Source organism: Thamnophis sirtalis, unplaced genomic scaffold (genome assembly GCF_051295495.1).
Source record: "Thamnophis sirtalis isolate CommonGarterSnake01/CBP01778 unplaced genomic scaffold, rThaSir2_p1.2 scaffold_3, whole genome shotgun sequence".
Taxonomy (NCBI): Eukaryota; Metazoa; Chordata; class Lepidosauria; order Squamata; family Natricidae; genus Thamnophis; species Thamnophis sirtalis.
Window position 1 is genome coordinate 134,839,025 of NW_028261383.1, and position 72,089 is coordinate 134,911,113.

Genomic DNA, 72,089 nt, shown 5'->3' on the forward strand with positions numbered 1-72,089 from the left:
AGACTGTTAAAAGTTTTAAGAACTTCATAACAAGGATCAATAATCATCAGAATACAGTTAAGAGAAAGATTATTTTGTGCAAAAAATTGCAAAGTTAGTTTATTTGAACAGAGTTGAAGTGGGACATGTTGCTATTTTGAGCATATCTTTTTGGATTTGCTGATATCTGGATTGCAAAAAAAAATGTGTATTGGATCTGCTTACATTTATTATGGTATTTTTCCCCTGCAGTTATTTTATGTATCCTAATTTGACAACATTTACACTGGTGCTGCATCTAATTGTCATTTTACATAAAGTAAGTTTTGTGAACTTGTCCTTTATAAAGGGCAAATTATTTCTCTTTGTTATGTAAAATTTCAAACTTCTTTTGTGTATATTAGAATATTGAGATTGCTTCATATTTTCTAAATGTGGGTTTGTTTATAAAGAGGTGAGATACGGAAAATGTAATTGAATGGCTATCTTGCTATTTAGGATGTTTTGCAGAGGTGGGGGAGGATAGAATTTTTAGCATTTGGAATGGAAAGGTACTATGTATTAGTTTGCTTCATAATAGTAATAACACATTACTAATGTGTAAATTTTTTCCCTACAGATATTCTAGAAGTGAGGGATATTTGTAAATTTGGTTGTTGTTTTTTCTTTTTTTAAAGAGAAATGGTCCCTCTTTGTCATGTGAAACTGGTTTTTTATTTACATAGGATATCTAAGAGTTGAGATCTGGAGTACCAAGTTTTATATACCTTAATTAATATTATTTTAGAGCTCTGTTTGGACTTTTTGCTGACAACTGGATTGAGGAAGACGTTACTTATTAGATTTGCCTATAATTAATAAATGAATTATGAGATGAAGAATTTTGTGTTTGCTAATTAAAAGGTGGTGAAGAGATTAAGAAATTGTTTATCCTTGTTGTGGTGAGGGTGGGAAGGGAGCCAGTATTTGTCTGAGGACACTTCCATTGTTATGTAGTTGTCACCTTCCCACCAAAGTGGCATCTATTTATCTACTTGAATTTTGCATACTTTCAAACTGCTAGGTTGGCAGGAGCTAGGGAAAGAACAGAAATTCACCCATGTGATCACACAATGATTATCTATCTAATCTCTCTGTCTCTCTGTCTTTGTCCCTGTCCCTATCTCTATCTGCCTGCCTACCTGCCTGTCTGTCTCTGTGTCTCCCTCTGTCTCTTTTCTATCAATCATCCAATCATCCATCCATCCATCTCTCTCTTTGTCTCTGTCTTTGTCTCTCTGTATCATCTATATATCTGTGTCTCTGTCTCTATCTCTGTCTCTCTCTTTCTCTCTTTTATAATCATCTATCTATATCTATCTGTCTATCTATCTATCTATCTATCTATCTATCTATCTATCTATCTATCTATCTATCTATCATCTATCTATCTATCTATCTATTATCTATCTATCTATCTATCTATCTATCATCTATCTATCATTTATCTCTCTCTTTGTCTCTGTCTGTCTCTGTCTCTCCATATCATCTATATATCTGTCTCTCTTTGTCTCTTTCTCTCTTCTATAATTATCTCTCCCTCCCTCCCTCCCTCCCTCCCTCCCTCAATAATCTACTTATTCTCTCTCTCTCTCTCTCTCTCTCTCTCTCTGCCTGCCTGCCTGCCTGCCTGCGTCTGCCTCTCTTCTATAATCATCTCAACCATCCATCCATCCATCCATCCATCCAATAGTAGTGCAACAGAAATTGGGGGATCAATCCTGGTCGTAAGTCGAGGATTACCGGTAGCCAATTGCAAAAGGCAACTTTACTTGGAACAGGTGAGATTGTGCCCGGATCCCTTTCATGCCAACATCCCATCCTGTCCATGGGGAGAAATCTACAGGCGGACAAAAGCCCCCAATCCCCTCTCAACCTCCAGCTGACTCTGCCATCCGCCATAACTACACATGACATTTAGATGCCCCTCAAAGGCAAAACTCAAGGGGCTGAATTCTACAGGGGGCGGAGTAAAGGGGGGGGATTTGAGGAGCAGCCTAAAGCACCGGCTGTCTAAATTTGCATCAGGCAGGCAGTAACATTTTCATAGACCATGATCAGAGGAACAGCTGATCCTATGGAGAGACTCCTCCTGCACTCAATCCCAGGCCTACAAGTAGAAGTACCCCTTCCTTCCTTCCTCCTGTCACCTTCCTTCCTTCCTTCCTTCCTTCCTTCCTTCCTTCCTTCCTTCCTTCCTTCCTTCCTTCCTTCCTTCCCTCCCTCCCTCCCTCCCTCCCTCCCTCCCTCTTTCTTCCTTCTAGCCTTTCTCCCTTTCCATTCTTTCTCCTTCCTTCCTTCCTCTTGCCTATCTACCTTCTGTCTTTCTGCTCTTTAGATCTCTCTTCCCCTTCCCTTCCTCCCTCCTTCCATCCTTTCACCTTCCCTCCTTCCTCCCTTTCTTCTTTAATTTTCTGTTCTTCCCCTTCTCTTCCTTTCTTCTTCCATTATTTTTGTCTTTCCTCCCACCCTCCTTTCTTTTTCCTTCCTCCTTCCATCCTTCTATCTTCCTTCCTTCATTTCTCTTGCTTATATACCTTCACCTTATCTGTCTTTCTGCTCTTTCCCTCTCTTCCTTCCTTTCTCCTTCCATCCTCTCTTCTTTCCTCACTCACTCCCTTCCTCCTTCCATTCTTTCAGCTTCCTTCCTTTTGCCTATCTACCTTCTCTGTTTGTCTGCTCTTTCCATATCTCTCTTCCCTTCCATTTCTATTCCTTCCTCCTTCCATCTTTTCACCTTCCCTCCTTCCTATTTCTTCCTTCCTTCTGCCTATTTACCTTCACCTTCTCTGTCTTTCTGCTCTTTCCCTGTCTTCCCCTTTCCTCCCTCCCTCCCTTCTTTCCTTTCTAGTTCCATCTTTTCTTCTTTCCTCCCTCCCTCCCTTTTTCTTTCTTCCTTCCTTCCTCCTTCCTCTTGCCTATCAACTTCATCCTCTTTGTCTTTCTGCTCTTTCCCCTTCTCTTCCTACCTCCTTCCTTCTTTCCTCCCCCCTTCCTTTTTCTTCCTTCCTTTCTTCTTCCATCTTCCTCCTACTCCTTCTTCCTTCTTCCTTCTATTCTTTCTCCTTCCTTCCATTTTTCTCCTTTCATCTTCTTCCCCCCTCCCTTCTTCTTTTCCTTCCCCCCTCCTTCCTTCCTCTCCTTCCCACTCTCTTCTTGGGAGGGGACAAAACCCAAGGGCTAACGGGGTCGGGGGTGGGGGGCAGCAGAGACCAAATAAAGTCAGAAGATCTTATTAAAACTTTCCTATTTGTTGGATCGCATTGCTGCAAACTTATAAACCAAATCAGGGGAACATTTTGCAACCAATGGTGCTGCAAGGAAAGGGGGGAGCGAGGCGGCCCTGCCGTTTCCCCAGTTTTGCAAGGAATGAGAAATGGTGCTTTAATCCAAAGCAAAGGATGACTGCAATCGGAACCGCAGACAGGGAAAGATCCTTTTAGCACAAAACCCACCTTTGCATGGTTGTGAGAACACAGGTAAAACAAAACCGTGTTAACATAACATCCCTCCGCCCTCTGAATGGGACTCGGCATGACTCCGATTTGAATACGAGCACACGGAGCCGGGCAGGGAGATAAGCATCTTCATTTGCATTCTATGCGACCGTGATGCTTTGCGAGGAACAATCCCGGGGCTCCTCGTGACTTTTTGCAGATTTTTCTTTTCGTGCGAAAGTAAGGTGACCAGATTTTAACATTGGTAAAGCAGGACACCATTGACCCGGGGGGGGGGGGGGAGTCTTGATTTTTTTAAAAAAAACGGGACTTTTTTAAAACGCCGCGGGACGTGGGACAAATTGTTAAAAAGCGGGACTGTCCCGCCAAAAGCGGGACGTCTGGTCACCTCAACCTATTCTCTCTCTCTCCCCCTCTGTCTCTGTCTGTCTGTCTGTCTCTCTCCCTCCCTTATCTATCTATCTATCTATCTATCTATCTATCTATCTATCTATCTATATATCATATATTTATCTATCTATCCAGACACATGGGCATTCTAGGAAACTTGAGGCAAGTAATTCTATTTTGCTGTGAATATGCAAGACGTTTTAATGATTAAAGTACATTGAAGACATTAAATGAAATCCTTATCCTCGCCCCACATTCATCCCACCATAGATCTTTTTGCCACAAAATGCCCAAATTCACTTCCATCAGCAGAATCTGTGAGAAATATATCATACCTATTCTTTATTGGATAGAATTACAGATTAATGGCCCATGACACCACTTCCTCTCAGGTTCAAAGGGTTAGTAGCAGCAGGGTCAACTTCAGAAAACTTAATTTGAAATTGCAAAGAAGTGGAGAAGATTATAATTATGAGTACAAGGGGTTTGATATATGAATTTTAAAAAACCAGCTTTGTGGGTGAAAGCTGGGGAACTTTGGCTAGCAGAACATAGTTCTGAGGAATTATCTCCTGGCAGCACAGAGCTGCAATTACTGATCTGCCCTCAAAAGCAGGCAAGAATATTTATTTATTTTATCAAAGATTTTTGACTGTTCATCTCACACAAGGTGACTCTGGGTGATGTACAACAAAAAAATTAAAGTCAAATGTAAAATAAAAAAACAATGGAAACAATTAAATAATTATCATAAGTAAAACCAAAATGTTGAGAGGGCTGATTAAGATCTGCAGGGTTCAACTTGGATCAGTCACTCAGACCAGAGGTTTTGTCTTCCAAGCTTTTGGATTCATGCTGGAGCCCTTCCTCACTGAGCAGTCCCCTGGGGATGGGCTCCAGCATGAGTCTCAAAGCTCAGAAGACTAAACCTCTGGTCCCAGTGACCAACCCAGATTAGACCCTGCAACATTATCCTGGGACACATGTATTTACCTTCATGGTGCAACAATACGTGAGCTCTCTACTGTCAAGGGATGAAAAAAAAAGTCCATGTTTTGAGGGCTTATCTCGAGGGGATGGTGTTCCAGAGGCACTGCAATAGAAAAAAAGCTAATCTCCTGGGTCCCAGCAGATGAGACATCTTAGTGGACAGGACTCAACAGGCCCCTCCTGAGGACTTAATGGGATCGATAGTTGGGGTGAAACAGACGCTAAGATAACATGGTCCATGTTATGTAGGGTTTTAAAGGTGAAAGCACCTTGAATCAATGGTGAGTTCCTAATTGGTTCACTGAGAGGGCGTTTTGCATGCGCTGCTCGCTTCACTCACTTGCTTGCGTGCATGCCTACCGCATGTTGCTGCACATGCGCAGTTGATTGAAAACTTTCTACGCGTACTCAGAAACATGCCAGCAATGGCAGAAGACACCGGGAAACCGGTTCGGGAGCGTGGCAGCCCTGGGTCACTGCCGGTTCCGGTGACCCAGCGCACCATACCACTTTAGACAGGGGTCTAAAGCAGTAGTCATAAAGTCCCTCAGGCCCAACAGGTTCAAAACAATTCCCAGAGAATAGAACAAGAATGTGCTCCAAGCATTTCTTCAGGAACTGAACCAAGATTGGACTCTTATTGGAAATGAAACTGAGTGATTTTGTCCAATAGATAATTTGAAAATCACCATGTACAGCCTTGTAGGTGAATCTCTGTTCACCCCAGCCCAAGAGCGGTCAGGCCTCCAGGAATAAGGTCAATCTGCAAATGCAATAAGATCAGAGAAGAAATACGAAACTTGCAAGACCTAATCATCACTTCCTTAACTGCTTCATAAACTCATAATCTAAGAATTGCAGCTGAAAGGATTTTAGTTCACTGCTGCTCTAAAGGTAAGCAACTTGTTATTCGGATCATGTAGAAACCAAACCTACAAGCAAGCAAATTACACAATGGCCGAATTTCCCAGAAACTAGAGATAGTAGCAGCTGCCTGCTTTGTTTGCTCAAAGTCACTATGTCTGGACTAAGTGAAGAGACAGTTGCAACCCACAGCATTGCCGCAAATGAAAGCACTTGTTTTTCCTCTCTCTCTATGTTCTTCTGGGGGCAAAACAATCCTATTAAATATATTCCACCCCTGTTGTACACAAATGGAGAAGAAAAACCTGCAAGTGGACAGAGGGGGCGGTTTGTGTTATAACCTTTGTATTCTCAGGTCAGATCCACCATCCTGATCATGTGGCGTAACATAAAATCACATTTAGAATAGAATAGAATAGAATAGAATAAAATAGAATAGAATACTTTATTGGCCAAGTGTGATTGGATATACAAGGAATTTGTCTTTGGTGCATATGCTCTCAGTGTACGTTAAAAAAAATACATTCATCATGAATCATAAGGTACAACACTTAATGATAGTCATACGGTACAAATACGCAATCAAATCATATTAGGAAACAATCAATATAAACCATAAGGATACAAGCACAAAGTTACAGTCATGCAGTCATAAGTGGGAGGGGATGAGTGATGGGAATGATGAGAAGATTAATAGTAGTGCAGACTTAGTGAATAGTTCGACAGTGGTGAGGAAATTATTTGTTTAGCAGAGTGATGGCATTCGGGAAAAAAACTGTCCTTGTGTCTAGTTGTCTTGGTGTGCAGTGCTCTATAGCATCATTTTGAGGGTAGGAGTTGAAACAGTTTATGACCAGGATGTGAAGGGTCTGTAAATAGTTTCACAGCCCTCTTTCTGACTCGTGCAGTATACAGATCCTCAATGGAAGAAATTTATTACTAACACAAAGTATATCAATCATAGGTCACCATGTGATAGTTGTACAACATGTTAAAAGAGGTGTATCCACTCTGATGACGTCTCATGAGTCATGCAACTTAGGGTCTGCCCCCATTTCTCCCCCCTTCCCTTTTCTGTCTTGTTCTGGATGCCTGAAATTACTGTTTAGCACAGATGCATCTTGACATTTTCCATACATCCTTTAAATCCTTCTTTCGGTTCCATTTATCTGTGAAGATTGTGGCATACATTGCTAGTTCCCCCATGTCACATTGCAACGCAGCCCATAAATGAGCCTCTGCAGATACAATGGAAACAATTAGAGATTATCCCCAAATTTGCTCTTTCCATTCCCCCTCACTTTTTAAAAACATTTTGAAATGTATATGTAAATGTCTTGGGCCAAGGCGCCATAGTCAATCTCAGCATTTCCCAACCTTATCAGGGGATTGATTTGATTTGATAAGACTGCCTGATACAAACAGTTCTAGGGAATTGTTACATGTGTCAGTTTCAACGCTCAAAACTTCCCAGGCGAGCAAAGCCATGGCTGAGAATTCAGGAAGTTGATCTCCACATATTTGGAAGCTACTAAGACAGGGGTGTCAAACTCACATCATCACGATGGCATCATGTAACATATCACAACTGTTTTCCTCCTTTGCTAAATCATGCGTGGGCATGGCCAGAGCATGACGCATCTAGACTGTGAGTTTGACAGCCCTGTACTAAGACCAGGAAACACAAGTATTGAATGTAAAAACATGGCTAAACGAAAGGTAAAGTTTCCCCTCGCACATATGTGCTAGTCGTTCCCGACTCTAGGGGGTGGTGCACATCCCCGTTTCAAAGCTGAAGAGCCAACGCTGTCTGAAGATGTCTCCGTGGTCAGCATGACTAAACACCAAAGGCGCACGGAATACTATTACCTTCCCACCAAAGGTGATCCCTATTTTTCTACTTGCATTTTTACATGCTTTTGAATGTCTAAGTTGGCAGAAGCTGGGACAAGTAACAGAAGCTCATTCCGTTATGCGGCGCTAGGGATTCAAACTGCCGAACTGCTGACCTTTCTGATCGACAAGCTCAGCGTCTTAGCCACTGAGCCACCGCGTCCCAATGGCTAAACTGGCAATCTTCAAAATACCTTAGATGCATTTCTCAGAATTCCAAAGCTTCTGTATTCCATTTTCCCTAATAAAGCTATCAAATTCCAAATAAAAGCTGTCAGGAAAGAGAAATTTTCTTGATCTGGTCTAACCTTTTGCCAGATCTGAAAACAAAAAACAGGAATGCCACTGGGATATTTAGCTAGATGTTCTGACCAGAAGTCTAGATGTCCTTTTCCCCCAAAAGGGACAAATGTTCTTCAGTTTAAGACAGCTTCCTCTTAAGAATTAGCATTCCTGCTGGGTCAAAGGTTCAGGCTCTTCATGTAAGGGAAGTGGACATCTTATCTGCTGTCCTTCATTGCTTTTAAAATTCAAGCATCAGGATGTGCTTAAAGAAACCCGACTTAGTCCCACAAACAGTTTGATATATCATTAATGATATGATTTACACAAGAAGTGCTTTGAAGCTGGCACAAGCACGAGCAATGACTACTTGCAATTATCAAAGCAGCCCAGTCTTTTCCACACTGTTGTGAGAAGATGAAAACCAGGTGCTGCAGCTTTAAGAACCAAAGTGACTTAATGAATGGGTTCCTTAAAGCAGCAGCATCTTTTTTTTGTTCAGGCTTTCATGGAAGCCAGGCTGCTTTAATGAATAGCAGAGATCTCCTGGCTTCATGCAAGGTTTGAGGCACTTCTGAAAATCTCAAAGAGCTCACAGTCCTACTCTGTACTTCTTCATTTTTTAAAAAATAACAGCACACCAGCAAGATAGTAGCTAGAAAAGAGCATTCCTCTCTTAAGTAACACTTTCTGGATAGGGTAAAAGGTTGTGATTTATATCAAGATTGCAGAGAAGAAAACTTGCTCAAATCAGCATTATTTAACAGTGTGAGAAATGGCATTAGCTGAAAAATTAAAGCAACAACTAAAAAAAACCCTTGAAGATTCTTTTAGGTAAGGATTGTTTTTTTCACATTTGATTTTCATTTTGTTTTGTTTTGTTAATGAATTAATTCTAGTTAAACAAATGCCTTATTGGAACCAAATACTAAATCTGGTTGATATTTCATCTCTCTCTTTAATACAGTAAACGTATGTGTGCTACTAACTTTTTTTTAAACTTTTTTTTTGCTGCCATGCCACTCTTGTTGTTCTTCATTATGATTTATTTTCTTTTCAATGTTTTGTTGGTATACCTACATAGAAAATAACAATACATGTAAAGGCGATAGCCCTTGTCTTTTCTTAGATTAGAAAATGGCAATATTTAGACATCCCAATGAGTTTAGCAGGCATGGAAAAGACTAAGATGACAATTGTTTATTCATTTGTTTTATTTGAAGTCTGCATGGAGGCAAAACACAGCGGATGCCACCCAGTAACAATATTTTGCATATAAAGAAAGGAAAAACACTGGATATGATGATTAAGGGGCAGCCTTTAGAAGGTTCTATCACCCTGGCTAGTGGTAGAGGTGTCAAGTCACCTCCTAAAGATATTCACAGGGAGATCACAAAAACCCAGCCAAAATGTAGACATTTGACCCTTCAGCAACCAAGAACGTGGCACCATCTCAAAAATGTCCCGTCCAGCCTTTCTGTGGATAAATGATTTAGACAGTTGTATTAAAATGCAAATTTCTGTCTTGCTTCCTAGTTTATCATTGGACTCGTTACACATAGAGGAAAAAATTATCATAATGGGTCCCTTGGGAACAATTATAGAAAGGATTTCAAACGTTACTTAGCATCCCATTCTGCTGTAGTTACCTACCACTTTTGTTCTTTATAGTTGAAAGTGAGGGTGGGGGAAATAAACAATGGCATCCATATAGCTATGTATAAGTGGAGCAATAGCCAGGCTGAATTCCTGTTTAGTCTTTCTCTCTTCTCCCCTCCCTCCCACTGCTCCAGAGAAGCCTATTCCATCATTGTCCTGTCTCCTTTGTTTTCCACTCAGCAGTCCTTTAAAGCTGGAGTTCTAATTGCCAGGAAACTTTACCAAAGTCTGCTCCTTTTTGAAGAACCCATCAGGAAGAAAAAAAAAGGGGGGGGGAAATCCCACCCCACATAACTTTAGTGCTTTCACTTCAAAGGAGAATGGGAAGAAATGAGAGCATAGCAGTGAAGTAAGAATTTTTTGTAGCATTATTGGAAAGGAACGAATAAAAGTATTTCCTTCTAGCTCCACGGGAATAATTCAACTTGGACATCATGAATTCCAGCAAACAATTGTCCTGTTGCTCCAAGGCCTTCTTTTCCCCCCCAGTGTGGTATTTCTAGAAATGTGTCACTAGAAAACAAGAATAAAATAATGTGTTTACAAAGTACAATGGAAGTTACAGCCATAATTATCAGATGGTGAGACCTCTTAACTTTTCCTTAAACTATTTTTAATTTAGAAAACCTATTTAGAAAAAAATTGTGATTGGCACCCCTTGGAAAGAAAACCAAAAGTTGCAGGACAATCTTGATTTATTTCTAAGCAATTCCATATAAAATTGCTGTTTCGTAAAAATGACATAAAACCAGATGCTGTTGGACATTTACAGCTGAGGACACATGCATAGGTGTGTTCTTCAAAGTCGCTGTGTGTGGAAGGCAAAAATCAATCTTGTGATTGAAGAAACATCGAGTCCAAAACCCCACTGAGCTTATACCAGTCAGGGCAGAAGTCTGTATGTTTGTGAATATGGGGGGTAGACAATCCTCAGTAGCTTTTATTTTTTCTACCACTGATTTGCTTTTGAAGAGAGGAAGATTACACCAGTTTTCCTCTTCTCTCTTATACCCTAGGGAGTTGCAGGAAGCCAATCTGAGTCTCATTCTAATATCCTCCTACCCCTCTGGACTTCATGCTTTTGTGCCTGCTGTTGTCTTATCGGCTTCTGGATGGCTTTTCCAAAGTAATCTCCATGACTCCCTATCATATATACACAAATTAGATGCCTTTAAATAGCCGTTCCCCTTGTACCCAAGGACTCCTGGCCTCTGTTGCAAAATCAGCCTGTGGCTTCACAAAGAGCTGGGAGAAAAGGCACCTGAAATCACATTAGCCACCCAGCCTCTTCCAGACATGAGAGAGATCAGAGCCCAGAATAAGCAGGAAGGTCAAGGTGGCCTACCACCCCTTAGAAGCAGAATAAATGTCTCAGAAGGGCAAATCTGGAGCTAGCATGGAGGCCTTTGGCAGCTCTTTATAATCCCTTTGGGATGATACAGTCCTGGATAGTTGAGAATCACCTAAACATTTGTTATGTTTAAATCTAGATATGATACCATGTTTCCCCGAAAATAAGATAGGGTCTTTTTTCTTTTGACCCCTAAAATAAGCACTTGGCCCTATTTTTGGGGAGGTCTTATTATTTTTTGAGGTGCAGGAGGCAGCGAGAGTGATCACCTTATGGCTGCTGCTGTGTTGCAAATTTTTTTTGTGGGGGGGTTATTTTTTGGGGGAGGGGTTATTTTACCGCATATGCTCAAAAGCCTGATTGGGCTTATTATGAGTGGAAGTCTTATTTTCAGGGAAACAGGGTATTAAGAAATAATTATTTTTAAAAACCTTCTGATTCCAACCTTACCTCCTACCTACATCCATTGAGATAATTTTGTTATTTTTCTGATTTTATAAAAACTAATTGGCAATCCATCAAGGGACAGTTCTTTGCAGCCTATAACCAATATGTTTAATCAAGTGTCTTTGAAGCGGAACATTGTCCAAAGCTTTTTGAAAGTATATAAAGCCAACAAGACCATCTGTCAGCACTGCTAAAAACATTGAAATGATGGTAAGGCAGGATTTCTGTTTATAGAATCCATGGGGAAACCTGTATTTATTTTAATTTATTTTATTCTTTAATAACTTATCTGGAATAGGCATTAAGTTGACCACCTTTTTTGCCAAGTGTCAGGGCAGTGATCGAGTGCTCATGCGACTGGTTCTTTTGAATCTGAAGGCAATAAGCACACAAGTAAATGAAGGGATTTTAATTTTTGATGATTAGCTAAAATCATAACATAAAAAGACTACATACCAAGTGAGATCATACCCAAATCTCCTATAAGCTGCCAGGAGCTCTTTAATAACAGAAGCCGAATTACCCCAAAGGTGGCCAATTTCCACAGTACCAAGTAGGCACTGTAGGTTCCATGCAGAAGCTGTCAACAACAGCCCCAAAGGTATTTTTTTAATATCAAAACTTTATCAGAATTCACAGTCCTATTATAGTCAGGATGCTGCAAGACCTGACCTTGACTGGCTGGCCTACATCTTCAGGATGGGAATCGAAAGTCTGACATTTTCCTAGCTCTGAAGATATTTGAAGATTCTATGTCCCTTGCTTCTCAAATATTCCATAAATAAGAGTAGAAAATCCAAGCAGGATCAATGAGAATCAGCATTAAAATAACACGAAGGAGAAATCAAAATAACAATGGTCTTCCACATTGCCACTACACCAGCACATAATCTACCATCTCTCCCTTGGATCAGAGGTGAAATCCAACAGGTTCTGACAAGTTCTGGAGAACTGGTAGCAGAAACTTTGAGTAGTTTGGAGAACCGGTAGCGGAAATTTTGAGTAGTTCAAAGAACCAACAAATGCCACCTCTGGCTGGCCCCAGAGTTGGGTGGGAATGGAGATTTTGCAGTATCCTTACCCTGCCATGCCCACCAAGCCACACCCACCAAGCCACACCATGGCCACCAAGCCATGCCCCCAGAACTGGTAGTAAAAAAAATTGAATTTCACCACTACCTTGGATCTCCTTTTAAAGGTTGGTACTATATTGATTACTTTTGTCACTGGACCAATCTGAATTTTAAAAGTCAAACAATTTTGGAAGGAGTTCAAAATGTCCACATTTGACCATTTTGAGAATTCACAGGTGGTTTCCTGTAGAGCCTCTCAACAGGTCCTAGAACATCTTTTGTTACCTTTTGTTGTTCCAGTTCTGTCCTTGAGAAAATCAATAAAAGCTTGGGTATCTGTCCCATCTTACGGATGGGATAAATACAGATTTATCCCATCTGTAATAAAGACAGATGCAAATACCGGTAGTTCTAAGAACTTGCTGCTTCCTTGCTGAGTTCATTTAAAGAAGCTCCTAAAATTCGGGGGGGGGGATTGTACTTGTTATGACCTTTTTATACTTTTTCTCTAAGAGTTTGTGCTCTTTTTGGTTCTCCTTAGAAAGACAGAATGGACTCTACTAGAAAGTCATGTTGTTCTTTTCTTAGACTTTGGTTGATCCTTTTTAACATTGCAGCATACATTCTAGCTGAGTTCAATAATTCTGGCTTTAAATAACTTCTTCATTTTGTGAAGAATTTTGGCAATTGTTTTGTTTCAGTCTCTTTTTCAGTAGAAGACATTATATGTAGCTCAAAGATGAACTGTGAGGTCCTTGGTGCTCTTTGAGTTTGTTTGTCTATTTGCAGACATTTTATTACCCAACTAGGTGTCATCATCAGTGATAGTCAATTAGGGGTTTGCTCCCCGTTTATATACAGTAATTTGTTCTGCCAGTGTTGTTGGCAGTAGGGATTTTTCCCTTGGTAGTTCCTTGATTGTTTGTTTGATGTTGATCCCTGCTTATCTGGGTTTGGCTGCAGAAGAGGATGTGTTTTTGGTCTTTTTGTTCCCTTCTTAGCTTTTTAAATTGTCTACTTTGAATGGTGTATAAATGTGGTTTATCTCTATGTGTCTATTGGCAGCTGATTTGTCTGAATGTCAAGCTTCCAGGAATTATTTAGCATTTTTATATTTGGTTTGATCTAGGATGCTCACAGTTTCCCAGTTGAACTGTTAAACTGTGTATGTGCTGTAAGATTAAGTCCCAATTTTCACCAGTCCTCTGAATTATTTTTTTTTAGAAATTCCCCTATTTGCAATCTAGTGTGACTGTGTTACTGGACCCTGCTGACATTCTCCAATTTGCATGTAAACTAAATATAATGGCATTATATTCATTGTTTCCTACTGATAACAATACACCTATACCTTGCACCAAATCATTATCGTCTAGGGCTGCCTCCCCACTTCCTCAGGTCAAAGATTAACTGTTCCAAAGCATAGTCATGTAGCATACTTAGAAATGTGGTTTCTTTCAGTGGCCTGAACATGAATATGCCCTATCTATGAAGCTACATAGGTGAAGTTCCTATTATTACAATTTTTCCTTTTCTTATTTCCCTGATTTGGGTCATCATTTCAAGATAATTCTACATTTTGATCATATGCCTACATCAAATTGACACCTGAGGTCAGATATTGAGCCATGGTGGCACAGTGGTTAGAGTGCAGTACTGCAGGCTACTTCTGCTGACTGCCAGCTGCCTGCAATTTGGCAGATCAAATCTCACCAGGCTCAAGGTTGACTTAGTCTTCCGTCCTTCTGAGGTGGGTAAAATGAGGCCCCAGATTTTTGGAGGCAATAGGCTGAGTATATAAACTGCTTAGAGAGGGCTGTTAAGCACTGTGGAGCAGTATATAAATTGAAATGCTATTGCTATCAAGATTTTGTGGAGAAATCAATAAATTATGTTGTGTTTGCCACTGTTTTCTAATAGGTTAGAAGTTACATCAGCCAGCTGGATATGAAGGGCAATTGCTTGGTATGCCCTTCTTTGTACTGTCTATACAGTTTGTGTGCAGGAATCACCATATCCGAGTGATAACTCTGTCCTACCAAGTTCCTGGTTTAGCTGCAACATCTATGTTCTTAGTCAAAACCATCTCCAAATTTGGCTCAGTGATTTTCCCACTTGCATTGCAGAACCTATATACCATTCTTTTTTTTTCTCAAATACTGTTGGTATGAAACTTTTTTCACAACCTCTCCTAACTGTTGTATCAGCCCATTAAACCTAGCCAGGGTGAAATTCAGCAGGTTCTGGAGAACTGATAGCGGAAATTTTGAGTTGTTCAGAGAACCGGCAAATACCACCTCTGGCTGGCCCCAAAGTGGGGTGGGAATGGGGATTTTTCAGTAGCCTTCCCCTGTCACGCCCACCAAGCCATGCCCACCAAGTCACACCATGCCCACCAAGTCACGCCCACAGAACAGGTAGTAAAAAAAATGTGAATTTCACCACTGAACCTAGCTCTTATAGCTTTTACTTCAACATCACCCCTGTCCCAACCAAATGCAGCCTGCTTGTCCATTTGTGACAGGGCTCCATGGAAAACTTGTTTCACATTTTTTTCCTTTGATGTTACCCACCAGCAATCTGATTCTACTTGGTTCAGGTACAGGTTTGGTGTCCCGCCACTCCAAATTCCTTTGTTCCTACCAAATCTCTTCCACTCATTAAAACCTCTGAGCTCTGCCTGTCTAGCTGTCTTCCTTGGTGGTCCTGAGTGTTATTCTCATCTGACTGTCTACATTTGGCTTCCAGGATTGGCCAATTTCATTGTCCAATAGCATTGGTACTTAGCTTCTTCCCTGGCATTACCCAACAGTTTATCTAAATGGCACATGATGCCTGCAACATTTGCACCCAGTAGGGAAGCTACCATGAAAGCTACCCATCCATCACAAACCCATCTGCATGTAGTTCTAATGCTTGAATTACATTATAAAAAACCTGCCCGCCCTCAGGACTCTCCTTGTTATCAGAAGACAAAGGTCTATCCTCCAAGGATTCGGTTCCTCCTGGAGAAAAGTCCTTTTAGAGCCTTACTTTCTCTAGTAGAAAAGGTGCTGTCATCTAGGAAGGAGGATGAAGCTATCTGATCTCTGAAGATTCATCTACAGATAATCCTTGACTTATGACTGGTTGCTTAAGGACCTTCAGAGTTACAACGAACCCCCAAAATAGGTATTTACAAGCTGGATTCTTAGTTCGAACAACCAGCTATCCTCCTCCCTCCACATTAACATAATGGCATTTTGGGCACTGGGCAACTAACCTGCATTTACAGTCATTTGTAGCATCCTGTAGTCACATGATTGTGATTTACAATGTTTTTGCAGGAAACTAGGGCTTACTTCCAGCACAAAACATACACATAATGAAAGATGAGTTTGTTTAATGACTGTGGCATGACTTATAGCCACTGTGTCAGCTTTACATGCCATGTTCACTTAATGACCACTGCAAAAAAGGTTGCAAACTCAGGAATGCTCATGTGAACCGCTTAATGATTAGCATGACTTATGACCATAATTGCAGGTTCAATGGTCGTAAGTTGAGAATTACCTGTTCCTAACATTCTGCGTCTTGAGCCTAGCCACCGTAGCTTCAAGAGAACAGACTTGTTCTCTGATAGTCAGCAGATCATTGCATCAAGCAGAAACTAATAACTTAAGTCCAATAGGCAAGTAGTCATATATTTGACATTGTATACAATAAAAGAAGAGCAGCTGAGTCAGGATAGGAATTTACAGTTTGTTCAATAGGCAGCCTATCAGTCCTGCACATTTTTAGGCAAAGAAAGCACAGGCTGAACTTGAAAACTTTTATATACAGGTAATCTTCAATTTATGACCACAACTGGGACCGAAATTTTCATTGCTAAGCAAGGCAGTTGCTAAGTCAATTGTACCCAATTTAAGTGGATCTGTCTTCCCTCTGCTTGTCAGCCATGAAGGTTATAAATGGTGATCACATGACCCTGGAATGCTGCAATTGTCATGCCGGATGCCAAGCGCCTGACTGTTGAACATGTGACCTTGGGGATGCTAAGTGCAATAACCTAAGTGCAATAGCCCATAGTCACTTTTTTCAGTGCTGTTGTAACTTTGAATGATCACTAAATGAATGGTTGTGAGTCAAGGACTGCCTGGATATTGTAATACATTTGGGAGTTGGACTTTTCCCCTTTAGGTTTTAGGAATGGGATTGAAAAGAGCCGTGGTGACGTAGGGTTTAGACTGCAATATTGCAAGCTAACTCTGCCCACTGCCAGGAGTTTGATCCTGACCGGCTCAAGGTTGACTCAGTCTTCCATCCTTCTGAAGTCAGTAAAATAAGGACCCAGATTGTTGGGGGCAATATGCTGACTCTGTAAATTGCTTAGAGAGCACTATGAAGTGGTATATAAGTGTGTTATTGCTACTGAATAACAGAACAAGGTCTTCCAGTCCATCCCCTGTACATTCAGCAACAATCTTTTATCAAGCAGTCGACATATGAATATTACAAAGAAATACGTACAGCATAGCAATTAAAGTATTGAAGCGGGCAAGAGATGATGGTTAGATAATGTTTTTGTTGTTGTTCTGATTTGCTTTTCTCTCTCTTCCTCTAAATAGCAATTAAAGTACTGAAGTGGGCAAAAATGATTTGTTGTTCTGATTTGTTTTTCCTCCCCCCCCCTCTCTCTTTTCTTTTCGTAGGTGGGTGACATGATTAGAAATTAGACATAATAGAAAGAAAAAGCTTTTTACTAAAGGGTGACAGGATTAAAGCTAGAATAAGTGACAGAAATAAAAGAAGGGGGAATATCTGTGTATACATTTTATATAATAAAATAAAAGTAATAACAAGATAAAACATGAAATAATTAACTAACGATACACTGTAATCTAATATAAATGTATATTATTATTAGAAAAATATAAGTTGATTGAATGTAATAATTATGATTAACTTTATCAGCTTTACTTGTATTAGAATGTATGACACCCAGGTACCACACTGTTCACACATTGATTTGATATATTTGTAAAAAATAAAACTAAAAATAAAACGTCTAAAAAACTAAAAGAAATAGGAACCCTGGGGAATGTGAAATGGAACTCTGGATATGTTTGGGTCAGTGGTGGGTTTCAATTTATTTTACTACCAGTTCACGCATGCGCAGCACTTCTGTGCATGCGCAGAAGCATCTGGGCAGGTGGGCAGAGCCTCCCACTGCTGCCACTACCACTTTGCCTGATCTTGTGGTGAACCGACAGAATCCCACCTCTGGTTTGGGTAATGAAAAACCCAGATACCCATCCAAACACAGATTCAGGAATGAGAAGATAGAAATGGGCTGTTCATAGAAAGGTGTTAATTCTCCATGACACTGGATTACAACAAATTACTCTTACAGAAACAATACCCAGTTTAATGGGCTTCAAGTAGGAGTTCACTGACATCATGTTAGGGTTCCAAATAGCATCCAAAAGTAAATCAAAGTCCAAGGCAAAGCATTGCTCAAAGTTCCAAATTATTAAAAGACCCATGTTGGCACACTTGGGAAAACCCAAATCTGAAAGCTTCCTGGTTTTCGTTACCCAGTTGAAAGTTCAAGATCTTGCCCCCACACCCACAAGTCCATCACATGGTCCAATTTTCCACTGCCATGCTGGCAGCTTCCACCCATACAATTCTGGTCAGGTGCAGAGCTGCAGAGACAAAGGATGACCTTGGCTTTCTAGAAAGAATTTTGTTATGGCTACATCGCATCTCACTCCTACAATCCCCACTCCCATTTTCCCACAATAAAAAATGCATAGCAGAATAATAGAAATTGTAGAAGGCCAAAGATCCAAAAGAAAAAATGGCTGCAGGCCTGACACATCGTTCTACGGGCTCTCCTATAAAAAGGACTACATCAGGACTGCTTCAGTGCTACCTGCCGACCTTTAAAAAGTGATAAATCTCCAATGCCTTGTTCTTCCTTTCTCAGCCTGGACAGTGCGTTGATACTCGAAAGGCCCTTTCTGCCTAACCACCAGCCACCCCCTTGCGTTACACTGTGAGTGTTGCAGACTCCGTGCCAAGGATTTATAACCTAAAGCCAAGGCAATAAATCTGCTTTCAATTGCCTGTTACTCTGGGTCATTTCTTCCCAGCTGCACAGAATGTGATACAATATCCCCGGAAGCGAGCTGTGACTGTGCAGAATAGTTGCTAATCATGTTATCTATGCAGCAGGCACCGTGTACTTATTGTAATCATAACACTGGCACAAATTAATCCTTTGAGATTCCCCCCGCCCCCAAGAAAGTAGATAAATCCTAGTAACCCCATTTCACAGATGGGGAAACTATATTGAGTTGCCTAAGGGTGAACAGCCTGTCACAATGCTCCTCCGCTCTCTTTCTTCATTTACAGTTGCTACTCCTCCCCAGATAGTCCCATACTGAATAGGAAATTGTGGATGAACGTTTCTGCCAGCTAATAACAATCTCTCTCATTTTGGTATTTCAAGTCTAATTTTACTGCAGACTATATGGAAGGATGAGCCATTAAACCAGGCCAGCCTCTGTCCCCAATGAATCCCACATACAGGCAGAGATGTTTAAGCCTAGCTTTGTTTAATCTGCGGAAGGATATGGGCATTTCAGTTGCACAGGTATTGAATTGAATTGGGTGGATTCCCCCCCCCCCACCTCTCAGTTCATATCAGTTTGTTCTGTTTTCAAGGAGTTTTCCCCCTGTGACTGGGAGTGTGCAGGATTCCTTCTTTTAGAAAGATGAGATAGAAATAGGAATAGGAATAATAATAGAATAGAATAATAGAGTTGGAAGGGACCTTGGAGGTCTTCTAGTCCTCCAACTCCCTGCTCAGGCAGGAAACCCTACACCACTTCAGACAAATGGTTGTCCAATCTCTTCTTAAAAACTTCCAGGGATAGAACATTCACAGCTTCTGGAGGCAAGTTGTTCCACTGATTAATTGTTCTAACTGTCAGGAAATGTCTCCTTAGTTCTAAGTTGCTTCTCTCCTTGATTAGTTTCCACCCATTGCTTCTTGTCCTGCCCTCAGGTGCTTTGGAGAATAGATTGACTCCCTCTTCTTTGTGGAACACTGCTATCATATCACCCTCTAATCCTTCTTTTCATTAAACTAGACAAACCCAATGTTCACATAAAATTTCCAGCTGCAGATGAAAATGCAGGAAGAAAATCTTTTCATTTATTTAAAGAATTTAAAGAAGGCAACCAATTTGGTTTAGTGGTTAAAGCACCAGGCTAGAAACCAAGAGACGGTGAATACAGCAGTCTTCCAATACCCAAAGAGCTGTCACAGGCAAAAGGACATTGATTTATTCTCCATAGCTCCTAAGGGCAAGACAAGCAGCAATGGGTGGAAGCTCATCAGAGGGAGATTCAACCTGGAACTAAGGAGGAATTTCCTGACAGTGAAAATGATTACTCAATGGAACACTTGCCTCCTGGAGTTGTGAGTGCTGCATTGCTGGATGGTTTCAAGAGAGGATTGGACAACCTTTGTCTGGAATGGTCTAAGGACTCCTCCCTTGGGAAGGGGATTGGACTAGAAGACCTCCAAGGTCCCTTCCAGCTTTATGATTCTATGAGTTCTAATTTTGCCTTAGGTACAAAGCCTGCTGGGTGATCTTGGGCAAATCGCTCTCTATCTGTTAGGAAGAAGGCAATGACAAACTACTTCTGAAAATCTTGCCCAGAAAACTGCAGAGTGTAATCAACAAAGTCTCCAGGAGTCAAAAACTGATTTGAAGGCAGAAAGAAGAAGAAAGGAGGAAGAAGGAAAAGAAAGAAAGGAAAGAAAGGAAAGAAAGGAAAGAAAGGAAGGAAGGAAGAAAGGAAAGAAAGAAAGATTGATTTATATGTGTACCCAACTCAACATTGTGATTCCAGGCAGCATAAAAGAAATAAATAAATAAAACTTGAGGAAAAAGCCATGTTTTTATTACTATTCTGAATCCGAACGAGTTGATATCTCAGATAGGGGCAGATCATTCCAAAGGACTGAATAAGGTTTTGCTTCACTCTTCTGTCTTTTTCTCCTTCATGGTTCCTTTGTGAGAAGAAAAAGGATACAAGTGGTGAGAAAACCAAGGCAGTTCAAAATAGAATAGGTTTCTGGACAACCCTTTCCCCTCAAGCCTATTCCAGAAGAATCCCAACATCAAGTGCATCTCATGTGATTATTTCCACTTGAAAGAAAGATGAAATGTTCAACAGTGACCCAAGTTTGGGTCTTGTTGCTTTTCCCTAACTTTTATAAAAGATTTGTAAAAAAGAGAATGTTGCAGCTCTAAAGCAGAGATGGGCAAAACTTTCAGCCCTGTGGTCTGCATTGGTTGCCTGAACACAACCCAGAGGTTGAAGATCTAAGCATGCCTACATATTTATAGTCACATCCCCTCCCCTCTAGACACTCACACACAGACTATTTATTTCCTGAACAATGGTGCTGGGTGGAAACTCTATTGTTATGCTGTTTCTCCTCGAACCCCTTCCCTTTTTTTTGGATAAACCCCTCTGTTATTCATGGCAGTTGACAACAGATAACCTGAGATCTTGAGCCAGATCACTTCCTCCTTTGTCCCAGTGACTCACTTCAAATCACTGAGCTTTGCTACTGTTCAAAGAAGGAAATCAGTAATCTTCTCTTTGCCTTTCTTGACAAGCAAGCAGTTGTCTTATTATGGAGCGTCTCTACATCATAGCATTTCCCCGATAGCCAACCAATCAACTGGTCATCTGATTTCCAGGGAGAATGCATGTTGACCCTTAAAGGAAACTTCTGACGGCAATAGTTGGCCAGCCTTGCCCTAAGAAAAGGAATCCAGATTGAGATCTGTCTACATCAATATAAAGTTCCTCCAGAACATACTGAGGACTAATTTGTGCTCAGCTGCACAAAGCATGCACATCTTTGGCTAATACAGTCTTTTTCTATCCAAAATATAATCACTTTTCATTCCCCCTTTTCCACTTTTGTTCCCCTGTACTTTCCTTCTTTCCTGTTTGTTGTTTTTTTTAATTATCTAGCCAGAATGAGAGGGGGAAGCAAAGGCAAAAAGCTGTGAAAAGTAAAGCATACAAAAATGTACACTAGCAGCAGCAACATGAAATCAAGGGTCTAAATGTGAAGATGCAGTGACCTCCAATTCCCTAATGTGGCTACATCAATACCGCTAGGCCACTCTCATTAAGATATTTTAATTAAGGATCCTTTATTATGTATTTTTAATGTAAGATTTGCATTCAGGTTCATGAGTCAAGTGGCTTAGATGATAGAGAAAGAAAAGAGAGGGAAATGAGGATTTGACAATGCTGTGCCTGTTGTGGGAGGGAAGATTTCCCCTGCCTACCTCTTCCTTTGGACTGATTCATACTCAAGGAAAGGATTTGCAGGGAACATCTCAGGTTGACCTGATACAACCTCCCAGCCTTGTAGAAATTAGCCTTGCACTCCACAAATAAAATAATTCTTCAAATAGACAGATGATTGGAGGGGTCCTTGCTACACAATTGCTCTGTGTTTCCTTGGTTGTTTTCTGGCAGAAAACAACCAAGTTTCAGTGCTAGTGATGATGTTATCTATTTTGGGTAATGAAACGATTACCCAAGTGCCTATATTTCTACAAATATTCTCCTCTATCAGACAGATGATATATAGTATCTAGAAGATACAATGCAATGGTGAAATTCAATTTTTTACTACCGGTTCTGTGGGCGTGGCTTGGTGGGCATGGTGTGGCTTGGTGGACAGTGGCAGGGGGAGGATACTGCAAAATCTCCATTCCCACCCCACTCTGCGGCCAGTCAGAGGTGGCATTTGCTGGTTCTCCTAACTACTCAAAATTTTCGCTACCGGTTCTCCAGAACCTGTCAGAACCTGCTAGATTTCACCCCTGCTACAATGGCAAAACACTTCTGTATTGCTGCTCAGAAAAATCACCTATCCATGCCCCTTTCCATGTCATCTTCAGGAGCCACAGGGAGCTTAAACATTATTTGTGAAAGGTACAGCTAAATGGAGAATCACGTATGATAAATCCATTACACAACAGGCTTTGGCTCTTCTGTAGCAATATGGCCATCCTCATCATGCCTCCTTTCTGCTTTCAGGAGCCAAGCTTCTCATGTATCTTTCTATACAACAGAGGGATGATTCTATGATAAAAAAGAAGACTTATCCCCATTCGGTCATTATGAAGAGTATTGTGAGTGCTGGTAAATGAGCTTTCAGCACAGGGGCAATATGCTAGGATCCTCCATTCACTCATTTGGCAGCAACTCCACAGGCCTTAATGGGGTTCACTCCAGATTAATTGCATCTAGGTTGATGATGGCACAAATGTGAGTTGACTGGTGAATATGTATAAATAAAACCTGGGATAGAGGCAGCATTGAAAAGAGGTTTTGCAGACTGCCTATTCAATATGGATAACTGCCTGGTGCTGCCAAAAAAATACAAATTGATTACAGGCATTTCATATATTACACTATTAATATGCATCCTTAAGCATAGAGCATGTGCATTAACTGTAGAGTGTAATGTATGCCCTCGCTGATTTACAGATTCAGCTCTGCACATTTTCCAATATTATTTGAGGAAGTTAAGCAGGCAAGGTCTGAAATTCATGCTGTTTTTTGAACGTGGTTCACTCTTTCGTGGACTATGTCCAAAAGCTACTCTTCATGCACAGATTCGCCATTCATAACCCAGCAATACATTGTATGATTTACATTCAGAAGGTCCCAATTCAATTCCTTGACATCTCCAAATAGGGTTGGGAACGATGCCTCTTGGAAATTGATAGCATAAACAATATGAGCTAAAATGTGCTCGGTGCTCAGATCTGGTATCTTCTTATGTTCCTATTCAGCTCTTTGGTTCTTATATTCTGCAGCCAGAAATATTTAACTTCCTTTTAAAATTCTCTTTTCTGTTACATTGGCATATATCATTCCCAACCAAGATGATGAAAAGTCACAGAATGTGGGTCAGATAATGTTGGATTTTGGTCCAACCATCTGGTGACACAAGTTTGGTGGATTGATGCATTTTGAACATCTTTTTGTAAATACTTCTATTTGTGTTCTTATCTAGTTGCACATAAATGGAAGCAGGCATCCATTTTTTTGATACAGTTGGGTCTACAGAGGTTTTGACTTGTGCCACATCATCTGACAGGGACATGGTGGCTCAGTGGCTAAGACGTTGAGCTTGTTGATCAGAAAGGCCGACAGTTCAGCGGTTCAAATCCCTAGGGCCGTGTAATGGAGTGAGCTCCTGTTACTTATCCCAGCTTCTACCAACCTAACAGTTTGAAAGCATGTAAAAAATTCAAGTAGAAAAATAGGGAACAGCGTTCTCTGCACCTTTGGTGTTTAGTCATGCTGGCCACATGACCATGGAGATGAATTCAGACAGCGCTGATTCTTCAGCTTTAAAACGGAGATGAGCACCACCCCCTAGAGTCAGGAATGACTGGCACATATGTGCAAGGGAAACCTTTACCTTTACATCATCTAACACTATATTCAGGAAAAGGGGGACAATTTAGCTGCACAATACCATCAAGAGAAAAAAAAAACATTGCACTGCCAGTCTTCTCTAGATTTATTTGCATATACTTCTGCTCTACAGGTTACTTCATTTTCCAAATGGTATCTAGGCTGTACTTCCCAAGCAAAAGCATCAGTGAGAGCTGACTCGTAAGGCCTTGATTACATTGGCTCTTATCCAACATAAGCTTCATAAGTGGTAGTTTCTTTTGCCTTTAAGCACTGTCCGCTATGGTTAGTCGATAGTGTCTTTCTGTTATTTCTTTTAACATTTTATGGTGCAGAGAAAGAAGAAGTTACAGCAAAGCAGGCAGGAGACCGGGGGCTATACTGATGAGTTAATATCAGTAATATAAAGAGAAAGGTATTTTCAACAATAGACTTCTTAATTCAAGTAACACTTGAGTAACTAACTCTATAGCTCCTTTCAGGCACTTATCATCTACAGTGCTCAGCGTATGAGAATTCTGGATAATAACCACATGCACACACACACACACATATCTCTCTGATGTCACTGCTGCAGGTATTCCGGACATTCAGCAAGAATTTCTGCAGCCGTGAAGCTAAGATAGGCTCCTCATGGGCTCAGATCTACCTAATGCTAAAGTCTTGGCTTGCATGGAAGCTGTATGTACAATGCTTCCCTGTGTAGATGTTCACCGTCCTCACATGAGTGCTTGCAACAGATGACATCATTAAGCAACATCAACTGGGGGAATGTATCTTGAGTTTCATGATTAGAGCGTTCTGGATAATGGATGTCTGAATGGGGCTTTGGTTTTTGTTGAAGTAGTAAACAGTAAATATTGAGTTCATTGTCCACACTGCATATTTGGCAATAATCAGATCCCCCGCATATATATAGGTCTCTAGTTGTTCGGGTTTTCTCCCGCGTAGAATTGGAGATGTCTTGGCGACGTTTCGACGAAGTCACATTCGTCATCTTCAGGCTGCTGCTGACTACTTCAGGTTTGGTGTTTCCAGGAGTAGTGTGGGATCTTGGCTGGCTGTTTGTTCCTTATAACTGCTGGTAGGGGATTAAATTTTAACTGCCAGTAGGGGATTAAGTTTTAACTGCCAGTAGGGGATGAAAACTGATTGAATGGGGGCTTGGGTGTGTCTTGATTAGGTGGAAGTGTGTCCTTATTTGGTGGAGGGGTGTTCTGTTCTGATTGTTTGGGGGGTTGTGTTTCCTGTGAGGGTGGGAGGGGTTTTGAAGAGGCTGATTGTGCTTTAGCAGTCTGGCTTTTGGTTCTGGGTCGTGCCTCCTCATCAGTTTGTGTTTTTGGTTGTTTTCTTTGTGGATGTTTTTTGGTAGTATTCTGTGTGGCTATTGTGAGTGTGGGCCTGGTCTCATTCTTCATGTTTGGGATTCGTTTGTTAATGAGGGCGGGTTTCCAAAGGGCTGGCAGGCGGGAGGTGTCGTCTCGCCTGTTCATGCTATGTGGGTGTTTTTCTATTTCGATTGCTTCCCTGATTATACGGTTGTTTAAGTGTTCGGCCTTGGCGATGGTTCTGGTCTTATTGAAGTCAATTTTATGTCCTGTGGCTTTGAGGTGTTGGACCAGGGAAGAAGTTGGTTCTTCTTTTTTGATTGCATTTTTGTGTTCTTCAATGCGTGCACTTATTCTTCTGTTGGTCTGTCCGATGTATGTGGCGGGGCAAGAGGTGCATGGGATTTCATATACTCCTTGATTTTCTAATTCAATTTTGTCTTTGGGGTTTCTTAGGATGGTGGATATTTTCCGGTCTGTGCAGAATGCTGTCTTGATGTTGTGTTTGCGGAGGATTTTGCTGATTTTGTCTGTGGTGCCTTTTATGTATGGGAGGAGGGCTTTTCCATTTTCTTGTTCTCTGTCCTGGACTTTAGTGGGGGTTTCTTTTTGGATTAGGTTGGTGATCTTATTTCTTTGGAATCCATTGGATGTCAGTACGTTGGTGAGAGTGTGTAGTTCGGTTTTTAGGTGTTGTTCATCAGCTAGGCGTTTTGTTCTGGAGATGAGTGTCTTGGCTAGGGAATTGATCTGGGCTGGGTGGTGGTGTGAGAGTGCGTGCAGATAGCGGTTGGTGTGTGTTTTCTTCTGGTAGATGGTGTGTCCTAGGGAGCCGTTAGATTTCCTGTAGACTAAGACGTCCAGGAAGGGGAGTTGGTTGTTTAGTCTACAGGACTAAAGCTTAGTCTACAGCTTAGTCTACAGGAAATCAGAACCCAAGCCCCCATTCAATCAGTTTTCATCCCCTACTGGCAGTTAAAACTTAATCCCCTACTGGCAGTTAAAATTTAATCCCCTACCAGGGGATTATATATCTTTAAATCTTTAAAATAAATAGAAATAATGAAAGCTTTTGACATACACAGAAGGCATTCTATTGCATTCTATATATTAATAAGTACTGTTTGAATAGGTGTGTGCATTCAAATCTGTATTCAAACATATACAATACTAGCTGAATATCCATACTCCGCTATAAAACTATGTGATCAGGCTTAATAAATCGACACTTACAGCTTGAAAATTAATGAGTAGTTACCATCAGCCTCTCCACCCCCCTTCTCTCCCTCAGCCTTACCCCACAGAAACCTCCTCTTTCCTATCCCCTTCTCTCCCTCAGGCTTGCCCCACAGAAGCCTCTCCTCTCCCTTTCTCTCCCTCAGGCTGGCCCCATTGATCCTCTCCTATCTCCTTCTCTCCCTCATCCTTGACCCATAGAAACTTCTCCCATCCTATCCCCTTCTCTCCCTCAGCCTTGCCCCACAGAATCCTCCCCTATCCCATCACCTTCTCTCCCTCAGGCTTGCCCCACAGAAACCTCTCCTTTCTTATTACCTTCTCTCCCTCTGGCTCCTCTCCAAACTCCCAACCAGCAGGCCAGATGAGTCACTGGCTGGCCATGCCCACGTCCAAGTTTTCAGGCTGGGAAGGGGAATAGAACGTCTAACCCCCTAGCATCAGAGCATGTTAATAATAATATAAGAAATACTAATGATCTGATGGTCATTTAGAAAAATCCTTTCTAAGCGAGCATCTAGAAGCCAAGAGGAACATACATGCCACATTTTAAGTTTGTAGGCATTACAGTTCTGGAGATTTCATGATTCGGCATGAGTGGTTTACACACACACACACACACACACACACACACACACACACACACACACACACACCTTGTTGTATTATTTATCTTTTATTTATTATTTAAAAGATATTACAATATCTTTTAAATATTACATCATTTAAATATGTTATTTTATTTTAAAAATAAAGAACAGCCTTGCTTTACTTCAAGATATCTGGGAAAATGAGAAAATCCTGAATTTGCCGATGTGATTTATGAAGTCCATCCCATTTGGGGTATGTTTTGTACCCAGCAAGTAAAACAGGAAAACTTCTCCTATATCATGAGAACAATGGCTCAAATTGTGTGATAACCTTGCACTGCGAAGAGCAGGTGGATTTACTTTCATGAAGAGTCATGTACACAATCAGCAAGATCTAAATATATGCATTTCCCCCTCAAGAGAAGCATCAGGCAGAGCAGCATTTTCTCCAAATAATGGCTGCCTTTCTACCAAGATCTGGGCTATAGTTGCCCTTATGCAGACAGAAAGAGACAGATGCTCCACAATAGCCATTTCCAACTAAGTAGCAGACATCTTCTCCATCACAACTAGCACTGTTATATTTTCTTGTTTTATGGAAACATGTCCTTGTACTTTCAGAATTCCATAGAATTTTACTACACAAATATTCCAGCAATAAAATGCTTCATGGAAAGCTGCCAGGGTTAGGGTTACCCTAGAAAAACACGTATTTTGGCGGTACAGGGTTAGGGTTACCCTAGAAAAACACGTATTTTGGCGGTACAGACAAGAGATTCTAGTAATTATGTCAATCAGTTGAATAAACTCACAAAGGTGACAGACTGAGAGGTGAGGGAGCTCATTATGCCTTAAATAACTTTGGACTTCAATTGTTTGAAACATTGAAATATGGGGAACCTTGTCTCAGATGTTGACCTTGTCCAAGGCATTTGTACAGCTCTGCCGATGAACTCCACTGCCTACCATCATGGCGATCCCTGGCCTTACTGGGGCACATTGGGGCAGCTGCAGTGCTCTCCAACAATTGTGAGGGTATAAACAAGCATGGCCATCATGGAGGGTAATGAGGGATCCAAGCTTAGAAGGCAGTAGAGAAGAGAAAGAGACCCATTCTTTGCTACCCTGACTGCAGCAGGAGAAATTGTGATCTCTAGCCTTGAGTGGAACAGCACCTCAAGGAGAAAAGCAGATTATCAGGGATGTAGGAAGAGTTGATAAAATCTAATCCTCAGTTTGGGAAGATAATTTCTCAGGACATTTCCCAAACAGGATATCTCTCAAATATTTCACCACTGTGGGGTGATAGATTCTGAAGGGCCACTTCCTTCCCTTCCTGATCAGCTAAGTGACCATTTGAAGTTACAATGGCACTGAAAAAAGTGACTTAGGCCTGTTTTTCACACTTACAACCATTGTGGAATCTCCATGGTCGTGTGATCAACATTCAGATACTTGGCAACCAATTCATATTTGTGACAGATGCAGTGTCCGGGAGACGTGTGATTCCCCTTGTGCAACCTTCCGACAAGCAAATTCAACGAGGAAGCCAGATTCACTTCACAGCCATGTTACTAATTTAAGAACTGCAGTGATTCACTGAACAAATGTGGCAAGAAAAGTCATGAAATGGGAGAAAGCTCATTTAACAAAATTTCTCACTTAGCAATGTAAATTTTGGGCTCAATTGTGGTCAATTGAGGACTACCTGTACTCCTTCCTTGGATGTTAGATATTTTCTGAGCCAACTCTGCTTCTTTCCAAACAAGTTTCACATGTCCATTCACTACCTAACCTTTGGAGGCCAATCAACTTATAAATCTGGATGCCCAAACTTCTAATCACTGTCTCCGTGATCATGTGGGCAGCATGACTAAACGCCAAAGGCACACGGAACACTGTTACCTTCCCACCAGAGGTGGTTCCTATTTTTTCTACTTGCACTTTTTACATGCTTCCGAACTGCTAGGTTGACAGAAGCTGGGACAAGTAACAGGATCTCACTGCGTTACGTGGCGCTAGGGATTCGACCTTTCGGTTCGACAAGCTCAGCATCTTAGCCACTGAGCCACCACCTTCCTTACCTGGATCTACTTGCACAACCCATTTTCCTAATCCATAGTGAATCTGGGTGCAGCCCATTATTCTTAAATTTGGCTAAGCCCAGCCTGCAAACAGGGTTTAAGTTCCAGCTTCCAAAGCACATCTGCAGACTTTGCTAAACCAGGATTTGACAGAGAGCCTCGCTCCCTTTCTCAGCCCCATCATAAGCCTTAAAGACTTAGTAAGTGGCAGCAGTAGCTCTGCCTCCGTATAATTTACTGCAAGGCTATAGTCCATCAGGGGCAGAAAATCATCTTTATCTGTTTAGCAACACGTTCATTAAATAAACACCTTCCTGGCAGCAAGCAATTTCCTCAAGTGTTTCTATGAAAAATGCCTTCAACCAGATTATGATGGGACATTTTTCACTGGCGGCATCCAGGGGGAGAGGCAGAGCTGGAACAGGAACTCGTTCATCTAGCTTAGCTGAAATGCAATTTTAAATGCTTGGTATATCACAGACGCTCGTTGGAGAGACAGCCTGGGTCAGCAGGCCCCAAATCTGATTTACCTTGTTTATTATTTTGTCTGCTCCCATAGTATGAACTGGATGGGTGATTTGCTGTCTCTGCCATTCTTCCCCTGCCCTGTTCCAAAGGCTCAGAAATCACCTGACACAGCCAGTTCAGTTTTCAAACCTGGTTAGACTATCCCAAGCTTTGGTTAAGTTTCTTTTGTTTATCAGCTGCTGCTGGAAACCTAAGAAAACTGCCTGATACCATCTTGGTCTGTACAATTGAATACTAGCCAGAACAGACCCATCTCCAGCTTTTCTGACAGAGGTTTGTCCTTGATATAGTAGTTGAAAATGCCAGGAATTGTATTTGGAATCTTTCATGTGAAATGTTCATCTGTCTGTCTGTCTATTTGCTATAATCCCGTGATAGCAAACCTATGGCACGCATGCCACAGGTGGCATGTGGAGCCATTTATTATGGCACGCAAGGCGCTGGCCAGCTGACTTTGGCCTTCTTTTGAGGCCGTTTTTCAGCCTCCTGAGGTTTCCTTGAAACCGGAATCCACCATTCCTGAACATCCGGGTTCTCCGTAGGTCCGTTTTTTGGCCTCCTGAGTCTTCAGGGAAGCTCCTGGGGCCTCCAGAGGGCATCCGGGTGGGGGGGGGCTGTTTTTGCCCTCCCCAGGCTCCTAGAAAACCTCTGGAACCTGGAGAGGGCAAAAAAAATGTGCCAAAAGTGGTGTGTGTGTGTGTGTGTGTGTGTGTGTGTGTGTGTGTGATCACTCATTCATGCGTGCATAGCATTATGGGTATGGTACACTTGCTACACCTGCACATGACTCCCATGCGCTCTCCCCGCTTTTGGCATGGGACCCAAAAAAGGTTCGCCATCACTGCTATAATCTATCCCAGTGATGGTTAACCTTTCTGTCGTCATGTACTAAAAGTGCACACGGGGGCACGGGGGTGTCACCACTGCCATAATGAAATGTACGTGCGACCCCCCCCATGTGCGCCCCCTCCCAAGCATGCGCATGTGATTCTGTTTTCCTCCTTCCAACCTATGCATGCGTGTGTGACTCCCTCGCACACCATTTTGGGCCTAGTAGGCCTCCCTGTAGCCTCCTGGGAGCAAAAACAGGTCCCAGGACCCCCGCCTCACCCACCCCACTCCCCTGCCTCCACGCAGGCAATGCAATTCCTGCATGTGCCCCACCCCCCATGCATGTGCAGCAGATACCTGAAAATCAGGTGGCCGGCAGGAGGCATGCACACATGCCCGGTGGAGATGAGCTGGGGTGATGGCTAGCATGCCCACAGAGAGGGGTCTGTCCCCCCACCTATGACAAATGTGTCATAGTTTTGCCATCATGGATCTATGCAATCCATCTGTCAGAAAAGAAATAGCAAGTCAAATAAAGTAAAGGCATTACTTAAGAAAAAGAAATATATCTAAATTAATTTTCCACGCCTCCATTCATTGTACCTCTGTACTTGCAAACCATCCTTGCTTCTACTATAACTACTCATCACTTCAGAAATTCGCATTACTTCCTTAAATTTGTCACAACTTTCCTTTTAAGGAACCCAGCAACTCAACCCATCATGATTTTAAGTTTCCTCCTTCCAAATGTCTATGGAGATTCCCAGTCATCCAGGCCATGGTTGTCCCAAAGGTGCTTTTTCAAGAAGCAGATGGACTTTCTTGTTTTTCTTTGAAGACATTTCGCTTTTCATCCAAGAAGCTTCTTCAATTCTGACTGGATGGTGGAGAATGGAAGGATTTATATTCCTTGCAGCCATCTGGTTGTTAGCATTCTTTCTGAAAGTTGCAAAGAATATACATCCTTCTATTCCCTGCTATCCAGTCAGATCTGAAGAAACTTCTTGGATGAGAAGCAAAACATCTCCAAAGAAAAACAAGGAAGTCCAGTTGCCTCCTAAAAAAGCACCTTTGGGATTTCCTCCTTCCATTTTCATGTCTTCAGAAAACACTCATACCCTTATAGCATACTCAGTGGTGAGTTCCGGATCCCATTCCAACCAGTACAGTTGGAACGGGCCCGGGCAGCATCCACATGGATGTGCACAGAGAGCATGCATGTATGTGCAGTGCATGCATGCATCTTAGCACCTCCATGGAGCATTGCACAGGCGCTGTACACGCCATGCACGTGCACAGAAGCCTTAAAAGACAGGTAAGGAGCTCAGGCGGATGGGTGGGCCGTCCAGAGCACCATACCGGAATGGTATCAGGTGCTCCAGGCAGGCTCCACCACACCCGTACCGGGGTGTACTGCCTGCAACCCACCACTGAGCATACTACTCAACTATCTTTTCACCAGTATCTGCTCATCTTACATTTCTCCTGTTTTCATTTCTTTGTTGTCTGTTGTCATCATACACAAATTGATTTACCCATTTTGGTTTATCATCATTTTGTAACCCTTGCAATTATTCATCCTACTTTTCTTGTCAAACACCATGTGTCTATTCTGTGTTAATGTTAATGTTCTGATCCATATCTATGTTGCATTACATAATATGTTTAACAGTCACTACAAATTGTTCTCAGCCAACAATACAGCATCATTGGCATTCAGAATTTCATATCTCCAACCAATGCATCTATAATATCACCACAATCATTAATTTTGTATGCATCCATAAATAAACAACCAAGGGAAAAAAGCATATCCTTGTCTTACTCCCAGCTCAATACGGAACCATTTATTAAGCATCCCATTGATTTTCATGCATCCTTTACTTCCTTCATATATCTCTGTCATCACATTCCATCACTTTCATATTTGTACAATAATTCCAGCCTGCATGTTTTATCATGTCTTCTCTAAATTAACAAGTTACAATAAACCTCACAGTTATACACTTCTCAGTCACCTGCTTTGATGATTGGCATAAAGCCACACTGCATTTCACAGATATTGCTCATGGTCCTCTCTTGTACTTTTTCAATTAAAATTCTGCAAAGCATCTTTCCAGGCACACTTAACAAAGCAATTCCCCTGTAGTTTTTGCATTCACTTACCCTCCCTATTTTCTCTCTGCAAAGGGGAACTGTAACAGCATTCTTTCAATTATCATGCACAGGTTTAGTCTTCACATACATATTGGACAAGTTTCACAGTCATTTTATAAATAAGCCACATCCACAAGGAAGCCAAGATTTCTTTGGTTACGCCATCTAAACCTGCAAACCTATAATTTTCCAACATTCTCACATCATATTTATGGTTTCCTTTTCATCATTGTTTTTCTTAGACTACTATACTTTTTGACACTTTGACATATTCTTATGGACCTTTAAAAAAACTCTTTTCAGCTTTCTCTCACTTGAGAAATATGTTATATATGTTTGTTATATCAAGGTATATTGTTTTGACCTCTCACAAATGGGCAGCCTGCATAGAGTTACAGCCAAACCAAGCAGAACATGATAACAAAATAGCAGAGTTGGAAGGGACCTTGGAAGTCTTCAAGTGCAGCCAGGAAACCCTATCCCATTTCAGACAAAAATTGTTGTCCAACCTCTTCTTAACAATGTCCAGTGTTGGAGCATTCACAACTCCTGGAGGCAAGTTGTTCCACTGATTAATTGTTCTAACTGTCAGGAAATTTCTCCTTAGTTCTAATTTGGTTCTCTCTGTAATTAATTTCCATCCATTGCTTCAGGTGCTTTGGAGAATAAGTTGACCCCCTCTTCTTTATGGCAACCCTTTAGAGAAGAATAAAAAAGTAATGGTGAATGAAGATAAGCCCAACTCCAATCCTAAAGAAAAAAAACCCTGTGTACTGATAGGCTCATTCAACTTCCAAACCCCATGCTGAAAGGAGCAACCATGTTTTTAAGGACTTAAGGGCTAGTTGAATTGGGGACTCTATGATCTTTATGACTCATCTAACCCTAACCCTAACCATTTCATCACTTTAATCTTTAATTCCAACTACTTTGCCAGAGGCTCCATGTTTAGCCCCCTTCACTCACTTCCAAAAGCGGTTTTATTGGACTTCCTGGGAGGAGCCTACTGGTGGGGGCAGCAAAAAATCAGCTGCCTCCGAATTCCTGGCTACGTACCTGTTTAGAGGATCTTCCATCTGACGTCTTATCAGGTTTTCTTATCCTTCAGGCAAGAAGGAAAGAAGAAACTGTTTTGCTGGCAAATGCTCTTCGATTTTTGCAGCTTTTGTGCTTGCAAGGAAAGGGGGGCTAGCCCAAGGCAGAACGGCTGTCCGTGCTGGGAACTTCAAACTGCCTTGTGCAGGACAAAGTAGGTCTCTCCCACTCTGATCAAAGTTTTGTTTGATTTATTCTTATCACGAGCTGGATCCGTTCACTGTGGACATTAATTGCTTATCAACATTTTAGCTTCTTTTCTTTTTCTCCTCCGAAAAATTATTTACTCAGAGGCTTCTAAAATGGCGCCGAGCAGGCTGGGCAATTACAGGCTAGGTGGAAAATAGATCAAAAAATTGGTTTTATTCAAGTTGAGGATAATCTGTTTAAACAAATAAGAGATCAAAGCTTAATGCATATAAAGAGGATATATAATGTATTAATACAGATGGATTCGGAAACAGAATTAGTTAAAGATTGTATGATAAAATGGGCTCAAAATATTGAGGAACCAATAATGTTGGATACATGGGAAAGAATTTGGGTAAGAAATGTGAAATTTACACAAGCTCAAAATCTGAGAGAAAATTTTTACAAGATGTTCTATAGATGGCATTTAGATCCTAAAAAGTTGGCTTCTATGTATCCGAATGTACAGCCTAAATGTTGGAGGTGTGGTTCTCTCGATGCTACATATTATCATATATGCTGGACCTGCCAAAAGGTTAAGGCATTTTGGATAAAAATATGGTGGGTCATGCAAAATGTTTTTAAAAGAAGGATAAAGTTTAGTCCTCAGTTATTTTTACTAGGTATATGTACTGACTTTACAGTGGTAGAGACCAATTTGATTCTGCACCTGATAACTGCAGCAAGACTGTTGGTGGCGCAATATTGGAAGAAGGAAGACTTGCCTACAATTCAAGAATGGACATTGAAAGTAACAAACTTAGCTGAAATGGCTAAAATATCGGCATATCTCAAAGATCATTCAAATGAGAGATATAAACGAGACTGGAAAAAATGGATTGACTATATACAAAATAAATACGGGACTAAGAAATTCCAGTTAGCCTATGCTTAAGATCAGAAATGATTTAAACTGTTAAAAGTCAGTTCAGTAAGAAGAAGCTAAGGTCAATCTAGAATGTCATTAATTTCTTTATTTCTTTTTTCTCAATAGATTTTAGACTGTGTTAGTTAAAATTCTATACCGTGTACGGGTTCTGGGAAGTCGGGGGGGGGGGAAGGAGGAGGGGGGGTGGGGGGTGGAGGGAGGGAGGGGTACACACACACAAAAAATTGTACTTCAATGTTTTAATGATTGACAAATGATGACATATTTGTGTTTTGTTTTTTTTAAAGAAAAATAAAAAAGTTCTGATTAACAAAAGCGGTTTTATTTCCTCCAAAAAAATGTTTTTATTTCTGCATTTTCTCTCCCTGTTGAATCTTAAGTACGTGGTCCTTATTTTCTTGTTAGATTTTTGCAACTATCTTTTTCTCTCTAGATATTATACAATATCACTTTTGCAGGAATTCTTTTTCTTATGTGTATTTTATCTTTATTCATGCCTTTTTTACTTTTGATACTTCATATCCTTTTTAGCATAACTACATTAGCATAGCTTTTCATTATTATAATTCCACACATTTCTGTATTCACTTGATCCCAAATAGCTTCAAAGTCCTTTTTCATATCTATATTCTACTAATTGCATTGGAAGATTAGTTCTTCGATATCATATTTTTAAAAATACATTATCTTGCTACTACAGGTAGTCTTCAACTTACAGCAGTTCATTTAGTGACTGTTCAAAGTTACAAGGCACTGAAAAAAGTGACTTATGACAATATTTCACACTTATGACTGTTACAGCCTCCCCATGATCGTGTGATCAAAATTCAGATACTTGGCAACTGACTCATATTTATGACGATTGCACTGTTCCAGGGTCATGTGATCACCTTTTGCGATCTTCTGACAAGCAAAGTCAATGGGGAAGCCAGTTTCACTTAACAACCAAGTTACTAACTTAACAATTTAGTGAGTCACTTAACAAGTATGGCAAGAAAGGTCTTAAAATGAGAGAAAATTCACTTAACAGATGTCTCACAACAGACATTTTGGGGTAAATTGTGAGAATAAATTGAGGACTACCTGTATTGTTCTATTGTTTTACTGTAGGATCTTTCACTTCTTCCTTTTCTTTTATGTCCAGATTTTCCTGAGATCCATACTTCATGCCAGGTTCACAGGTAAGTCAAAAGTCTTGTGGAGCTGGCGCAAGAAATGGATATATGTACAGTATGTGCTTATTCAGCTATATTAACCAGACATGTTTTAAGTTAGCATTATAGACTTTTATTAAACCTGCATCTTGGTAGGTATGTTGTAATTTATGCTCATTAACCATTCTAGTTGCTCTGAATTATCTTGTGGCAATTAGCAAAAAGATAAAACTTCACTAAAAGTGAAATCAATATGCTACAATAAACAACCCTATTACCAGTATGCATGATGATTGGCTAGTTCTCTAGTTATATGAGAGTTCTACTGTGCCTCATCAATTTTTTCCAAGGCTCTAAGTATATATTGTAATAACAATAATTTATCCATCACAAATATACAAATACGGAAAACAAAGACATAATGGTCCATTATTACAAATCAAGTCCAAGAAACAAAAGAATGCACCTGTTCAGGAAAGAACAACACCCAGAATCAGAAAGCAGAACAGAAGCTACCAGTTCAACATCAATTTGTAATAGAAAATAAAGTATACAGAGAAGCAAAATTGGAAGAACTGCAAAGATCTACTCAGGGCAAAGAAATCAAAGATTGCCAAAAGGTGCCAGAATGTAGAAGGAAACAGCAGTAGAGGAAGCCAGCATAGCTATTGAATTTTTTTTTCATACTCAAACTAGGCACCCTCTCTTCTACTTTCTCTCAGAAAGAACAAAACCCTCTAACTAAAAAGAAGATGAATTGAAACAAAGAATAACTGAGGATCTGGAATCTCAGAAAACAACAAAATAAGGTTGCCTACATTGATGCTTTGATTATTTTTATCCAATTTAAATCTTTCTATCAATTGTATATAGGCATACTATTAGCAAATAAGTTATTTTTCCAACTCTTGTTTTTAATCTAAGTTCTCTTAGTAAAGGTCAATAAATCAGCATAGGTCAATCAAGTTTGTATAACTGTCATTTCTTTTCTTAAAAAAGGCTTCCTGGGATGACAGCCATAAAGGGATTTTAACAGACAATCTTGCTTTATGTCTGTTCCAAACTCTCAATATGGCACATCTAACAAAATTATTTTTAAAATCTATATTAACTATAACTTTGTCATTCCATAGAGAGCTGCCAAAACATTCCTTAATTCATACATAGTTCTCTCAAAAGTTCCTGGTTCCATGTATGATTTTTTAAAATATTGATTAATATTTATTTATGCAAAGCATGTAATTTCTTGAAGCACTTTATAAATAATAAATGTTATTATGTTTATCCATTTTTTCCAGATCAGTCTCCATATTAAAAAAGTCATGCACAAATTAAAATGCAACTGAAAGAGTTGCATAAGAAATCAGGAGGATTAAACAAACAAATAGCACAGCCAAAGAATAACTAGCAACCATACTTTTAAAAAAATCTATACTTGTTTTTTTTAAAAAAAATCATTTTAGCAAAAGATTCTTGCACTTTTTCTTTTCAATTGGAAATTGTTTTTTGTTTAAATGATTAGCCCAAACTTTTGATATCATTGGTCAAGATTCCTTTCCAACTTTCAGGATCTCAGATATTTATCTAGCAGCTCTTAAAGATTCTACTCTATTTAGAATTGGGTCCAAGTTCTTTCCAACAGTTCAGAACATGCCATAAATCTGTACAAAGTTGCTCAGTTTTCCAGAATAGATTTATCTTTCTACCTGTATAAAATATTTTAAAAGTTCAAGAGACATTGAGAGCCTTAGAGCATCTGTAAGGTCAGTAAAGCTATTTATATACTTGATAATATTCACATGTCACCCCAATCAGAGAATTCCAGGCAACTTACAGTTAAAGGTAAAGGTTCCTCAATACATGCGTGATAGTCATTCCCGACTCTAGAGGGTGGTGCTCATCTCCATTTCAAAGCTGAAAAGCCAGCACTGTCCGAAGACATCTCTGTCGTCATGTGCTGGCATGAATAAATGCCGAAGGCGCACAAAACACCTTCCCACCAAAGGTGGTCCCTATTTTTCTACTTGCATTTTTTAATGAGTTTTCGAATTGCTAGGTTGACAGAAGTGGGACAAGTAACATGAGCACACCGCATTACGCAGTGCTAGGGATTCAAACCCACTGAACTGCTGACCTTTCTGATCAACAAACTCAGCATCTTAGTCATTGAGCCACCACATTCCTAACTTACAGTTATTCACATTCCACAACCAATGAAAACAAATTTCAACAAAAAATATATAACCTCCAAATGCCTCCAAAAGATAAAAAAACCCCACAAAACTACCACCAATTAACCTAGACATGAGGCTGAAGCTCTATATATCACCTCTTTTTAGTTGACAGTGCCTCAACTAGTTCCCAAAAAATTAATTGAGAGGGACCTGCCTAACCTTGGGTGGCAATCTGATCCCTAGGGCTAGCCATTAAGAAGACACCTGTTCTATTCCAAGTTTACATGGGGAGGACAATCTTCAGCATATCTTCTTGACTTAACATAAGGAATGGCTAGACTTTACACAAAGAAGATGATTCTGCAGGTGACACAGATATCAGCTGTAAAAATCTTTATAGATGACGCACCTTGAATGGCCAGTGCAGATTCCAGAATAGGGCATTAGCCTTGTGGAACAGTTTTTACCTGTCATCCATCTGCATTTGTGGGCAACTGCATTTTGAAGAGCTATAGTGTCTGAGTCATGTTAAAGACATCTTAAAGCCTCATGTAGAACAAGTTCTCCCCCCCCCAACTCCCGTCCCTTTTCTTTCCCTCCAGGGATGGGCTTGAAAAATTTAAGTAAGGCGTTCTCTGCTGGGTTGCTGGGTGGGTGTGGTCTAGTCAGCCTCCTGAACCACCACAGTGTGTGTCTCTGTGTGTGTTTGCCCTTCCCAGGTTCTGGAGGCTTTCACTGAGCTTCCAGGAGGGCGAAAATGGCTTCCCCAGGGTCCTGAGGCCCTCTGGAGGCCAAAAATGGGCCCATTTCTGGCCTTTCCGAACTTCTAGTAGGCCCGTTTTTCACCCTTCCTGAGCCTCTGTGCATGCCCTGCATGTACCTGCATCCAAAAAGGGCTGCGTGGGGACTTCTGGGAAGGGTAGAGTGGGTGGGGCCAGGGAGGAATGGGATTTGGGGGTTCTCTGAACTGCACAGAATCTTAGCTAGATTCGAACCCCTGCAAACCTCCAGCAGCCCACCCCTGCTTTTGTCCCATCCTTGGTACAGAAACAAAGTATACATGATTATCTTTCAGATTTGAAGAAGACATGCTGTTGTGCAATTCATTTGTGGACACAGAGGTTGCTCTGCAGTCCCAGTCTGGATATGCAGAGTCTACCACAATGGGGCACTGAAAGTCCATCATTGTCGTAACTGTGGGTGTTATTCTGTGATGCTGCTTATGGTTTTGTATCATTTTTTGGGGTGTGGTGGTGGTGGTAGATCAAGCCAGTGGAAGCTTCACAACACAGGGATTGCCAGCAGCTACAGCTTTGAATTCCCTTGGCTGGATGTCATAGTAGAGTTTCTTTCACAGCATTTTTGTAGTGGTTGCATGGCCAACCTTGAGTCTTTTCCCAGACTCCAATAAATTATAGAGCAACTGGTGAAGCATATTATGGTCATACTTTCTGATGACATGTCCCACCTACCTCATCTAAGCTCTGATACAGAGACTCAATGCTGGTTGGTGCTATAAGATCTAAGACCTCTACCCTGGTGACTCGGTCCTATCAATGAATGACAAGGATGGAGCAAAGAGTGCATGTGTGAAGTTTCTCCAGTTGCTTGATGTGTCTTTAGTACAAAGTTCAGTACAGGAGATTCCCACTGTTACCAGCTTTTAACTATTATTTACTGCTGTCTGTTATTTGATTTACTGACCCATAAAGTATATATTTCATCCTCGTTACACTTAAGACTTTTTTTCTCCTACGTTACTATATAGAAATGTTTTCATTCACTAAGCAATATAAAGCTTTAGCATAAATCTTTTTACCATATTACAAAGGACTGAACACTTTGACCTGGATTTCACTGCCAAAATCATGTGCCAATCTCAGATTCATATAGATGTACATTTCAAGATATTATTTGATGCAAGAAGTGGTATCTCGAATTTACTCTCACATGTAATTTTTACAAGTATCACAAGGTGCCTCTCTTGCTTTCATATAGAGCAGAGGTGTCAATCTGGTGGCCTGTGGGCCAGATGTGTTACGTGCAGGGCACGCCTACCCATCTATGCGAATGGGGAAAAATGTCGCAAAACATTACATGGTGGCAACATGACGTGGCAAGTTTGATACCCATGACATAAGAGCAGGGGTGTTAAACTCAAGGCTCGGGGCTGGAACCGGTCCACGGGGTGCTTAAATCTGTGGGGCCTGTGGGGCCACCCTGGAAACAGTGGAGGACTGGTCTGCAGTGCCTCTGCCAGTGAAAATGGAGTTCAGGAGGGCATCCTGAGCTCTGTTTTCACTGGCAGAGGGTTGCAGAAAGCCATTGCAGCCAAAAATGGAGCTCAGGAGCCTGTTATTGCTGACAGAGCGTTGAACTGGTCAAACCCACCCTGGCCCCCCATGGTCAAACAAAACCCCGATGCGGCCCTCAATGAAATTGAGTTTGACACCCCTGATCTAGAGCATAAGAATGGGGCGATATAAAAAAGGGCAATATTTATCCTGAAATAATGTTCCGTGCAAAAGTCTAATGGTTATATTAATTTTACATTGTAGACCGTGGAACCAATACAAGATCCATAAGCCCCAGATAAACAGGGACCCAGATATAGACAACCCAGCCTCAACTGAGAGCTTGTCAATAAGAAAGGTCGGCAGTTCGGCGGTTCGAATCCCCAGTACAGGTCTCCTGCATGAGCAGGGGGTTGGACTAGATGACCTCCAAGGTCCCTTCCAATTCTGTTACTGTTTACTGAGAGCTTCCCAAGAGAATAACTAGTTTGGAAGCCCTATCAGGTCAAAGCCACTTCTATGATACCTATTCTTCTGGACCAATCATACTACCGGAGCTAAACATGACAACATTCCCCTTCATCAGAGTTCCAAAGCAGATCTGTAATGCTAATCCAAAGAACCTTGGTATTCTGTAGGAGTCTGAGCCTAGAAGCAGGCATTTTTTTAAAAAAAAACAAACAAAAAACACCCTTGCTTTCATCTGCTTTCATTCTGCTTTGAGGTTAATAGAAGGCTAATTTGAAAGCATTCGGTTAATGAGAAAGCTAAAAATACACCTCCCTGTTCAGACCTTCCCTCTTGGTGCCTGTCATGGCAGCAACAGCTGCAAAGCATTTGTAAGTGGATGCATCATAATGCTTTTGGAAGAATAAGTGTTATAAATCACATGGGGATAGTGGGGGGCAAAGCATCTGTTCCCCCATCAGTCCTAATAGTTCTCACATGCTGGAAATGCAAAGGGCCCATTAGTGATTTAACTGTTGCTGTAAAGTTGCTAGAAGGCATGCAGAGAACAGAGGGCTATGTACACAAACATGGCAAAGAGCACAATAAGCTTCCTCCTCCAGCTTCAAGATCAAATCCAGATACGCAGAACATAAAGTGAACCTCTCCTCCTGCATCAGCACCAGAGGCTCTTCACTGTTTCAGATCTGGAAGTTTAGAAAGGGCTTCAGAACATGCAGGGCTCTCACCTGGCACAACGGTAACTTAACAGATTAACAGAGTTGGAAGGAAATTTATAGGTCATCTAGTCCAACCCCCCCACTCAAGCCCCCTCCCCCACTCAAGCAGGAGACCCTACACCATTTCTGACAAACGGCAGTCCAATCTCTTCCTGAAAGCCTCCAGTGATGAAGCTCCCACAACGTCTGAGAGCAACTTCTGTTCCATTGGTTGTTTGTTCTCACTGTCAGAAAGTTCCTCCTTATTTCTAGGTTGAATCCCTCCTTGATCAGCTTCCATCCATTATTCCTTGTCTGGCCTTCAGGTGCTTTGGAGAATAGCTTGACTCCCTCCTCTCTGTGGCAGTCCCTCAAATATTGGAACCCTGCTATCATGTCTCCCCTGGTCCTTCTCTTTACTAGACTAGACATGTCCAGTTCCTGTAATTATTCTTCATATGTTTTAGCCTCCAGTCCCCTAATCATCCTGGTTGCTCTTCTCTGCACTTTCTCCAGAGTCTCAACATCCTTTTTATAGTGTAGTGACCAAAACTGAATGCAGTATTCTAGGTGTAGTCCAGTGGTGGGTTCCTCTGGGTACAGTCTGGTACAGCCATACCAGTAGTAGCCGGCAGCAGCTGACAGCGTACTGGTACAGTGGCTCATTTGGCCCACCCGCCCACGTTCCACACCTGTTTTTAAAGCAACCTGGCCAATTCCACAAGCGTGTATAGTGTGCAGCTCCTGCACGAGCCCAACAAGCAGCTGGGTGTTGCAGGGGTGGTGGATTGCGCATGTGTGTGCAGTGCACATGCACAAACAGGATGTGCGGCCCTGTGAGCAGAGTACTGGTAGCGACAGTAACAGCAACCCACCACTGGTGTGGTCTTACTAGGACTTTGTTACTAGGACCTCTGTTAATGCAATTTAGGATTGCATTGGCTTTTTTTGGCTGCTGTTGAGCATTGCTGGCTCATATTTAGCTGGTTGTCCACTAAGACTCCAAGATTCCTCTCACAATCACTGCTATTAAGCCTGGATTCACCCAATCTATATGTGTACGTTTTGATTTTCTTGCCTAAGTGTAGGACTTTACTTTTCTCTATATTGAATTTCATTTTGTTAGATAGGGCCCAGTGTTCAAGTCTGTCAAGATCCATCTGGATCTTGAGCCTACATTCTATGTATTCCTGCCAGCTTAGTGTCATCTGCAAATTTGGTAAGTTCCCCATCTATTCCCTCAACTAAGTCATTTATGAAGATATTGAAGAGTACTGGTATATTTTACCAAGATCATGCTGCAGCTGCAGAGAGCAGGTGGACAATTTTGAGAACAGAGTCAACTGTTTTAAAAAGTTGCGACCCTGGGCGTTTCACCTGCTCTAAAGCACCCCTCTTTTTTGGTACCTTCAAATCTGAAGCCTTACACATTTTACTGGTTTCAATCTCAGATTAACAGTTTGGTCCATTGGATGGAACTGTAAAGCACTGTGTGGTGCCTTGGCTCTGCAATGCATTCCAGCTCCTTGACTTTTACTGAGATTTATTGGAACAGCAGAGACATTCTATTATGTTTAGTCCCTCATTCTGCAAGCTCAGCCTCTTTCTCTGGTCCCTTGTCTCTCTAAATTGGACTTCAATGCGAGCTGTTGCTAAAGTCAAGTTTATGCTCAGTAATCAACATTAACCAGCAATTTTACTTTAAGATCTAACTTAAGAAATTGTGGCCTCTTATGCAGGCTTTTAAAAAATTGCATTTTTCCAAGCTAAAGTTATTAAGCTTAAGATAATAGATTTTGGGTCACATGGGACAAGTCTCAGACTACAAGTCTGAGTGAATCTTCAGATAGGTGATTTGATTAAAGGAGACCCAATCAATTTACCTCTTTCAATACACTTTTTAGCAGAAGGATGTGATGAAAACAGTGTCTTGAATCCCTTTGGAGACAGCAACATCTCAGACATTGTTATAGATTTTATTCATTTGTTTGTGCAATCTGGGTGGTTTACAGCTAAGATTAAACAGTAATACTTAAAATCATCATCATCATCATCATCATCATCATCATCATCATCATCATCATCATCATCAAAAACATTAAAAACTTATAAAAACAAGAAGTAACAGGTGTTGATAATAGTGGAGCCACATCACTACTTCGTCAGCCTATGTGGACAATGTTGGAGAATATGATTAGGTTTCTAATATTGGTAGGAATACCTCATTATTGAGTTTTATCACCTCTGCAATCCCTGCCTATTAAAGTACCTGGAGCAGTAGTGCTGTATTGTTTACATCTCATATCTTTAGGCAGATTCACTGGGAGGGAGAGAAAGACATATTCAGTTTTTCTGATTACGTGAGTGCATCTGAACTAAATGCCTGATGTTAGTGTAATATATTAACTTTATATTAAACAGTGTATTCCCTTATACCGTAATAAATTATATAGGTCCGTGATGGTGAACGTATGGCACAACATGTGTCATCGTCAGCTGCGCTTCTGGTTTCCAGCACCCACATGTGTGCTGGTCAGCTGGTCTCCTTGGGTGCCAGAGCACCAGAAAACTGCCTCAAAATGCCCCCCCAACCCCCCCCCAAAACAGGCTGTTTTCCGGGCTGTTTCCAGGCTGTTTCCTGGGCTGTTTGTGGTCTGAAAACAGCTGAAAAATGGCCTTAAAATAGCCCCAAAAACAGGCATGCTCACACCACCAGCTGGTCTTTGGGTTTGTGACACTCCTGCAAGTGCATGCACATGCATTCTGGTTTGGACACTCAGTGCTGAAAAGGTTTGCCATCACTGATAAAGGCCATTTTCTGGATAGTTGAAGATTGTAATGCTTTCCATTTCTCATTGCTATGATTTCTCTTTTAAAAGAGTAAAGGGGAAAGATTTCAAAAACTTTGCTGTGAAACCCTTGAAATATCTGGTCCGTACATTGTTAGGTTCATATCCTTTATATCTCATTCTTGCAGGGAAAAAAACTACAGCTGAATTTTGTTTTGGATCATGAATCAGTTTGAATCTAATCTTATGGCCCTGAATCTTGAAAAATGTATTTGAGTCATGCCATTTTCAGTCTCAGATACAAATCAGGCTTTGGCTAATTCACACAATCGAATAACCTACCATTCCTAACAAAAGTGTGAACATCAGTTCTTGATCTCTTCCCAGCATGGTCTACCATGAACAAACAAAGATTCTGCCATAGAGCATCCTTAGTTCACCAAAGGACATCTTCATCTCAGCTACTCACTTCTCAGGGCGATAAAAGTCTTGAATGAGAAGCAGTAGCTGTAGTATAAACAATACCTGTTTCTGGATCAAATTAGCCCCTTAACTTGAATGGTCTCCACTGAAGGCTTTATATTTTTCATGCTACCTAACACGATGGTTTCTCAAGGTGTGCCCATCTCTTATTCTTCCAAATGTGCAAAAGTCCTGTAACCACTGTCGCCCATTAAATAAAATATTACCCTGATAGACTGGGACAGTGACAATAGTTTCAATTACTGCCCACTTTGGAGGAAGCCCCTATTGGATGCCAAAACCATATGTAAAATATGATTTTATTGCCAGCCTACCTTCCTACACTTCCCAGCCTGATAGAAGAAGAGATTCATAACTCATGATAGATGGTTGAACTCTATCAAAAGAATAATCTGTGACTGTCATTATCACTCAGTTTCCATCCATTCTTGAGTCCTTGAAAGAAAGAAAAAAAGAGCAATTGATTTACCATTTGCTGTTCATATCAGGTGTTCCCTCCATACTACATGTTCACAGGAACACGTCATAAATATGCCTGTCCTAATTCTCTATCTTCTCATCTCCAGCCTCTGTCTTTGGCATATGCATATCATTTCTAATTTACTTCCATCAAGGGAATATACTGTTTTATGACATGAAACTTTATAATGTGGAGCTAATGGTCTGTGGACAGTAATACTGTTCCACTGGAAACACAGTGGGGTACTTTAACTATTCTGAGATGCTGTGTGGCATACTTTGGTATGGATACCTACTGCCATTTGGGTTCAGGTAAAACTGGTTGCAAAATAGCCATATTTTAATTCATCAACCAAATTGGCTTCTTAATATCTATTTTGTATTTCAGATGAAAAGATTGGTGGAAGTTTACCTTAATATAATCCTAGAATCTTTGTAGGGGGCATGAGGGAAAACCAGAGGTATATTCTGCTGGTTCGCCCCAGTTCAGGCGAACTGGTAGCGGGGGCAGCGGGAGGCTCCGCCCCCCCCCCAGATGTCATCACGGATGCTCTGCGCATGCACATAAGCTCCTGGTTCCAAACTGGTAGTGAAGTTAAGAGGATTTCATGCCTGGGGACAACAATCTTGTCTTTTTCCAGAATGTATAACCAACTTCTGGAATATTGTTTATATGCAAGAGCTTTATTCTTTTCCAGCATTGTAAGCCTAAGAGTCACTTGACTAAAACTGTGGGTTGCGGGGTGAGGAAGTCTTGTTGGAAATGGGACTCTCTTGTTTTCCTTTCTATATATGATAAGCAAGTGGACGATTGATATAGTATTCACAAAGCTATGTGTCACACAAAAGACAGCTCAAGAATGATTAAATGGAGCCAAACCTTCTCCAGCCCACACAGGTGTGGGCCAGGGCAGCTTTACTTCTATCTTTAAGAATTCTGATCGGCTCATACAAATACTGAGACAAATGTTTGATTGGTTTGGCACCATAATTTTGCATAATGTGTGAATCCAGTCATAAGCTGCCTTGAGCAAGGGGGAAAGAGATGCTTTAAATGAAATAAATGTAATGTGATCACCTTCCTTTTCAAGAATTGGAATTGGAATTGGAATTGGAATTGATTTTATTTGTAGGCCGCCCTTTTCCCTGAGGGGACTCAGGGCGGCTCACAGAAACCAGGGAGAGGGGAATACAATACAATACAGTACTAAGACGACAACACATAATAAAATAATACGCAACATGCATACAACATTCGGGCGGGGTAATGGTCCTTATCCCCAGGCCTGACGGGCGAGCCAGTTCTTCAAGGCTGTGCGGAAGGCCTGGACGGTGGTGAGGGTACGGATCTCTACGGGGAGTTCGTTCCAAAGGGTCGGGGCCGCTACTGAGAAGGCCCTCCTCCTTGTGGTTGCCAGCCGACATTGGCTGGCCGATGGGATGCGGAGGAGGCCCAACCTATGAGATCTTATAGGCCGTAGGGAGGTAATTGGCAGAAGGCGGTCTCTCAAGTATCCAGATCCACTGCCATGTAGGGCTTTATGGGTGGTCAATAGCACCTTGAAGCGCATCCGGAGATCGACAGGTAGCCAGCGCAGCTCGCGGAGGATAGGTGTAATGCGGGTGAATCGGGGTGCACCCGCGATCACTCGCGCGGCTGCGTTCTGTACTAGCTGAAGTCGCCGGATGTTCCTCAAGGGCAGCCCCATGTAGAGCACATTGCAGTATTCCAGCCTAGAGATCACGAGGGCCCGAGTGACTGTTGTGAGAGCCTCCCGGTTCAGGTAGGGTCGCAACTGGCGCACCAGGCGTACCTGGGCGAATGCCCCCCTGGTCACAGCTGCTATATGATGGTCGAATGACAGCTGTGGATCCAGGAGGACTCCCAAGTTGCGAACCCTCTCTGAGGGGTGTAGAATTTGACCCCCCAGCCTGAGTGTTGGATTAATGGCCGAATTTTTGGGAGGAAAACACAACAGCCACTCGGTCTTTTCTGGGTTGAGCACAAGCTTGTTAATCCTCATCCAGTCCATGACGGCTTCGAGTCCCCGGTCCATTACGTCAACCGCTTCATTGATTTGGCACGGGGCGGACAGATACAATTGAGTATCGTCCGCATATTGATGGTATCTAATCCCGTGCCTACGGATGATCTCTCCCAGCGGTTTCATGTAAATGTTAAATAGTAGGGGGGATAAGACCGAACCCTGCGGCACCCCATATTTTAGGGGCCTTGGGGACGATCTCTGCCCTCCTACTAACACCGACTGCGACCTGTCCGAGAGGTAGGAGGAGAACCACCGTAACACGGTGCCTCCCACTCCCACCTCCCGCAGTCTTCGCAGAAGGATACCATGGTCGATGGTATCGAAAGCCGCTGAGAGGTCAAGGAGGACCAGGATGGAGGGATGTCCTTCATCTCTGGCTCTCCAGAGATCATCCATCAATGCGACCAAGGCGGTTTCAGTGCTGTAACCGGGTCTGAAGCCTGACTGGAAGGGGTCTAGATAGTCTGCTTCCTCCAAGGACCGTTGGAGCTGGAAGGCCACCACCTTCTCAACAACCTTCCCCAGAAAGGGGAGGTTGGAGACCGGGCGGTAGTTATTAAGGACAGCTGGATCAAGGGATGACTTCTTCAGGAGGGGTCTCACCACCGCCGCCTTCAGTGCGGCGGGGAAGTTCCCCTCCCGAAGGGAGGCGGTTACTACCGCCTGGATCCAGCCTCGTGTCACCTCACTGCAGTTAGAAACCAGCCATGAGGGACACGGATCCAAAGCACAGGTGGAGGAACTCACAGCTCTCATGGCCTTGTCCACATCCCCGGGGGTAACCTCCTGAAACTCAACCCAGAGCTGTTGAACTTGGTCCCTCTGAGTCTCGGCTGGAACTGCAGGTGTGGAGTCCAAGTCCGTCCGAAACCGAGCAATTTTGTCCGCTAAGAATTGGGCATATTCTTCAGCTCTGCCCTGCAAGGGTTCCCCCGCCTCCCTTTTGTTCAACAGGGAGCGGGTTATCCTAAACAGGGCGGCTGGACGGGACTCAGCGGACGCAACCAGGGAGGCTATATGTGATCTTTTAGCTGCCCTAAGTGCCCTAGTATATTCCCTGGTGCAGGTGGTTACCATTGCTCGGTTCGATGCGGACTTATCGGACCTCCAACGGTGCTCTAGGCATCTCCTCCGGCGCTTCATCTCCCGGAGCTCCTCGGTGAACCAAGGTGGTCTCCGGGATCCGCTGCCTCGGAGGGGCCGCAGTGGCGCAATCCGGTCGAGGGCCTCTGACGCTGCCGAGTGCCACGCAGCAGCCAGAGTCTCTACCGGACTGTGGGTGAGAGTATCAGGAATAACCCCAAGCTCTGTCTGGAACCTTACTGGCTCCATAAGACGCCTGGGGCGGAACCACCTGGTCGGTTCCTCCTCCCTACAGTGGGGGTTTGGCCTCCGGAAGTCGAGCCTCAGTAGGCAATGGTCTGACCACGACAGGGGTACGATGTCACTCCCCCTCAGACCAAGATCACACATCCACTGCTCCGAGAGAAATACAAGGTCAAGCATGTGTCCCGCCGAATGGGTTGGGCCTCGAATTACTTGAGTCAAGCCCATGGCTGTCATGGAAGCCATGAACTCCTGCGCCCCATCAGAGTTTTCACCGAGCGTCGGCAGATTAAAGTCCCCCAGGACCATCAGCCTAGGGAACTCAACTGCCAGCTCGGCTACTGACTCGAGGAGCGAGGGGAGGGCTGCTGCAACGCTGTTGGGAGGCAGGTACGTTAGCAGCAAACCCACTTGACCCTTGAGGTCCAACTTTAACAGCAAAGACTCACACCCGACAATCTCCGGAGCAGGGACCCTACGAGGAACTAACGACTCCCGGATAACAGCGGCCACACCCCCACCCCTTCCCTGGGCTCTCGGCTGATGCAGCACCTGAAATCCTTCTGGGCACAGTTCTACAAGGGGGACTCCTCCCTCTGGGCCCAGCCAGGTCTCAGTAATACATGCCAGAACATGTTCAAGCAGATAAATATGGAGATAAATTAAGAAAGTAGACATAAATCAGGTTGATAGGTTTGTAGCACATTGATCTTGGGCTAAACACAGAGACAACACCAAGATTTAATTCTTAGTAGTCAATAAATAGGTAGGTATAAATAGTAGCCAAGTCCAACAACAGAAGTCCTCGGTGGATTTTACTCCACTAGTCATTGCTGACTCTAGGAGGTGGAGCTCATCTCCATTTCAAGACCATTGAACCAGTGCTGTCCATAGACGTTTCCATGAGGTAGGGCAAAGATGGGACCTCACTCCATCACATGGAGCTTGGGTCTCAAACCCTGGTTGATGGCTTTCCAGCTGACAGGCCAAATGTCTTAATTGCTCAAGTACAACAAAATGTATACAAAAATCTTAATCAAATGGCCCTGGTCAACTTGGGTGATGAGGAAACAGCAGCCAATAGCAACATTGTTCCAGTTTGACTAGTCATCATCATCTTCATATTCTGTAGTATTATTATGGTACCACTGCTAGTAGTAATAATTCTTAATGAGAGAACAAAGCCAACCTAGACTCGAATATTATTAAGGATATGTACATTTTTAAAATGATTCAAAAGAATTGCTTCAAACCCCAGGTGAGCACTTTAATTAATTGAAACATTAAAGAAGCATATTTTAAATTCAACATTTAAGCCAATGGCATATTTATTGTAGGCTTTTGGGGAAGCCGGAAAAAAAGAAAAGAAGTGTATGCTTTAATCAATAGCAGAGATGTTTTCTATGTGTTTGAGATCCAGAGCAAAGTTCTAAATATTTATGTACTTGGTATCCAGAACAGCTTGTCAGGAACATAGACTTTGTCAACTCTACGTGTTGTCATGTTACAGCATTGTTAGGAAACTTGACAGACTTATTCCAAAGTAGAGTTCCCATCCCTGAGCACTTGCAATCAAGAACTCTCTTGGTCTTCTGGCCCTGGATCCACAGCCGGATCTCCAGCATGGGTTTTCCTTTTGATGCTTGCTCGCTCTTGGCAGCCATAGCATTGGGGTTTGGGAAGTAAGCTGGTGTGGAGGAGGCCCATGTGAATAAAAAGGGAGGTTTGCTCTCACAAATTATTGCGCTGCTGAATGGAGTTGTTTACACCCTGTCAAGGCCAACGGTCCTGGAACTCCACATGGACGAAAACACCTGAAGATGTGCCCCACATGCAGAGGTGGTATTCAGCAGGTTCTGACCAGTTCTAAAGAACCGGTAGTGGAAATTTTGAGTAGTTCGCAGAACTGGTAAATACCACTTTTGACTGGTCTTGCCTCCATCTATTCTCTGCCTCCCAAGTCCCAGCTGATTGGGAGGAAATGGGGATTTTACAGTATCCTTCCCCTGGAGTGTGGTGGGAATGGAGATTTTACCATATGCTTCCCCTGCCATACCCACAAAGCTACACCCCACCAAGCCATGCCACGCCCACCAAGCCACACCCACAGAACCGGTAGTAAAGAATTTTGAATCCCACCACTGCCCACATAACATTATGTGGGATGGGGATTGGATATTCAGCCTGGGTCCCTCAGGTGAGGTATTAGGGGAAACTTCCAATATGTAACTTTCGCACCTTTTGGCTCAGATCTTGCTTTTCTTTTGCTGCTATCATTTCAAACTCAGTAAAAGTACCTCTTCTCTACTTCAATGAAGTTGGGGGTTTTCTTTCTTGGGTTTTGAATGGAGGCAGGCCTCATAGTTATCTACTCTCTTAAGGACTCAATCTCTGGATCACACTTAAGTTATAGATCCTACAGGCTGTAGAGATTAACTTTAGTACAGCCTCCTTTGTGAGAATATGGATCATTTGGGCTATGCTTTGGATAAAGAATCTTTCAGAGGATTAAGCAATAATCAACAATAGGTTTATTGTTTTTTCAGGTAAAGGTTTTTTGGAGGTCATGCAAGATAGTTCTACAAATCTTTTATCTCTTAGGCTCCACTAGAGTGGACCACAGGGCCACTTAGGATTTATATTGCCTTTATTGGCCAACCAAGCATGGCCATTAAAGGCCCAACACCAATCCTGACATCATGCTGGCCTAGGATATTGTTCAGTGTGCAATATTGAGCATCAGCAACAGGAAGAATCTGGTGAGTGACACATCAGGTTTTCAATAGGATGCTGTCTTATACTAAGGCAGACCATTGCCAATTAAATTTAGTAGATCCTCCTAAAGATTGGCAATGGCTTTCTAAGATTCCATTTAGGGTTATTTCTGCCCCTCCCCCCATTTGCTGCCTCCGTGGTTGATGGACGGATAAAAAAAGGTAAATTGTAGTCACAGTAGAGTGATTGAAGCTCTCCCTTTTGTTTGTGTGTGTGCTGTGGATGCCCTTATAAAGGGCCAAGCTTTGTCTGCTTCGTTGTAACCACCATCTTGCCATTTCTTACTGTTGTGGCCCACTAGTGGCCAGAAGAGCTGGCAGCAGATTCCGACAGTGAGGAGGTTGGGGAGGAACATGGGCCAATCCCATGTTTCTCCCCAGTCAAAAGGTTGGAGCCTGTTCCCAGTGTGCGCACGCACAGAGTTGCCAGACAAAGGGAACAGCTAAAGAACAGGGGTCAACTTGGGAGTAAGGCCACAGGTGGCCAATGAATGGCCCCTCCCAGAGGAAATAAAAGAGGAGCAAAAGGAGAATGGAGTTTGCAGGAGACAATTAGTTTGCTTAATTGGTTCGTGACTCTCCGAGACTCCTTGCCAAGTTTTGCAGATGCCTGTCAGCTCTCCAAGCCAGATAAGGTCTGTGACTGTAAATCCTCCCTTGAAAGACTTTGCTGGATGTGAATGAGCAGAATTCACAGCAAATTAATCAAAGAGTTTTTTGTCGGGACAAGGAGTTTGCTTCATGCTCTTTGGAAGCTAGGTGAGAACACTTACTCCTCCTGCAAATACCATCAATACTACAGGGCAGGGACCAGAGGTGGGTTCCTACCAGTTCGCACCTATTTGGTAGAACCGGTTCGTCAAATCTACCGAACTGGTTAGAAGAGGTTCCACCAGTGGATCTGGAAAGCAGGCCATACCTACAGAAGAGGTTCCAAAAATTTTGAAACCCACCACTGGTCCTTGGATATGATTATTCTACACTATCATGCTCATATTTATAAAACTCAGTGCCTCTGTGAAAGGTAAGGATGACTACTGCATTTGTGGTGCAATCAGAACATTGCGTGTGTTGAAGTTATTTTAACGCAAACCAAAGATGCCTTTTAAAAAACAAGTTTACATCCTATTCTTATGCATGCCAGTGCTGTGTGTGAGGTAATTTAAGGTGGTTCTGACAAGTGTCGTCGGCATCTTCATATCCGGTCACATGGGTGGCAAGCCACTCCCATCTGGTCACATGGGCAGCAAGCCACTCCCACAAAGGAGGCCACACCCACAGAGTAGGTTCGAACAATTTTTGAAACCCAACACTGATAGGGACCCTCTGCATACCAAGAGGGTACTTCCTTTTTGAACCGTATATGATCATGCAAGGGAATTATTGATAGGCACATTGTCAGTACAACGAGATAAACCAGATTTAAGAAACTCATCTTGTCTCATGTCTGAAATGTAGGAACTAAAAAGGGGGAAATTATTAATTTAATATGTAAAAAAATTAAAAGCTTTAATAAAACATAGATTTTTTAGTTCTATTTCAGTACGTTAATGGCAGAGATATTTCCGATCAATGAGTCATTCTGTGTGCAAGTTGGCCCCAGAGGGCACTGTAAAAAATATTAATAGTTGCTTGAATAGTGCCACATTCACATTCGAATGAAAAAACTAATGCCATAGAAGTTAGGACTAATTTCATTGTAATAGCTATAATTAGAGAATCTTGCAAATCTGCACATATCTCCCTCATTTTATCTTTGTGTTAACTAGGGAGGGGCTAACCTGAGATGTTTCAGATTAATTTTTGGCCTGGGTTCAAGTCTATCTCTTATCTGACCATGATCTTGGTAGCAGCTCTTTCTCCTTCCCTCCAAGGCCATTCACCATACCCTCTACATATATTCTTCATCAATTAATGAAATCATTAATTCAACTTTTCCCAACCTCTGTCTTTATGCCAGAACTACAAAACCTTTAATGGCCAAGCAACTATCATGCAGGGTGGCTGGGAATTCCGAGAGCTCAAAATGTTAGGCTGGCTGATTGCAAATTGTATTCCATGAGAAACGACATAGAGTTGTAGCATAAAAAGCAAAGTCATTTCTCTGTGCGGTTGCAATGCGGAAGAGATGCTATGTGCTGCCACCAAGCCTTCTTTCCTTTGTCAGAGCCCAGATTGCATGCCTACAGTACATTTGGGGTGGTTGGAGACCAGAGATATTCCATTACTACCAGCAGTAGCTGTTAACTCTGAAGCTAGCCTGACTGAGGCCATCTTGGAGGCTTGCCACAATGGTGCTGAGGGATAGGAAGGGGTCAATAGAGATAGTTGGGGTTTGTAGCCAAAACAAAATAGTTCCCCTGAGAACCAAGGACATTCCCACAGGTGGCTGGAAGAGAGGAGGAGTGAAGTTTCCAAGCAACCAGACAGCACCTTAATTGGGCCATGTGACTGATTGATTGGGAAAGGGGGAAAACGTTTACTTTTAATTAGGTGAAAACCACGGGAACCTTTAGAGTCAATTTTCACCAGCCTGTGCCAATATGACATACCCAATAAACTTGTTCCTTGAGGAAACTGCTTGCCTCAGAGTTCTGTTTGCTATGGATATATTATTTGGAATCTTGCCGGTAGCATTCTGAGCAATAAACAGTAGAATAGAATTAGAATTAGATAATGTGTTACCTGACTCTGTGGTTTGTTACCCAAACCCCCATAATTTTAACCTTAAACTGTCTACTGTTGACCTCACCCCATTCCTAAGAAGTCTGTAAGGGGCATGCATAAGCACACCAACATGCCTACCGTCCCTGTCCTAACAACCCCATATATTCGTATCCAGTTCATGTATTCATAATCTTGTATAAACTTATATCTATTATCTTATACACACTTGACAAAACAAATAAAATAAATAAATAAATAATAGAATAGAATAGAGCAAAACAGAACAGAACAAAATAGAATAGAATTGAATTCTTTATTGTATTCGGACAGTGCATAATAGTTTATATAGCTCATATAAACTGCAAGTAATAGTTCCTTTCCAAGGCTCTTAAAGGGCAGTGATTTGAGCACACCATCCAATGATGTACAGCAATAAATAAGAGCAGCCTCTGAGTGCCTATGAAATGAGTCTTTGAGCAGTCTGCAGCTTCCTCAGCAAGGCTGCCTTTTCATGCCTTTGACTCTGGAGATATTAAATGTATGGCATCTCTCTCTTCCCTCTCCTTTTTTCTTCAGTATCTCTCTTCTCTCCCTTTCCCTAATCTTTGGCTCTGATCTCTCTCTCTGTATACTGTATCCCATGGGCAAATGAGAGCCACAACAGTTTCATTGGCCACCACAGTCAAAGCTCAGGAGACAATTGCTGCTCTGGCTTTGAAGTGCCTGGCTGAAAATCAATTGGATTTATTTATAAATGGAAGGGACATGCTGACAGAAGGATTCAGCTGTTATTACACAGTAGCATGGCTGGTCAAAGATGTATTACCATCTGAGGTGGAGTAGCAAATGGGGCAATCCATAAAATATAATGGTAAGCACTATGTATTGATACCAGAAAGATATTTTTTTAATTTTTTTAAAAAAATATTATTTGCTGTTTAGCCTGTCTTTTTGTTGGTCAGTTCAAAGTGGCCTGTCTGTCTGTCTGTCTGTCTGTCTGTCTGTCTGTCTATCTATCTATCTATCTATCTATCTATCTATCTATCTATCTATCTATCTATCTATCTATCATCTATCTATCTATCTATCTATCTATCTATCTATCTATCTATCTATCTATCTATCTATCTATCTATCTATCATCTATCATCTGGCAAACTCCTACTTCCTATTTTCCTTACTTCTACAAACCTATGGGTTTGGAAGAGAATTACTAGGCTGCAATACCCTAGATAATTACTAGGTGGCAGCAAAGAGTTCCCTGAAAGTCCTTGTTACTGTCTGGTGGCCCATTTGGATTGCAGCATCCCTGATCTGGTAACTCGATCTATGACCAAGAACTGTCCCAGTTGAGGGATGGAGAGTTTTGGAGTTTGTTTTTACAAAAGATTTGATGAATGCATGTTTGTTCTGACAAAAAGAGGAGAGACATTAAGCAATGTATTTTATTTCCCATTTGTGTAAAGCGGTACAGTGGAAATGTTTGCTTCTTCCAGGTGCACTAGTTAGCTCACAGCAAGGGCTGAAACAAGCCCTTTGACCAAAATGGTGTAGCCATTTGTCGGAAATGGCATAGACCCTCTTGCTTAAGCAGGGAATGTGACTAGGTGACCTCCAGGATAACTTCTGACTCTGTTATTCTATGTTCTAAGTCAATGATGCCATTGCGTGCCCAAAAAGGGGGAGCGTGGGGGGGGGGGTCATGCACATGCATGCCCAGACCCATAATTCTATGTGTTCTCCCCCTGTGCATGCAACCCTCCCACATGCCCCACCACCACTTTTGGCACATGATGATATGGTGGACCCATTTATGTACTTGCTCCTGATGTATGCTGTTCCTGGAAAATCACACTTCAGTGGAAAAGAGTCAAGACCAGAAAGAGCAGAGGTAGTTGATCCATTTTGAAATAGAGATCCAATTCTGTCTAAAAGAGCCTTGTAAGAATATCTTCCAATAGAAGAGAACCAGTTGCTAAGGGTTTATTACCAGGCTAGATAGAATCATCAGTGCGTGGAGAATAGGCTGTTTATTTATAGCCATTTGCCCTGCCATTCTTGGTGGGAGGATGGCTTTCTCTACGATGGATCCTTCATTGGGGTATTATTTCCTCCCTAATTGTATATCCAGTGCTGTTTCCTGCTTCTGGATGTTGACTACTGGAAGGGATGTGCTCTAAGCTGTTTCCTTCCTACCTACATTTTTGTGTCTTTTTACAAAATTCTTCACCCTAAAGAATACTAAAGAGAAGTTAATGTATACTTTATTGACTGGCCTTCAGTTGTGTTGATCGTGTCAAATTACAGAATACACTTAAGAAAATGGGAATCCCAAAGCATTTCATTGTCCCCATACAAAATCTATAGACAGGTCAGGATATATGCAGAACAGGAAGCTACAGTCTGGAAGGAAAATGGTGAAACAAACTGGTAACAGAAAGACTTTTTCAATATAGCTATTTTTATTTATTCAACTTACATACTGTGTGTATGTATATATATGTCTATGTCTATGTGTATATGTATATGGTGTGTGTGTGTGTGTGTGTTCATAAATATGTATATGTATATGGTGTGTGTGTATGTACATAAATAAATAAACAAATAAATAAATAAATAAATAAATAAATAAATAAATAAATAAATAAATAAATAAAAACACAGTAGCTCAGTGGCTAAGATGCTGAGCTTGTCGAGCAGAAAGGTCACCAGTTCAACAGTTTGAATCCCAAGCACTGCATAATGGAGTGAGCTCCCATTACTTGTCCCAGCTTCTGACAACCTAGCAGTTTGAAAGCATGTAAAAATGCAAATAGAAAAATAGGGACCACATTTGGTGGAAAGGTAACAGCATTCCATGGGCCTTCGGCGTTTAGTCATGCCGGCCACAAGACCACCGAGGCCTCTTTGGCCAGCGCTGGCTCTTTGGCTTTAAAACAGAGATGAGCACTGTCTCCTAGAGTCGGGAATGCCTAGCACATATATACGAGGGGAAACTATAGATAGCTAGCTAGCTAGCTAGCTAGCTAGCTAGCTAGCTAGCTAGCTAGCTAGCTAGATAGATAGATAGATAGATAGATAGATAGATAGATAGATAGATAGATAGATAGATAGATGATAGATATGGAGAGCTAGAGATAGAGACAGATAGGCATAGGCATAGGCATAGAGATAGAGGGAGGGAGGGAGGATAAGCTGGAAGAAAATGAGCATAGTTTTAAAACTGTGAAATATCAATAACCTGCATTATGCCGATGATACTATTCTGATAACTGAAAATGCAAATGATCTGGAAGCTCTAGTAATGAAAGTCAAGGAGCACAGTTAAAAAAAAGTGGGACTATGATTAAATGTTAAAAAAAGCTGAAACTAATGACAACAGATCCTGCAACCAGTTTTAGAATTGTCAGTGAAGACACTGAGGGATGGATAGCTTCTGCTTTTTTGGCTCAATTATCAACAGTGTGGAATCAACAATCAAGAAATACTCTACAGACTAGCACTTGGTAGAATAGTAATGAAAGTCTTGGAAATTATATTTAGATTATTGTATACCTACAAGGTCAGAATTATACCTGCAATCTAATGGTGAAATTGGATTTTTTTTAAAATAATAATTTTGTGAAAGATTACACTTATTAATGGGAAAAATAATACAAACTAAAAAAGAAAAGAATTTTTTTAAAGGGTGCAGAAAAGAAAGGAAAGAGAAATGGAAAAATAAAAAAATAGAAATGAAAGAAAAAAGATAGTAACAAAAATGAAGTGAAATATATTAAGAAGTGACTTCCCTCTTCGTCACAAGAAGTATAAACAATTAATATTCCTCTTAAAATACACCAAATGATCTCGTCTTCCTATATTCCATCCCTTATCTATCAACAAATCCATAAAGCCTCATCATTTCAATCCTTATGTTAGCAAAAGTCCATTAAGGCTCACCAAAATAATAACAACATTTATTTTAACCTTGATCAAATAGACCAATTTTATACTTCTTACAATCTTGATCTTTTGTCCCTTCAAATAATGTCATAGAATTCACAGCTTCAACCAACCTCATTTGTAAATCCAATATAGCTATAAATTGTATAACTTTATGATTTTTTATACATTATACAGGCCACTCTCTTGGTTTGTAATTTATATACAGGTAGTCCTCAACTTATGACCACAATTGAACCCAAAATGTATGTTGCTAAGTGAGAAATTTGTTAAGTGAGTTTTGCCCCATTTTACAACTTTTTTTGCCACATTTGTTAAGTGAATCACAGTAGTTGTTCATTTACCAACATGGTTAAGTGAATCTGGCTTCCCCATTGACTTTGCTTGTTAGAAGGTTGTAAAAGGTGATCATATGACCCCAGGACACTGCAACCGTCATAAATATGAGTCATAGGTCAGGCATCCAAATGTATATCATGTGACCATGGGGATACTGCAATGATCATAAGTATGAAAAATGGTCATAAGTCACTTTTTCAGTGTTGTCGTAACTTCAAACAGTCAGTAAGTGAAGAGTTGTAAGTTGAGGACTACCTGTATCCTGTTTAATTATTACGACATCAGTCTTTTTTTTAATCCAGTATAACATCTTTTTCCATGTCATTCCTGTAGCTTGTCATTTTTAAATCCACTTCCAAATTGATCTATGCTTGTCAGGTAGGCTTTTCCCTAACATTTTTTTAAATGCAGTCTATCTATAGAGGCAGATACTATTAAAATTTACTTCTTAGTCAGTTGTTCATAAATTTCCTTCAAAATTACTTTGATTTATTCTGTAATTATAAATTGAGTTTAAGTGTTCTTCTCTTCTAATTCTAATCTTTAGTTACCTGTAGTTCCCTCTAGTGTCCAGTTTCTAAAATGTTATTGTATGTGTGTGTATGTATAGACACATATATGATGATGATGATGTTTGTCCATCGTATTCGAATAGGATCTTGACATCGTATGTAAGACGTGTGTATGAATTGGATTAAAGTGAGGGAGAGGTGCGCAGAGTCAGCCTCACTCTCTCTTCCCAGATTCCATCTTGCTCCAATAGCAGGACAAGAGTCAAGACTGAGTTGAAGATGGACTGAGTGCAGTTGTTGACCAGGGCATCTTTTGTTTCTTGCCACGCTCTTAGCATACCACAACGTTTGCAGAGACTGCCGTCATGACACTTGTTCTATTCTAGTAGGTTTCATCAGCTCAATCCGCCGGAATCTGTTTTATATATATTAGATAAGACATATATTATATATGTCACAAACACAAACACACACAATTTTCCCATGGGAAGATATTTATAATTAATTCCAAAATCTTATTTCAAATATATCTGGACCCTTAGTCCATAAAACTTTCTAAAGTCAAATTTTTAATCATCCTTTTGCTGTTTATTCCCATTTGAGTTGTCCGACTTGTAGCTGAAACTTCTTTCGCTAAGGATTGAAGGGAACTCATTCAGTGCTGTCAAACTTGTCAATCCAAAAGTTCCTAATAGCTAGAAAAGCAGTTAGAAAAGCAATTTCTGAAAGTGATTAGAAAAGGAAGCATGCAAACTTAATGCTTGTTCAAAGGGACTGGCTGAGCAAGGTGGTTACTCCCTCATCTCCCAAAGCTCTAAGCCAGGGGTGTCAAACTCGCCGTCATCACGGCGGTGTCACGTGATGTATCAGAACTTTTTCTCCCCTCACTAAACCAGGCGGGGGGGGGCAGAGCCAGCACGTGATGCATCTGGCCTGCAGGCCGCAAGTTTGACACCCCTGCTCTAAGCCCACTTGTCTTGCAAGCACCTCATGAGAAGCAGCTGTCTGAAAGTGTCCTCACGTCCTCTCCTTTCCTTCCAAAGGATTATGAAGACCCCGTCTATTCATAGGCTCTTTATTCTGTCAGCTCTGCTTTTTTGCAGAGGTCTCTTCAGTCTAACCCTTCTTCCCTACAAGTACTGGTGGTGAAATTAGAGAGGTCCTTGGTGCTCTCTGAGCTGGACTGAGCTACAAATAGTCTCCTTTGTCGGTGAAATTAGATTTTGAAAAATCAAGTTTGCAACAACATCGATGCTTTTGTATTCTGTTTTTAGAAGCGAGTCTTGACTATACCCCTGTTAGCTACAAAAACAAATGCATCATACAATAATCTAATGCAGAATTTGTACCTGGTAGACACAAATGACCAGGGTCAAATGATCATAATTTTCACACATTATGCAAATAATGAGACCTTTGAGAATAATGCCAAGAGAGTTGGAAATAAAGAGGAGACAACCAGTGGTAAAGTGAATGGAGTTCAATATGGTGATGATAGATGCACCTTTGGAAGATCTGAAGGAATTGGTTTGGTTTATCTATGTGGTCCCTATGAGTCACCCTTAAGAGTGATAGTTAGAACAATTAATCAGTGGAACAACTTGCCTCCAGAAATTGTGAATGCTCCAACACTGGATGTTTTTAAGATGTTGGATCACCATTTGTCTGAAGTGGTGTAGGGTTTCCTATCTAAGCAGGGGGTTGGACTAGAAGACCTCCAAAATCCCTTCCAACTCTGTTATTCTATTCTATTCTATTCTATTCTGATAATACATAATAAATAGGAATCTCAGTGGCAACTTGTGGTTGGAAAGTTGCATCCACGATTGACTTACTGTTGTTCTTTCATGGTTACTTTATTGGTACTTTTCCATATTAGTTAAAGTTTTTGAGGACTTAGGACTGTCTCCTGGATCATTAAATCATTTATATACAAAGTGGAAGAAATCAGATGGACCTGAATATTCTGTTTTTGTAAATCTGTAGAACCTTTCCTTGTATAATGAAGTTAATACAAGAACACATTTTATTTTGTATATATTAAACATAACAGAGTATTTTTAAAATATAAATTAGCTACAATGATGCTACTATTGGCAATAGAATTCAGGAATGGAAATATTAACACATATAGTTTGGGTTTGTCCTACAACTGTAAATCTTTGGCCTGATCATTAAGAGGTGGAATAATTACCATGTAAGGGATGCATAAGTTTTTTCTCAGTTATTACCTCAATATTTGGAATTTTCCACTAGGAAAAGTTTCACACGTGTAGAAAGGTCATAGGAGGAGAGATTGACACTTGATTTTTAGCAATGAATTGCTGGTATGTGAAATTTGTCAACATTTGAATTGTTTGTGTGTGTGTGTGTGTGTGTGTGTGTTTGTGTGTGTGTGTTTCCCAGAAAAGGGCAAGGAAGAATTTGTGTCGGGAGGATTGTTATGTTTATGATGTACACATCCAGGCCTTCTTTTCTTATATCACGTTGTTTTTACAATGGAATATAATATTATCTTGGATTCTTCGCTGTTTGAATTTTTTTTTAAAAAAAGTAAGTTCAAAGGATTCAATTCCCATAGGTGATAATAGTACATTTCAGTAGCATCCCTAAAGAATGTCTTCTTACACATTGCAGTTTAGTTTGAACTGTGCAAAAATGGCAGCTACTGATTGCCCAGTGTTTTGAATGCAGAAGAAAACTGCAGGTGTCTTGCACATTAAATGAAGTTTACCCTAGTACTAAACAATGAAATTTATAATGCAGTCAGTTGGGGCTGGGGATAGCTTGGCACACAGTTAATGACAGTAATATTCTACATTTGCCTGGATGCTACTATGGAAAGGGTAAATTAATAGCCCATGCCCAGATTAACAGTATTAGATAGAGCACATTAATCTCTTTCTCTCTCTCTTTGTCTCTCTCTATCTCTCTCTGTCTCTGTCTGTCTGTCTCTCTCTGTCTCTCTGTGTGTGTCTCTGTCTCTCTCCCTCCCTCTCTCCCTCCCTCTCTCCCTCCCTCCCTCTCCCCCTCCATCCCCCTCTCTCTTCAAAGTACACTTTGGGAAGCTGATTGCCTTAAAATGCAAAAAAGAAAAGAGTAAGAAGATTAAAGCAAATGTGGGGGGGGAATGAAAAGCAAAAATAAAGACAGGAGGAAAGTACAGGACAAATCAACGAACATTACAAATGTCCACAATATAATTGGATTTGCAGCTCATAGGTGTCCACAGGCAACTTGCAAGTTCAATTGATTACATCTGATGCCTTTTTATTTCACACCTATGTTCACAGCCAGTCCCGGGTTAGGAAGAAGAAAATATACAAGAAAGTTGCAGAAAATAAAAAGGGGTTTGGGGAGAGATATGTAAAGAAAATAGTGGACTGAATGTGAATGGGAGAGAAGGAAAGCCGGGGTGTTTCTGGCTGTATGTGGCCAGAGCAATTTCAGCTGAAGATGCTAACATTTTATCTCTAGTATCCCTTGACCTTTCTGACTAATTTTGGCAGGAGACATGAATCATCCACAGACTCGGGATTTAAAAAAAAAAAGAATTAAAGAAAGAAAACACCAGTCACTTAATGGTGAGTGGAGCCCTGGAATGACTTCTGTTTAACAGTAATGGGATGCCTGTAGGGTTTAAGAAATGAAAAGTGGGGTGGGGGTGGAATGCAAAGTCGGAGGGAAGGAAGAACGATCTACTGTCGCCACCGAGAATTCATTCACATCATCTTTTTTTGTGCATCAGAACATAGATTGATGGTGTCTAGGTGGCTCCCATCTGAGCCACTATTTGATTGCTTCTGTAGTGGCAACATCATGTAATTAACAAACACGTATTAAGAGGAAGACAAAACAACAAGCAAAAAGAAGGCTGGGGAGGGGGGAGGAACTCTTTATTTTCCTCCACACTTATCAGTAATTTCACTTGGAGGAGGCTTCATCACCAAAAGAGGAAGAGACCATCATTCCCCCCCCCCCGTCCCCTGATGTTCCTCTAACTTACTGCTATGACCTTCAGCAAAGTTATGCTAACTTCTCACCTTTCCTTTGTCTGCTCTGACTCTAAGAAAAAACTAATGTTATTGGTGGTTCCTTCCAGTATTGTTGAAATTAGGGTTGGACCATGGCCCCACAACTTAGAGCCGCCCCAATAATGACCATGAAAAAAGTGGCAAATGTTGGGCAAATAAGCCATTTGCCCAATATGGGTTGCCATGGATATTCTAAATTCCATCAGGATTGGTCCTCTTCATCATAACAAAACCCTTCTTGTAATATTTAATCGAAATCTAAATTAGCAATAGTGGGATAGAAATGGCACTTAGACTTACCACTTCATAGTGCTTTACACCCCACTCTGACTAGTTTACAGAGTCAGCATATATAGTCCACTGAAACATTGAGGTAATATTGCTAATTATTTATTTACCACCCTTTTCTAAAGACTGGGAATAATAATAATAATAATTAGCTAGGTGGACCAATGGGTGAAAGAGCTCATATCCCTAGATCCATTCACAGGTCTGATAAGAGTGAATTTATAGATTAGCTTTAATGCAACCACTTAGCTATTGCTGAAGATACTACATTCTGATCGCACCTGTGAATGGATCTAGGGATATAAAGAATTTTTCCCACATTGGTCCACCTGGCTCATTACTGTGTTTCCCCGAAAATATGACCAGGTCTTATTTTCTTTTGACCCCCGAAAAACAGCTAGGGCTTCTTTTCGGGTGGATCTAATTATTATTATTATTATTATTATTATTTAATATTGCAACAATATTTTATTTCTCATTCTGATTGCTCCTATTTTAATTACAAAAGTCCAATTTAGAAACAGAAAAACAGTTTCAAGAAGATTTTGCACTGGAAACCAAAGAAATATTTCTTTTCCCTTTCTCTTTTTATTATTATGCTTTTGGTTCAGCTTTAGGACTGCATTAGCTATATATATATAGGACTGCATTAGCGCTCTCTCTCTCTCTCTCTCTCTCTCTCTCTCTCTCTCTCTCTCTCTCTCTCTCTATATATATATATATATATATATATATATATATATATATATATATATATATATATATATATATATATATATACACACACACACGCACGCACGCACGCACGCACATATATATATATATGTACTTGAGAGACCGCCTTCTGCCGATTACCTCCCTCCGACCGATTAGATCGCACAGACTGGGCCTCCTCCGAATCCTATCTGCCAGTCAATGCCGACTGGCGACTACACGGAGGAGAGCCTTTTCTGTTGCAGCTCCGACCCTGTGGAACGACCTCCCCGTCGAGATTCGCACCCTCACCACCGTCCAGCCCTTAAGACCTGGCTATCCCATCAGGCCTGGGGATAGGTTCCCAATTTACCCGCCCGAGTGTTGACTGTTGAATGCAAGTTGTGTCTTATCATTTTATTTTGTTCACATATTGTTTGTTTTTGTATTGCACCCCCTTCCCTACGATTGTAAGCCGCCCTGAGTCCCCTCAGGGAAAAGGGCGGCCTATAAATCTTAATAAAATGTCTAAAAAAAAAAAAGTCTAAATATATATATATATATATATATATATATATATATATATATATATATGTATGTATGTATGTATGTATGTATGTATGTATGTATGTATGTATGTATGTATATGTATGTATATGTATGTATATGTATGTATATGTATGTATATGTATGTATATGTATGTATATGTATGTATATGTATGTATATGTATGTATATGTATGTATATGTATGTATATGTATGTATATGTATGTATATGTATGTATATGTATGTATATGTATGTATATGTATGTATATGTATGTATATGTATATATATGTATGTATATATATATATATATATATATATATATATATATATATATATATATATATATATATATGTTAAACAAACAAAAACAAACAAAAAACAGCCTTGTCTCGTCCCTTTCTTTATTTCAATAGACTCTGTCAGATCTCAATTTATCATTATCTTAGCTGTTTGTCTATAATATATAGTTTGTATGGCTTAAGTAAATTTCTCACCAAAGCCCATCTGTTCCCACTGTAACAGCAGAAAGCACCAATTCATGTTGTCAAATGCCTTCTGAGCATCCAAAAACATCAATGCCAATTGTTTTTTTCAGGATGTGCCTCATAATATTCCAAAGTGTCTAAGATTATCCTCATATTATCTTTAATTTGTCTCTTTGGCAGAAACCCATTTGATCAGAATGAATGAAACCACTTAAGTATTTTTTAAGTCATTCTGTCAATATTGAAGCAAATAATTTATAATCTGAATTTAACAAGGAAATTGGTCTGTAATTCTTAATTTGTAGTAAATCGGCCTCCTCCTTTGGTAAAAGTGTAATATATGCTTCTTACCATGTTTTGGTATTCTCCTCTCCGACAGCCTATCTCATCAATCATTTTAAGAAAGGATTTAGGGAGTATCTTTCTATTTGACTTTGTTTTTTTTTTTTGTGAGTTATAATCCATATTCTTATCTACAATTCCATTAAAATCTCTCATCATACAAATATTTAAGTAATCCAAATCCATTATTTTCATGTGTAATTTTCTGTAGAATTTATCTTACTTATCATTAGGTGCAAAGATTGCTACTAGGACCATTTTCTTATTATTGTCCATAATTCCCACCATCAAAATTCTTCCATCGTCATCTGTATAAATTTGTTCCTTTGGGAATTGTATCTTTAATATAAAAGATCACTCCTCTTTTCTTACAGGTTGCCAATGAAGTAAACATTTTCCTCAGCTTTGGTTGCCTTAATAAGTATTCATGCTGCTTTTGAATATGCACTTCTTGTAGACAAATTATATCCAACTTTAATTTCCCTAGTTTATGAAATATTTTCTTTCTTTTATTTACTGAATTAAATCCATTTATGTTAATTGAGATCTTTTTCTTCTCTTCCATATTTATGTTTTATACATAGGATTTATTGCTCTGTTGGCTCTAGGTTCTCATAGATCTCTAATATCCACGCCACCTACAGCACCTTCTACTATCTTGATCCCACCTACTGCTCCTTCTTCTTTTCCAGTCAAAGCTGAAGACACTGCTCGTAATTCTGTCACCGATTCTTTATGTCCAGTCTCCTCAGCCTTCCCTCTGAGATGTTCTTCGAAAAATGCTTCTGCTTTTTCAATTGAATCTATTCTATATTTTTTGTCCTTGCCATAAAAACATTAAACCTTCTAGTATCAACCATCTATAATTAATACCTTTTTAAAGTAGAATTTTAGTCAAAAATTGATATTTTCTTCTCGATTCTCTCACTCTTCTTGGTATTTGCTTCAAAACTACAATCTCCTTGCCTTTGTTCTCCAGTTTTCTATCTCTTGCTTTTTGAAGTATTTGCATCCTAATTGCTTTGTTGGTAAACCTTATATGTACTTCCCTTGGCAAGTCATTTCTCACTGCATATCTTGTATAAACTCGAAATGCTTCATTTATAGCATCGGCCATCTTCTCTTGGGTTAACTCGAGGACATTTGTCAAGTTTTCTATCATTATTTGTAACAAGTTTTCACCATTTTCTTCTTCTATGTTTTGGAATCTTAGAAAAAATTCTGACCTTTCCATCTCCCAATTCAGTATTCCAATATTATCTTTTTCAACTACACTCAGTATATTATCAATCTCCCCAATTTTCTTCTCTCTTTGGTCAATTTTTTGTAGTCTATCTTCATATTTCATCACCATTTGTTGAATACTATCATTTTTTTCATCAGTTTTAACTGCTTTTTGTTCCATGTTCTCCGTTCATTGTTCAATATTTCCCGTTCATTGTTCTATTGTCTCAATTCTTTTTTCCCATGTTTTCTGTTCTCTTTTCGATGGTATCTGTTTTTACTTGCAAATTCTGAATTCCTTGCATAATTATCTCTAAGGTAACTGCCTTCTCTCCCTTTTCTTTTTCCTGTTGTAACATTATCTGTATTGATCTTTGTCCTCCTGCTGGTGAGAAGGAGGGTGTTATTGTTCCAGAGCCGGTGGTTATTACTCTTTTACTCATCTTCAAATTTGTCTATATTATAATCCACTTGGTATAAAAATCAATTGTAATCCAGAGTGACCATAATGTGGTGAAAAGTAAAAAAGAAAAAAAGGTAAAAGAAGAAGAAAACAAAAAGGCCAGGGAAAAAGGGAAGAAGATTCTGTGAAAAAAAGCCAAGAATAAAACAAGAAAGCAAAACAGAGACAGTAGGTAAATCTACCATCAAAAATATGGAAAAGAAAAAACAAAAACCCATAAAAGAGAATAAAAATCTTCATTCTTTTCTATGCCATAATCCAATTGAAAAAAAACCAAGAATTGAAAACAACCAGATATGGAACCCAACTTCACAGCAAAAAAAAGTAAATACTGCCACCAGCAAAAAAAGAAAGAAAAAAAAGAAATAGTTTCAAGGCTTCTTGTAAAATTAAAGTTTTCTAAACAAAAGAAAAATAAATTCAAAACTTTTATAAAATGAAAGCCTTTCAAGATCACTCCAGGCTTACTCTTACAGTTGTTATCTACTCTCTCCAGGCAGAATTTCAAGGACTGAAAATTTCAGAGTGAGCACCTGTGTAAATAACTCTTCTCCTATCAGTCCTGGCTGAGCCAGTAACCTTGGAGAGCAACCCTTTCCAAACATTCATTCAGACAAAAAATAGAAACAAAGTTTCAAAGCCTCTAGGTGGCAGTGTTAATTATACAAAACTTTCCCTCTCTGTATTGCATTCTCTGCCTTATTAAGAGAAAAGAAAAAAAAAATAAAAAGAAAAAGGCAAATGAGAAACGCTGTATATAAAAAAAGACTCCTAAACAGTGGAACAATAGAACTTAGTTATCAAACAGTCCAAAAAGTAAAAGGCAGGAAAGCGGAAAAGAAAAAAAAGCCCGCTTCATTTAACACTGTGCTGATTAGAAAGTCCAGTCAGGCTTTCAACAATAAAAAAAACCCTTTCACTTTGACTGTAGCCTTATGTTCGCCGCTTATTCTCTCTCATCAGTCTATCTTAAATTAATTCTGTTCATTTAGAATGTTCTCATAAATCAGAAAAAAGGTAAAAATCTCACCATGAATGACACGCTCTCTCCTGCACTTTCACTTCTGAAGCTGTCAGCAGTTTCACCAGCCTTAATGGCTGCTTTCTAGCCACTGGCAAAAGGGCTATTCCTGGATCACCAGAGACTTTGCGGGTGTCTCTGGGATCGACAGGATATGCCCCTTCCTATCACCGTCTCTTCGGGACGATTTAGGTCCAGTTGGACTGTCCTGCGGCTTGAATTTCAGCGGAAGTCTCGGAGCCCCGAGATTGACTGTCATGTCACCGTGACATTAGGCCCGGTGGAACTAATTATTGACTCACCTTGTACCGGTGGCACCGACAGTCCCACCCAGTGGGAGCCTGCGACTGACCCACTTCTGTGGCCACTTGCTGCCACTTGCACACATCACCCCCAGCCTCCATTTCACCATCAAAGCCTTCTGGAAAGCCCTTTGCAGCCAAGAAACAAGGTCCAGATTGACGCACTCTCCCCAGATTCTGTTTTGCCATCAGAGCCTTCCAGAAAGTTCTCTGCAGCCGAAAAACAGACTCTGAATTGATGCACACAGCACCCCCTGGCTTCCGTTTTACCTTTAGATGCCTTCCAGAAAGCCCTCTGTAGCCAATAAAAGAGCTCTGGATTGATCTGGTGAGTAGGGCAGCTCCACCATCCCCCTAGCTTAATTTTTACCTGTGTGACTTGCTCCACCTCACCCTGGCGTAGGCAGGGTCTTAATTAGGTCTAATTTTTGGGGTTAGGGCTTAATTTTAGTGTATGTTCAAAAAACATGATAGGGCTTCTTTTTGAGTTGCGTCATATTTTGGGGGGAACATGGTATTCATGCCTTTATTCCCAGTCTTTAGAAATGGATGGTAAATAAATAGTTGGCAACAATACCTCAAGGTTTCAGTTAAGAATATTTTCCTATTCTATTAGGAAATAGAAAACGTGCACCATCCTTTAAGCAAGACCTATTCACTACCACCTATTACTAATAGGTGAAATAAATATCTACATCAGAGGTGGTATTCAGCAGGTTCTGATCAGTTCTGGAGAACTGGTAGCAGAAATTTTGAGTAGTTAGGAGAACTGGTAAATACCACCTCTGACTGGCCCCGCCCCCATCTATTCTCTGCCTCCTGAGTCCCAGCTGATCTGGAGGAAATGGGGATTTTGCAGTAACCTTCTCCTGCCATGCCCACCAAGCCACAGAACAGGTAGTAAAAAAAATTACTGATCCCATCACTGATATCTATCTATCTATCTATCTATCTATCTATCTATCTATCTATCTATCTATCTATCTATCTATCTATCATTTATCTTTAAATGAACTTTTGAGTGAACTGCGAAGAAATGAGGTTTATTTTTGCCTTTGGCAACAACAAGGCTATTTTCTGACAGCCCTGTGCTGCAGATACACAATTCTTTAGTGAACTTCTTTCAGCAACCTTCCTTTTTCAACATGAGCTGCCTTCCAAATATCTTCAGTTACAATCACCTTCATTCCTATGCAGCATAACTGAAAACTAGATTTGATAGAAATTATGGGAAATGTACAGTATGTATGGAAGGCTTCAACATGTGATGGAAAAAATAATCATGGTATTAATAGCCTATTTCTCTAATAATGGGTAAGTGTAACTATTGCATTCAGACCCTTCTCCAACTTGATGTTCCAGGATTCTAAAATTTCAGAAAGTGGATCCCTAGATTGAGATAAATCTTGTCTGTACAATGTTGGGTTCATACTTGGACAGCCATTAAGAATATGGGAGTGAAGGAGCTAGACTGCTTGGGTGTATTCCCTCTGCTTATCTCTACAGCTTAGACATGAAAGAAATACTGTGTTTTTGTGCTTCCATTCTTAAAATGCTCTTTAAAGAATGATTCGGTGATTATACACATTAAGTGCCATGGCTTGGAGCAATTTTATATATCACCTAAAACTTAGTAGATAAATGTAAAAGAGCCCTTTTCCAAACAAAAAAATAAACTTGGACTGAAGTATAGCTTCTGAAGCACTCCAGTGGCCTCACATCTACATTCCCCCATCATCTAATTTGCTTCACTGCTGTAAGTGTATATTTATTGGCTTTTGTAGCACCCTTTCTTGTGCTACTAAATAATGAATATTTGAGGCAAACAAATGTTTTGTCTTTCATTCACATACCATCCACAACTGTTGAGGCTCAAGAGTTAAGAGTTGCTCCTTCCCCAGCATTACTTTTGCCCATTATGGTATTATCTCAGCCATTTAGAGTCTCTCTGCTCTAGCCTACAGTAATAAATAATGCACAGCTGAGCAGCCTTTAGCTCTCCTAATGTTTTTCATATGCATGTTTTTCTTTGTTAACAATGTTCCTGTTGACCAGACCCTTTCCTCCCATTGGGTTAGCTTTTGGATAGGAGAAAGAGAGAGACAGATGAAAACAAATAAAGGGAAGAAGGATGCTCCCTTAAGCATTCGTCAATGACAACTTCAACTTGTGTTTCTTGATCTTTGCCTTGCAATTTCTCAGAAGGTTGGTAAACAGGCTATAAGAGAGGTTTTGGATTGTGTAGCTTATTGTTGTGCTGCTTAGACACACACATCTTTCCATTTTTATTACTATTACTATTAGTCTTCTCATTGTTCCTATCACCCATCTCCTCCCACTTATGACTGCAGGACTGTAACTTGTTGCTTGTAGCCTTACAATTTATGTTGATTTTTTCCTGATTGCTTATTTGTTTCCAGTGACTATCATTAAGTGTTGTACCTTATGATACAAATGTATCTTGCCTTTTTATGTACCCTGAGAGCATATGCACCAAAGAAAAATTCCTTGTGTGTCCAATCACACTTGGCCAATAAAGAATTCAATTCAATTCAATTCAATTCAAACTTATCCTGTCCTGTCCTATCCTATCCTAACCGACCCTATCCTACCCTATCCTAATTCTGATTTCTATTCTATTCTTATTTTACACTATTCTTAATCTATTCTATCTTCCTCCTCCTCCTCCTCCTCCTCCTCCTCCTCCTCCTCCTCCTCCTCCTCCTCCTCCTCCTCTCTCTTCTTCTTCTTCTTCTTCTTCTTCTTCTTCTTCTTCTTCTTCTTCTTCTTCTTCTTCTTCTTCTTCTTCTTCTCCTTCTCCTTCTTCTTCTTCTTTTCCATTCCATTCTATTCTACTCTATTCTTGAGCTTCTTTTCTTTTGGGGAAGTGGCAGAAGGTGGGTTTTTTTCCTGTTCACATCTCTCTCCCTCCTCTTAAAGCTTTCCAGGCTGCCCATGTTTCTCAGTCTGAAAATGGTCCAGAAGAGGAGTTCCTTTATGACATAAAGGACATAGTTCCTTTGTGATTTTCAGACCAATGACTGAAAAATAGAATGCAAGACACTGACTCACATTCCTTGCCAATCTCAAAGCGTTCCTCAAAGTTCCAATTTATTAAGAGAGCAATGTTGGCACATCTGGGAAAACCCAAATCTGAAAGCTTCCCAGTTTTTCCCACACAGTTGAAAGTTCAAGATCTTGCCCCCACACCCACAAGTCCAATCTTCCACTGCCATGCTGGCAGTTCCACCCATCAAGTTCTGGTCAAGTGCAGAGGTGCAGAGACAAAGGATGACCTTGGCTTTCTAAAAAGATTTTTGTTATGGCTACATAGCATCTAACTCCGTACAATCCCCCCTTCCCATTTTCCCATGATAGAAAATGCATAGTAGAATAATAGAAAGTGTAGCAAGCCAAAGATCCAAAAGAAAAGATGGCTACAGACCTGACATTTGCATTTTAGAAGCTCAGAGTGATCTTTTGTTTAATTCTCTAGAGTTTGTACTGGCATTCTGTAATGTTTCTGTTCAATCTGACTACATCTTGATTTCACATCTTGTAAATTGTATTAAGATACAACAGAAATGGTACTGAGTATTAATCAGGAACCTCGGAGCTCCTTTTCTGACTAACAAATTGTATTAAGACCATAACCTTTTGTGAGCTCAAATACATATGAGCT

The 72,089-nt window shown here is 40.8% G+C and overlaps 1 long non-coding RNA gene across 1 annotated transcript; it reads left to right on the top strand.

Annotated features, from left to right (window-relative positions):
* Positions 1 to 8,441: 8,441 nt before the first annotated feature.
* Positions 8,442 to 37,302, top strand: LOC148048194 (uncharacterized). Its single transcript, XR_015695813.1, has 3 exons — positions 8,442 to 8,729; positions 36,020 to 36,056; positions 36,752 to 37,302. It is a non-coding gene; the product is annotated as an uncharacterized LOC148048194 (long non-coding RNA).
* The last annotated feature ends 34,787 nt before the right edge of the window (positions 37,303 to 72,089 follow it).